The 72,089-nt window shown below is 46.0% G+C and overlaps 1 protein-coding gene across 1 annotated transcript; it reads right to left on the reverse strand.

The window, feature by feature from the left end:
• Nucleotides 1-4,498: 4,498 nt before the first annotated feature.
• On the reverse strand, nucleotides 4,499-59,534 carry SNRNP70 (small nuclear ribonucleoprotein U1 subunit 70). The gene is made up of 10 exons (XM_085616267.1): nucleotides 59,336-59,534; nucleotides 52,667-52,822; nucleotides 48,852-48,914; nucleotides 48,018-48,072; nucleotides 47,824-47,888; nucleotides 21,356-21,418; nucleotides 21,150-21,231; nucleotides 14,384-14,485; nucleotides 13,681-13,768; nucleotides 4,499-5,640 (listed from the first exon to the last, which is right to left on the reverse strand). The coding sequence occupies exons 2-10, from the start codon at nucleotides 52,811-52,813 to the stop codon at nucleotides 4,803-4,805; spliced, it is 1,503 nt and encodes a 500-aa protein (XP_085472393.1). The 5' UTR covers nucleotides 52,814-52,822; nucleotides 59,336-59,534; the 3' UTR covers nucleotides 4,499-4,802.
• Between the last annotated feature and the right edge of the window lie 12,555 nt (nucleotides 59,535-72,089).

A 72,089-nucleotide genomic window follows, 5' to 3' on the forward strand; every position in this document is an offset into this window, starting at 1 on the left:
CCATCGAAAATGCATTCCCTAGAGACCCCCGTTGGGGATGCCAGCTTGCGAAGTTTTAGCATTTGGCATTGTGCTGGGTGGCAAATAGGTCCAAGGGAGGTGTGCCCCATCAAGAGAATATGCCGTTGAGAACCTGCTGGTTCAATTTCCATTTGTGACATGTTTGTTGCCTGCTTAGTGAATCGGCCAGCACATTGTCTGTCCCTGGGACATAATCTGCTCTGAGGGTAATGTGTTGAAGTAACCAGTTCCAGATCTTTAGAGATTCGCAAGAGAGTGGCAATGAACGAGTAACCCCCTGCTTGTTCAGGTAGTGCATTGTTGTAGTATTGTCTGTCCGGACAAGCACTTGAGAACCTTTGATCCTGGGGAAAAACGCCAGATGGGCGAGATAAACAGCCCGTAGCTCGAGGAGGTTTATGTTAAGTTTCCGTTCTGAAGGAGATCACTTCCCGCTGATCCGAAGTTCCTGGAGAAATTCTCCCCAACCTTCCAGGGACGCATCCGTCGCGATTATATGCGGAGAGGCTTGAAGCAAGAAAGGCAGGCCTTGAGAAAGATTCTGTGGACGAGTCCACCACTGCAGAGCAGTGACCATCTGGGGGGGGTCACCTGAAAGGCATCGAAGGATCCTTCGGCTTGAATCCACTGATCAGATAGTGACTCTTGGAGAGGACGCATGTGGAGGTGACAGTAGGGAACCAGCAGAATACAGGATGACATCCAGAGAAGAGATTTGAACAGGCGCACTGAGAAACTTCCTGGATCTTATTCAGTTTGCTAAGTGAAGAAGTTTGCACTGCCGCTTTTTTCCTCTGGTTTGTATTGAGAATAGCACCCAGAAAAGTTATTCGTTGAGACAGTTACAGGATGAATTTGTCTGGATTGAGAGTGAGCCCCAAGCGACTGAAAAGCTGCAGACAGGCGTTGGAGGATCTGCTTGCGCCGTCCAGAGAATGTGCCTTGACGAGCCAGTCATCGAGATAAGAAAAAACTTGGTGACATTGCTGTCTGAGGTATGCAGCAACTGGAGAAAGGCACTTTGTGAATATGAGAGGGGCTGACTTGAGTCCGAAGGGCAGGACTCTGAATTGGTAATGTCTGCCTGCCACAGCGAACCTCAAATTTCTTGTGATTCCGGTGGATAGGAATATGGAAATAGGCACCTTGAAGATCCAAAGAAACGATGAAGTCGTTTGCATTGAGAAGTTGGAGCACTTCCTGAATGGTAACCATGCGAAACTATTGTTTCTTAAAGAATTTGTTGAGACTTCTCGAATCGGCCTCCATTTCTTCTTTTTGCGCACCAATAAAAAACAGGAGTAAAAACCTTTCCCCCGCTGGCGATGGGGAACCCGCTCTATAGCACCTTTCTGGAGCATTAGTGAGATTTCCAGAAATAAAAGGCGCAGATTCTTGTGAAGCATAGGTCGAGGAGGGGTCTGCGATGGAATTTGAATGAACTCCAGTGAGTGTCCAAACAGTACCAGTTGAAGAACCCAACGGTCCATTGTGATCCGTTTCAAATTGTGTAGAAAATGGGAAATTCTGCCTCAGACTCGAGGGTGGAGAGGAAATGGAGACCGGCGGTAGAGAAAAGTCATCGACGCCGGGCAGAATCCTTCTGTCGTCCGCCCTTCCCACGAAAGGAGGACTTCTTGTATTGAGATTGCTGCTGTTGGAACTGTGGTCAATATTGCTGGTTGGAGGAAGACTAGGAAGAACGATACTGCTGGTAGGTTCCCCTAGCGGAAGGCTGACCTCTACCCCGTGAGGGTTTTATTTATTTTTTTAAATTGAAGGGTTCCCAAAGCCCTGGCCATGTCCGTATCCTTTTTTATACCCTGAAGGGCTTCATCAATATGAGTGCCAAACAGCAATTGGCCATCATAAGGCATATCCAAAATCTTTGTATTTCCAGTCGGAATGGCGTCGCCTTAAGCCAACCTTGGCGGCGGAGGACCGCCGCCCCAGCCAATTGGCAGAAACCAGTAGAGGCTATATCCATCGTACAATCGATTATTTCGGAAGCCGAACGCTCGCCCTTCAACTAAATTTTCTTTGCCTCCACTTTGGAGTCATCCGGCAGGGCCTCCAAGTTCGGGGCAATGTTCACCCACATCTGCCTGTTGTAGCACCCCAACAACGCTAAGGAATTAGACTATTCCCAATGTTGTCCAGGCGTCTGCCCTCCTCTGGAGGGGCAGAGCAGAAGGGTTTTTAGATCTCCGCTGAGCTGCCCGAGTGATGACTGAATCAGGCTTTGAATGTCCGGTAAGGCAGGCTGGAGCGGTGTCTGGAGCTCTGTACTTTTTATCCAGACGAGGCAACACTGGAGGGATCGTAGAAGAATTTTGCATGATTTTAATGCCTTGATCCCAGATGTAGTCTATGATCGGCACAGATCTCACATTTTTTTAAAAAGGTTCCTTGAAGTCATAGAAGAAACAGTCCTGCTGGTAAGAAGGCATAGGCATTTGGAAACGCTGTGCAGCCCATTCCAAAACGTTGTGAACCCCCCTCCCAATATCTTCAGGAGGCGAATCTGCTTGAGGAGGCACTGGAGACGGCGGAAAAGGGATGACGGAGTCGTCCCACTCATCATGAGTTGATTGGGAATCATGAACCTCTCCCTCCTCTTGTTGGTCATCTTCCTCATCATCCGTGGAAGGAGGTGGTAACGTAACAGGTATAGCCGGAGGAGGTGGAACCTGTAACCGTGGAGGCGGAGAGAGAACTGGAGTAGGAGACGAAGCAGAAGTAGGGAACCTCTATAGTCCGAAATCAAAAATTGGAGGTCAGAAACCAAAGACTCAGGGAGACAAACCATGGGTTGTTGGCGAAGATGACTGTCGTCCGGATAATATGCCGGATCATCTGCGTCTTGCTCGTCATAGTCCGTGTCCTCCTAGTACTTTACATGAAGTTCAGAGGGACTTGTCGCAGCCCTGAATATGCTGCCCTCATCTGAATCTTCCTCCTCGTCCAAAAGGTGACGGAGGTAACGGCTGGACCCCACTTGGTGATGTAAGGGAAGGCGTCAGCTTTCTTTTAGTAACTTTAAGGTGAACAAGAGCACTTTCCACCGTTGATTTTTATGTCGCCGACGAGGCCGTTGTCTGTGTGGTAGTCGACGAGGAGACACCAATGGACACAACTGATGATGGCGCCGACTAAGCCCCCGGAGTCGTCGTCAAAGTCACCACCGTCTATGATGGGAGAGACTACGATGGAACACCCCTCGTCGACGTACTAGTCGTTGATGCGCCCGTCGACTAGCGTGGCTTCGACACTGTCTTGGGCATCGACGATAATTTTTTTTATTTTGATAGTCGACGACAATGGCACAACAGCCGTCAACGATTACGTTGTCGAGGACGATGCGGACGCCAAGATTGTAGAAACTGTCGTCGACTAGTTTACTCCCACAGCTGTAGAAGGAGATGGTCGTCGAAGCCACCGTCAGCGAGGTGGTAGTCGACGAGGCTGAAACAGGCTTTTTAAAAAAGTGTGTACAACCTTCGGCAAAGGATCCTTGTGTGGCAAAGCCTTAAGTGGTGCCTCCGAAGACTTTTTATGCGTCTTCTTTTGAGGGGGCTGCAACGAAGGACCCTGAGAAGCGTCTCTGGACCTTTTCTATGAGGTTCTTGAAGACTTTATTGAACCCTCACTTTCCTCAGAAGACAAGGGGTATTCTTGGTCCTTAAGCCTCTGCAGCCAAATTACCAGCCATCCCTCACGGTCTTTAAGAGTATTAGACGAAAAGGTACGACATACCTTACACTCTTTGGAGGAATGGTCCGGATAGAGACAGTAGAGGCAGTCTTTATGCTGGTCGTCAACATGCAGTCTCTTCTAGTAGACTTCACTCAGAAGAAACAATTGTGAAGAAAAATCCACTTGAATTCCAGAAGCAAGGAAAAACTGAGCAGAGCTCAGTGGAGACTCCCTTAGCACGACGTGCGGTAGAAAATCTGAGGGACTAGAGCTCCTTCCAGGAAGCCTTTAGAGGGTGGTGATGTTTGGTCCTCATTACAAAAAGACCTGGATATCTTACTAATGTGAGGCCTCTGGCCCATCTCTCTAGGTCTAGTGAGACATTTCTTTTGTTATATACCGGAGACAGGGAATGATTCAGGCATGTGAATCTATGAAAGATACCCTAATACTGGATAAACGGCTTAACACGGGGGGGATTGGGAGGCCTAGCAGTGAAAGCATTGTACTGCACTTCAAGGAGCCTCTTCCACCTCTGAACAGGAAGGCCTGGGAATAGTGTTAGAAGTCTGACGAAATGGGGTGTTAAGGGGACGATGGGTTGAAAGTGTACATGGCCAACTGCAGCAGGAAGCTTCTTTTCCGAGAGGTTGGCAATAATTTCTTTGGTACTAGAAACCAGCAAACTGGCAACGTTTAAGGACTAGCTGCTCTTATTTTTTTACTGCCCAAACACATACGTAAGCAACAAATTGAGGGTGCAATTCAGACGCACAACGGCTGCAAAACATTAAAATGTCTTTATTCGCACAAAACATTAAGAAACAATATAACTTTACAATAGAGTGAAGGATGGACTTTAATAAGCTACAGAAATAAAACATACCCACCTAAATAAAAAAATGCATACCATAATCCATTTGAACTTCAATTTGAACATTGGAGAGTCCTTTAGGAAATCCACAAGGAATCCTTTTTACAATTTAATTGTAAGCAAGGACTGTTCCTATGGAAAGGCTTGGGCAAGCATAGATTGGTCCAGCTGCAACAGAGTAAGTCCAATGGGCAGCAGTGAATTAGAGAGGTCACTCCACAGGTGGCTCCACTGGGAACCCATTCTCCGGTAGCAGATAACCGTCTCCAGACTGCATGGATTCCTGGTCCATGAACATGTCCTGGCTTGCTTCTTCCAACTGTTCCATGGTCAACCCATTGTCCGGAACCCCCACCTCCTCTTCATCCTCCCTCTCTATCTTAATCACCACACGGTCAATTCGGTCTCGCTCCCTTCTGTGCTCCCTGTCCCTATCACGGTCTCGGTCACGCCTCCGGTCCCGATCCCTGTCCCGATCCCGGTCTCTATCTTTATCTTTATCCTTGTCTTTATCCTTGTCCTTGTCCTTGTCTTTATCCTTATCCTTGTCCTTGTCTTTGTCTCTATCCCTTTCACGGTGGCTACGTCTCCTGTCCCGGTCCCGCTCCCTCTCTTTGTCCCTATCCCGCTCCCTGTCACGCTCTCTAGACTTCTCCTCAGAAGGAGCCTTCAATTCTGAGCCATCTACCCCAATCTCTGCTATGGGCACCTCTTCAGGGGGAGCATCACCCATTTCAGATACCTCTCCATCCAATCGCTCTTCCTTCACAATCTTGTCACGGTCTCCTCTTTCTCGCTTGCGATCTCTGCTGCGACTCCTGCGCTTCCGGTCTCGGTCTTTATCCTTATCTTTAATATCTTTATCTTTATCCTTATCCTTATCTCTGCTCTTTTCCCGGCTGCGCTTGCGAGGCTCTTCCTTCTCCCGACTGCGGGTCCTTCGCCGACGTTCCCGTGAGCGAGTTCTTCGGCGGTCACGCTCTTTATCTCGGTCACGGCTACGCTCGACGATGCCTGGCCGTTCTCGATCTCTCTCCCTTTCTCGATCCCTAATAAAAGACAGACCAGATTAAAGGCGGGCATTCCACAAAAGCATTATACAGAAACAGAACAGACCTGCCTATGGACAACTACAGCACTGGTCTATCACTGAAGAATATAATAATCTCCAAACAAACATTTGCTTGAATAAGTGTGGCATATAGGACATCAGACAATGCTTCCTGAACTTTGTGCAATGTAACACCTTAAGCTCCCAAATCTTATGCCAAACCTCAATGCTTGCGGTGTTCTTGAAAATACTAGACTTATTTCTGTATGCCTACGTCCGGTAACATGCCTGCTGTCGTAGCTGTGCCTTGCTTAACGATAACCTATCAAAGGCTGTGCATGGAAATGCATGGAAATCCAGCTATTATCAAGTGAAAGCAGCACAGTAGACCAAATATCGCGTGTAAGACGCAAATACCTCCTGCAAGGCTACCACTGGAGGCTGCTAAATGATTGTACTAAGTAACATCTACAAACTCAGGTGTCATGGCAAGAATTTAAGTAGGATTCCAGGACTACTAGTGTCTAAAGCCTTTTGCCATGCAGCATTTTTCAACTGAAAAAAAAAAAAAAAAATGTCTTTTAAACACTTTATACCCCTTACACAATAACTTTTTGCACCTACCCCATTGTAAATGCTCTGAATCGTACATCAGGCCATAACCCAATTTTTATTGATGTATTTATTTATTATTATATAGCATTAACATGACCAAGGGGGTAAAGCACTTTACAAGATGAAAGATAAAAAGTTACAGTAAAGCCAGCACAAGACCAATGAAAGCAGTGACTTCACAGTTGTGTGCATTATAAAATTAGTAGTCCATACAGTATATACACGTACCAGTCTTTGCATATACCATAGGATGAACAGTGGACTCCAGCGCCACTCTAGACTGTTTAATTAGCAGTTAACTCAGCAGACCTTATGTCAGATCTAGGCCCACTGTTACCGCATTTTGACCATTTGGAGACCTACTTTATTTCAACAGGCTGAACGTGCTTTAGGTGCCACAACCTACCAATTTTTCATCCTCTATCACACCAGCCGTGAAATACTTCAAATACTGCAGTGGAGGGCTTATCAAACAGGGGCATACGACTTCTCCATGACACCCTTGTTCCTCCTCCTGTGCACTGCTACAAGAGGCAGCACAGACATTCCACTGCCTCTAAGAGACAACTTCAGTTAATAAGGCAAGCATCCTGTGTAGCAGTACATCCCAAGTTCACAGTTAGCGGCTCATTGGGGTTTGATGGTGGTTGAGAGTAAGGCCTTGCGCCCTCATGGCCCTCTGCAGTGTAGGATCAGCCAACCTCTGCAATCTGGCTGCCCGCCTCAACTGGGCTCTCATAATGTAACCTGCTTATGCAACGTCCTATTGTAGGCCTTCTAGTGTTGTGGGGACAAAAGTAATGCTTTCTATTAAATATTTAATACCAACATTTGAGTGACAATTCAGGTCACGTTGGAGATATTGGTTTACTGTAACTCCAATGTAACCAGAGTGGTTGTTCTGGCGTCTGAGCCAGTTAGATCAGCATAACCTGGGGAAAAGTTCTGCTGTCTACAAATCAGATTTAAAACATCCTTGCAAGAGAGACTTGGAAAAAAAAAAAACCCCAAAAAACACAAAAACAGATAGATTTACGATATAAGTGATATAATACAAGTGATGTAAGATCTTGATAACCTGTCATAGAAGGCCTTTTTAAATAGAACCTCATTACTTGAAATGCATGTAAACCTACACACCACTTGTCCTCCTCCGTAGTATATAAAGCATTCTTGGGGAGGGGAGCGTTTCTTCCTTTTCGGCACTGCATGAGAGGCTCAGACCCGTTTGGCGCATCACAAAAGTAACTGGATATTTCATGGCAGCCCTTCAGAACTGATTTGAAAACAAAATTAGGGTCGACCTTCGTCGAGCACAGGTTCACATTTTCGCACATTATACAAAGAGATATGCCCTGAATGGCGCGCCACAGGTCTCCAAGTCTGTGTTCGTGGCATGTGGCTGCCCACTTTTGCACCCAGCAAGCCAAAATAATGGACTAGTGGGAGGCCAAGCTGGTATTAAGTAGCTTTTGTGCTCGCTTACTTGTACGTCTGGCACGGAGAAGAAGAAAACAAAAGGCGACCTTCAAGGAGTTATTTCACCAATTAGCCATCCCTCCTTTAGGTTTGAGGGTTCTTCAGATAAGTGTCACCTGAAGCAGACCGCCGCGCAGCAGGTCAAAGCCTTTCAAAGACGCTGCAGCGCTGCCATTTTGTCGGCGAGTTTTTTTGTGTTTTTTTCTTTCCATGTTTCCAGCTGAATCCTGCACGTTTCACCATTTCTCACTGCAGCAGATGTCCCCATGGCGTGGGAAGCTCATCCTTCGTTATGCCTCATCCGCCACAGGGCAGCAGCATCGCACCTCTGTCTGAGCACTGCAAACGGGCCCTAGCTCTCCTCAGGCAGCCGCTAACAGCCGGCAACCATCGCGAGCCGTCTACCGCCACTAAAACTACGGCTAGCTTCACTGCTTGCCAACAGCAGGTGTGAGTCACAGCAACCAAGCAAGGCAGAAGAGCCCTGCGTTCTAGGAACGAACAGGCTGCAAGGGGGTCCCTCAAGAGAGGAGCTTGGCCGCAGCTGAGCACACAACGTATTCCAGCACAATTTTACCAAGATACTACGAGGGGGCACTGGGTAACGCCATTCATCTATTCCCTTGCCCTTAGAAAGCCTCAACTTCTGGCGGCAACCAACGCCAAAGACGGCACAGCCTATGTGGCATAAGGCCCAACCTTCACTTCGGGACAGCCTTAACCTACATCGCTCACATTGCTTTTTCTAGTGGAAGCAATTGGATCTACTTCCTTTCTGCCAAGTAATCCAAAAGAACAAGCGCTCGCCATTTCCGCTGCTCTTTTTTGCATCGTGCCTTCACTTGCGCGATGCAAAAATGAACAGCGGCGCCCTGTCTCCTTTTGGGACGGCCCATCAGGACTGAATCTCAGGCCTCCTTGATTTAAGAAATTGCTTCACGAAAGCCGTGAAGCGGGCGATCCAGTCCGGATGGGCCGGACCGAAAGGCCAAAAGGGAGGCAACCTAAAAAGCTAATTTCCAATGGTAGTCCACCGTTTAGCATAAACGGTGACGCCAGCTAATTGACATGAGGGGCTGGGCTTAAAGCCCTTCTCTCAAAATCCTCGTTCACAATAAATCTCGCCAAGGCAAGTGGCACTTGGCGCTGCAACACCACACGATACCTAAAAACAGGACGCAGCACCAGGGCAAGAGTTATGAACATGGAGAACGGTCTGGCAGCGAAGCCCACAGCAAATGATATAAGTATAGTCGGAGAAGCACATGGGTGAGTAAGCCGCAGGTGGTAGTAGTGAGGGTGGATGTAAAAAGGGGGAGAAGGCCAACAAGAATTTACACATTACTGAAGTGGGGCAAGTGCAGTAGGGAGAGTTGAAAAACACATGCAACCTGGTCTAGTGCTTAAAAAAGTACGGCCTGCAAGAGGATTCAGCATGGGTGGAACACAAATAATGGGCCCATATGTCAGTGGACGGGCAAACGAAAAAGGAGAAGCCGATACGCGACAAGCAAGCAAATGAGAACGACAATTAAGCCAACCAATGGTAAGCAATGGGCAGACTATTCCCACTGTAAGCTAGGAAAATGCTTCACACAGACAAGGAGACACCTAAAATTGTATACTGGGAAAGCTCCCCTAACACTTATCCTCAGAGTCAGTCCAACCTAGGACAACGTGGCAAACAGCAGGACTGTAAATTATTCAGTCTTCCAGTTGTCTGGTCCTGGTTTACTGTTCCTTTTTTGGCACAGGGATGCATATGCTGATCCACAAGTGTTGAAAAGTCCTCTTGTGCCCTGGGCACACCCAACTTTTTGCTGACTGATACTGGTGGTAACTGACTGACCCAAAGCCGGTGCTATGCAGTCAGCACTTAAAATACAGTGAAAAAAACTAAATACACTAGGGTACACTAAGGGTTGTGGTACCCCTGTGATTTACATGACCTACCCCATAGGGCCCTAGTACATATTAGGGCAGGGGGAATTGAAACTATGCATTAGTCCCTCGTATTTAAAAGGGCATGGCAGTTTAGAGACCAGCAGACCTTTCTGCACTTGCATGTGCGCACTGCTGAAGCCCAGGGTCATATATAAAAGTGGTTGTGTTTAGCAGGACTGCTGTTAAAAAGTAAATTGTGCATAAACTCGACTTTTGTGTTTGGGGCACTTAAATACGGTTAACCTACACTGTTAGGGCATATTTGGCACCCCCAGGGTCACCCCTAGGTGTCTGGGGGGTGGGGGGGTGCAAGGGAACAGACGGACGACGGTTTAGATAGCTATAAGGTAGACCCTTATAAAATGTTTTATATGCCCTGGGTAAAGTGAAATTGCACATTTCACTCCCCACATTGTGATAAAGTGCTGCCCAAAATCAACTTTGGTGGTAGGAGCACAGTTGAGGGAGGATTTGCAATATTTTTACATATTCAGAACCCCTAAAGTTTCACCTAGGTGTACCTGGGGTGGGGTCTTGTAGATGTATGTGGCATTCTTCTAAAATATGTTTTTATAAGCCCTGGTGTTGGAAAAATGGCCCAAGTCACTTTTCCCATTGCAAATCCCATGCCATAGGTTAACATTGGAAAAGGTTATTAGTTAATAACTGGAGACAGAAAATCGGTAAAACTAGGATTAAAGGACTCTGTAGAATGGTAATGATAAATCAAACAATATGGCATTGTTGAATTTATTGTAAAATGTACAGACATGAAGTTATAAGACTTTTATATGCCAAAATAATTCAACCCTGTACTGCTCTGCCCGGATTGGTCAGAGATAAGTGGGTGAGCCTGGCTACTTTGAAGATGTGATAAATTACTCCTGGGGTTAGGAAGCCACTCTGGGAGGAGAGGTTCCTGGGCATAGGAATGCCAGAGCAGGGGGAGAAGTCGTGAACCATGGACTTCAAGTGAAAGGGAGGACCCCTGTTCACCTCTAGCCAGATGCTAGGAACACTGCAGCTCTTTGGGCAGGAGTGCCCTCCTGCTTGGCCCCAGAGAACACTGAATAAGTATCTGCAAGGGGCGGTGCCTCTCAGATCTGTTACTTGAAACTTGAGAATCAGAAGTGTCTGCGCTAAAGATTTTGATGTGCATTTCCGAAGACCTGAACCTTGAAGAGTGCACCTTTTTCCACCATTTGAAACTACAGCCCTGTGGATCAAACCTGCTTCAAAAGGACTAAAGAGTGGACTCCTTGCAAGCTACAGGTTAGCAGAGCTCACCTGGGCATCACCACAAAGAATCCCCAGCTCGGAGTACTACCAGTGGATTTATAAGGGTTTTGTTCAAACGGATTGCGGGAATTAAAGTCTCACACTTTCAAGGACCCTTTTGGAGATTCCAGAACCATGGATTGTGTTGGATACTTTGGGACCTGCAAGAAGTAGTTCACGAAGGAGTTCTAATTGGAACCAGCCTGCTGGAGGAGGCTACACAAGAGTGGTGAGAAATCCTCCAAAAGAATTGATAAAGGTGACTGTGTCCCTTTCAGAGCGAATGAATAAAAGTGGCACGATTTGTTTCTAAACACTAGAAAGTGACTAATCTTTCAAAATTCATCTCAGGTTCCCAACAGTGGATTTTTCTCATTTTGGTGTCATTTAAAAGAAAAATTTCCTATTTTTATAAATTGGTGTTGGATTTTTATTGTGTTGCGTCTAATTATTTACGGAATTGGTGTTTTTAAATGCTTTAAATGCCGGTCTTTGAAGTTAAGCCTGCCTGCTGGCAGCAACATTACCAAGGGTTGAGCATAGGAATAATTTTTCAAGACCTATTCTGAGCCTTATTCTGCGTTAGTGGCCTTACTGCCAGTGACTGACCTACATTTGCCCCTACCAATAATCCACTTTCCAACAACAAGCACGCCTAGAAATCTCAATCACTGTCCCTTCTGTTCTTCAGGCGAGTCTGGGGGAAGGACTGTGAGCCTCCAACTGGCCCTACCCTAAGAGATATACTTCCGCCCGCTACATTACACCTACTTCTTAGCTGCACTGGTGCCAATCAGGGCAAAGCTGACCCTCTGGTAAGCTTGGCATTCACAAAAGTTTCAACTGCTTTATCTAAAAGACTGGAAAAAACAGAACATGGTAGAGTTATTACTAAAGACAGGTGTTTTTATATCTGCACCTTGGTTAGCTCCGGTTTCCTGCCTTTGACACCACTACAAAAATGTCTGCATCAAACATGACTGCTGTGACTTGTGGACACCAAGTTTACCTTCCTCCATGAGGAGTTGGACTGTGCCTGCCAGGAGCAATGTACTAATCTTAAAAAATAACGACTGGCCCTCAGGAGAAGGTTTTAATAGACAGAGACCACTCCGGACCTACAAAATCCTCCTCAGTCCTTATGGCCAAAAGATTAAAGACCAAGCCGTAATTTCGCTATTTTGTGAGCAGGTGATAGCGTCATATCCAATCCATCATATACCTGTATATGTCCTCCGTAACCCCAGAAGGATCACGATTTAGTAATCTGAGAGAATCGGTCTCCATTGCCTGGTAGAACATCTCAACTTCAGAACTCTTGCTAACCATTATAATTTCTAGAGACTGGAAGTGTATGTTAAAACCGAACGCCAAGTTTCCATGCTGGTTAAGCTACTGTAGTCAGTAGGTGCTTCGTACAGTTGAACCGCTAGTTAACCAGAAGTGCCAGGATGTAGAGGACAACCCTCTTAAATGATCTTCTGCAGCAGAGAAAGAAATAGCTTATATAAATTCCTGGTTTACAATCCAGCCCTCACAAGATTTCAGACCGTACATAAAAAAATAAATAAAAAAAATATACACACACACATATATACATATATACATATATATATATATATCACTATCAACCACTAAAGTGATAACAGACTATCTTTAACGACCAGAGTGCAGAGGTCAAGGCTTTTCCTTTTTAGACACTGTGGTGGCCATTACAATACTGACAATAGGTTTGTTACTATTTTAGATCATCCAGACTACTGCCAAACAAGGAATCACACGTAATCATTTCGGCTAGCAGTCCTTGATGGCTACACCTTTGATTTACTTTTAGTATGAAAGTCAATGGCTTCCCTGAATAACTAGCAGCGTCCACAAAAGAGAGCTACCTAACCTGGATGACCAGCTTAACAACTCAATGTGTCTAAAACTTTCCTGCCTCCCTCGGAACAACGCGAGTCCTCCTTTAGTTAAGAAAAAATACAAGAACTGACCTTTGCCACCTGCTAGTTAAACTCTAGACACCTTCTCCCTATCTCCCAGTAAAACAACCTGTGAGTTTATAATTGCCTTTGGCCCCGTACAACACTTCTCCCTCTGGTAATATTCACACTTCGTAAGTGACCGTCAAGAAGCAATATGCAACTGCAAGATGCATCACATTGCAAGAGTCAACAGAATACCTTTTGTCTCAGTATATGCATTTAGAAGAGCGCTGTGAACCTGCGCAACCACGTAGCTATGAGGGAACATTTGGACAGCTTGATATGAATCAATCTAAATGATGGGGGTTCAATTAAACGAACGCTTCAAGGTCTCTAGAATAATACCCGACAGAACCTAAACTAATATGGGGAGTTTGATGACAGTCACGATGAAAGTGAAGGACACCTGAACTTAGCACCACCAGTTTAAAATCTCCCTTGGTATCGTGACTCAACAGGGCCGCATCCTACAACAAAAAGGCACATTCTGTTAAAAACAATGCGGCAATAACTACTTTGGATTTCAGAAAAATAAAATACTACAGGATTTAGGTAGTGTCAATTAAGCTCACTAGTTTTACCTAAGAAAACTTGTTCTGAAGCTTCGTTCCACACTTCAGTTTTTTCACAAGAGCAAAGAGGAGTCTTAGTTTGGTTGACTCATGTACATTACTGGCAGACGTCCCTCTGGTAACCATTTGTGCAACGAACTCTTTTGCAGGGAGAACTGGACTTACCTTTCATCATATCGAGAAGCGTCATCTCGACCAGAGTGCCTTATGTTAACATCAGCACCACCTCTTCGTGTCCCACCTAGTCCTCCTCCTATAAAACAAAGGCAAAAAGTAAGCATTGTGCCAACAGAAGTTCGCTTAGTGAGCCCGCCGGTGGCGCAGTGCTAAGGGGAAACATAAGGCAAGCGTAGTCACAGGCCCTCCTTCCCGCCCCAAAGATAGTCCCAACCCTCTCTCCCTCCCGAGAAACAGCTCACCTAAGCATGCTAATCTGAAGAAAGCTACCACTTGTGTGAGACTCGGCAAATACAAGTTTTGACTTTGTAAACGTACCCTTTAGCTGAATTGGAATTATAATTGTGTAGAGTAGACCCACTTCGTCACTATAAGAAACTGTATAGGCCAGCGATGTAAGACATCTATCCAGAGGCTAGATCCGTGACAGATTTTTTTCTTGAAAGAACTTTTAAAATCCGTAGTAAATTTTGCCCATTTAAAAGTTAAAATGCATACAGCTAGTAGCAGTTGTGAAAGTCTGTCCCAGACCTAGACCTCTTGTACTGTTAGGCCCCACTAGTGAAGACTACGCTGCAGAGAAATATGCAACATATAAACCCAAAAGGCATTTGTAAACCAAGAAATACAATCGCACCTGTACAGGTTAAACCCTGTGGTTCCATAAAGTATTAAACCTGGAAATTCTTACCGAGCCTGCGCGGCCGCCAGCCTTTTACAGTGCGCCCTCTTTCAACATCAACCAGCACTCGCCTTCCATCAATTTTCTTGCCATCCGCATGCTTGTATGCCGCTGTAAGATTGCATCCAGAAGGATGGGGAAGTAAATTAGCCAGTGAGTAGAGAAACACCTCTCCCACCCTCCCCCCTTAAACACAAAAAATCGTGGGGCTACACCAAGAGAGTCAAGTCAGTCTTCCAAGGCTATCGCAAGTTGCAACAAAGGCACTGTGATTCAAAACAGATCGCCACTGAAAACACCTATCGCACAAGTGAAATGGCCCAAAGGAAGTCTGATGGACGAGGGAAGCTAAAAGTCAGTAGCACTCACCAACTTGGCTCCTCCACAGTGATGGTGAAGCGTTAAAGGTTAGGGCACAAAAAAGGGCAGCCAAATACCCAGCGTTAGGCACAGGCTACATTAGGTAATGTTCACCTTCTGCGATTAATAAGCCGCAACACCAATGAGATGAAGCGGTCTAGTGTACTCACTTCAAGTGACACACCAGCATGAATAATGCTTCAAAAAGCCATTTACCAAAAGTGTCTGGGCTGATACAACCGAGGCACTACTTGTCAACGTAACTGCACACATGATTCAAGATCTCCGCCCCATACGGTGCAATTTGTAGTGCAAGTGACAACTATGACAATTCCATCGAAAACTATCTTTAGAGCAACGGTGTGTAAGGGAACACTAAGGCTTTGCCGGTTAGAAAAGTCCATGCTTGTAACAAGGGTGTTTCGGGGCTTGAGTATTTTCACAAGCAAGGGGGTTGCCCAGCATTAATCAAAAGCAAAGACTTGGAGGAACAGTATAAAGCAGACCATCCCAATCAGCTACCCACAAAACATGGAAACCACCCAGTTAAAACCCAGCTGCAAGAAAAGTAATTGTTAGTTAACTGGCAAATTGCTTCTTTGAAACGAATCGTACAACCTAAAAAAATTACACGGAGTCGCAAGGGAGGGAAGAACACTCCACACGTCATTCCTGAACAATGCCCACAGGCTTCGCCAGGCTTATCTTTCATACAAACATTATAATGCCAATAAACCGGAAACAATTGGCGCCCGGCAAAGAATTTTTTTGCATAACCAGTTTGCCATTCGCACAATTAAATCACGACCCAATCAAACACGCACACAACTGCTCCAAACACCAACTCAGAATTTTGCCTTGGAATTTTACAATGGCTGCAGTTCCAATTGTAGTGTTATCCCTGGAAAGCGCTCACTCATTTCTTCCCAGACGACGCACAGACACCATACCATACCCATCCCCCCCCCATCCGACTTGTAGCAAGCCATTAAAGGTGCCTCAAACTGATAAAACACTGAAGGGCGGGGAGAAAATAAACAAAAGAAAATAAACAGCGCACCACTAAAACAAAAAAGATTTACCTGATAAACTACTTACAAAATGTCATGTTATGGCCAAACGAATTCAGGATGCTATCTTGGCAAGAGAAGTTTCTCTGAGCGTTGGGTGCTGGAGGTTTATATTTGGCCGCTGAGCGAGACGTTCTGCTGGCCTTACCTGTCTCAGCTGCCACGATTTTACTTTTAAATACCTGGCTTTCAAAGCTTGCGTTTTTTATTTTCACTGCAATATCGGATGATTGATGGAAATGTTGGCAGGACAACCTGCTGCTCCAAGACATCAAGCCACGGACTCCAGCATGTTCCTTCTGTTCGAAGGGCTGCACCGGCAGCCTGGGTTGAAAGGAGTGGCAGTTCCTATGCTCACCAGCAGTCACTCGTCAGAATGATGCAGCCAGGAAAGAAAGCCAATGGAAAGCTTCCTTTCCAAGGGACAAACAGCCTCAACGGACCAACAAGGTCATTTTGGTCTAAAGCCCTCGAACCACAGATCTACCCCCCTCCCACACCATCTTTAAACACTCACCTTATCCAGGTCAAACCCAAGGATATGGCCATTAACATCCCCAAATGACTAGGAGCACCTTTGCCAATCTTACCAGCACGATATGCAAAAAGGAGACTTGCAGGAAAGCAGAAGGGGGTTGAAAGGGGACCCTCACTCCCCATTTTAAAGGCAATCCAAATGATCGGTTTCCAACCTACAGAGTCCCAGATGAACAAGGAAACGGATGGGCAGAAGTCACCATTCGACACTTGCGAAAAGGATAAAAAGCTGGTATGCAAAGGGAACAGAAGTCCCACAGCCTTGAGTCGTTATAAACCACAGTCAGATAGCAGAAGAGTCATGGCAACTTGAAAAGGCTTAAAGAGGAAGGGCAGCTACAATTGGAGCTAAAGAACGTATCGAAGAGCCAGGCACTAAGCTATGACCCAATAGAAGGCCAAGAAAACTACTAGAGTATTAAAAGGAATAAGATGAGGAAATATTTAACTAGAAAACAGTGGGTCTCTGAAATAAAAAATGGTCTGCTCACAGGACTCTTGTACAATCCAGTGAAAACAATTGCGACACTTCAAATCACAACCACCCAGAAGAGCAAACTATGTTCAATTAAGGTCCAAAAACAACACCTTTGCAAGTAGGAAGGGAAAGGGAGGGAGGAAAAACAGCCCGATTGTACATTGGGGCTTCAAACGTAGCACAGACTCCAATCCTTCCCAAGCCCACCTCCCACCCAGCACAGCCTTACTTTCCAGGTGCAGTTTCAGAAATAAAAGATGGATTTACCACTGCCGACTGGTTTCTGCTCCTTACAAGCCTCCATTTGCGTGGTGTTTCAAAGGTCGTGGCGAGGTGACAAGATGTCCCACACTGGCAGATATCGGTAGCTTACCTGAGCCCGTATTATATTACCTTCACCTTTATAACCAGCATCAAATTGGTTTTACAAAAAGATGTAAACTAGCCTGTCTATGCTACTTGAAAGCTGCTACAAATAAACTAAAGGTAAAGTTGACTATATGCTTTGAACCTTGCACAGTGCTGTAGGTGCTAAGTTACTTAACAGCTTTGACCGGGACTAGAAGTTCTTTACTTTAGACTATAAACACTCTTTGGGATTGGAACCAATTATAAAGACTAAACTAATTAGGAAGGTGCACCTTTTATCTTCCTACCTCTACGAAACAAAAAACAAAAAATCTAGTGTGAACGTTACTGACAGCACTCTTCGGTGGCACTACTGAACGTTATATATTGAGCGTGACCACGACTTACACATCTGTTATATGCATTACCTTTTAAAGGTAAGCTTGCCTACTCAAACTTTTGAACGAGTGATTAAAGTAAGGGGTCCAGGTCCATTATGTTATCTGCTCAAGCAAAGCAGATTACGGCCTCTTGCCATTGAAGGCAGTGCAGAGACTCTAGTCTTGCTATGCTAACGGTCAACAGAATTTGCAGGGAATGCCTTTTCTACAGCCACTGGCTGTTGACGAGTTACTGCAATGCACATGGAGTTGCTGTGCAGGAAAGGAATATGGGCCCCCGGAAAGGGTTTACATGTTCTTCCTTACGCTTTACTTTCGCTATTTTGGATGTGGTGCTGCACTCCGCCCGAAGTCCTATGGCTGTGTGACCCTACCATGATAGCAGTCTAAGGGGCAACGCTCAACAACTGAGCAGAAATGCTTAACAAACGTTTCTAAATTAAAAAGATAAGTGTATGTGGTGATAAAGTAATTCAAGGAAGCTAAACTACACCTATATATACTACGCTCGACAAATCCCACTGCATGATGCCAAATCGGGATTACACCAGTATCCTCAAGTGTTCTAAACCTAAACTAGTTCTAACCAGAACCCAACCTCTGGGGCGTGGGAAGGGAACTGGCAATAGACTAATCTGTAGTCTTAGATACCAGAATCCTGAGGCGGCTTCCACGACTGCAACCTACCAGGGGGCAGCTCGAACGGAACAGGCAACTGGGAATGCCCAGCCTGCCTAGGTACCCTCACCGTCTCGGAGATAACAGGGAGATTTCAAAGACCGCAAGCACCACCCACCCGTAACCAAACTTAAAACTGCAGAGCTCAAATGGCATGCGAGCCAAGGTTCTGCCTTCTATCAATGAAGAAGGCATACGTGCAGCAGAGAGCAGATTAAGGACAAAGTATTTGTGAAAGAGCAAAGCTTCATAAACTCAACGATTCAAGGGCTCTTTAATCAGTAGTTTGCCCACAGCAAGTCCTGGAAAACGTCGCCACAAAGACTATCAATAAAGCAGATTTCAGTTGATCGGGAGTGGTGGGTCGCATAGCTCTTTGGAATACAAGTGCAAGCGAGGGAGGGAACTTGGATAAAGGAACAGCGAGTGGTTTTAAAATGGGAACCTTAAAACAATATCCCAATAGCTAGATATGAAGTCTTTCCTCTACAGATGCTGTGGAAACACAGAACTGCAGAGAAAGGAGTCAAAAGTGTGTGGCGCTCTGGGAGTCAGCAGGATAATTCCAAGTACCACAACTAGTGGGGAGGGATCACATGTAAATCACATTTGAGCTCTGCAATCTGAAAGCAAGCATTACGGGTGCCAAGACCTGGAAAATGCGCTCACTATATAAAACTTACTATCCCTTAACACCAAAACCCCACCCGACTCACTACAAAGGAGTTCAGAGACTGCCCCCTTAACGGTTCAGCATAGCACCAACAGTATGCTCCATACACCAGCCTCTTGTCAGCACCCAGGCTTGAGCATTCCCGTGCAAAGAGGAACACGCGGAGCCTGTGAGTACCAAAGGTAGCCCATCCCTCCATGCAAACAGATCTTGCCCAGCTCACTGTGCTAGGGGAAGAAATGTAGGATCCTGCCTGTACTGCAACCTCACACTCCCTGTCAAGTGTTTGGTGTGTGTATATATATTGTGCATTGGTGCTGCAAAGTCTTACCCATCATACAAACCCATATACCAACCATACAATGAGATGTTGTAAAGGGGAGCATTAGCATCAGCTGCAAGCCAGCAGTGGCAATTGCCATCACAATGGTGGCTGCAGTGACAATAAGAACACACAATTAATACACCCGTTCATATTGCACTTTGCGTACAGTTCTTAAACAAGAGTAATCCATTAACAGGCTCATTTATACAAACAAATGTGAGCTGGGCAACAGCTATCCAATGCAACAGCCAACTACCTGGACCCTCCCGCCGCCCAAGAGATTAGCACTAAAAGGCTAGACTGTACACAAGACGCAATAGACCTTGAGCAATAAAGGACAGTTGCCCATCTCCTGCATATCAGGTGTGGGACCCGGATTACAATAACAGGCCGCTAAATAAAAGGTAAAAATGCAAGCGACATTAACAGACCCACTCGAACTGGTCCTTTAAAGAAATTATCGCTATGTAGGAGAAGATAAATTTCAGATGCAATTGCTTTCCAACCCTGGAACAGACTAGCACCAGTAACCTAGTTCACAAAAGGCTACCAGTACAACACCCCACTGGCCTCCCCCGCAATTACACACCGGGCACATATTGGAATCTGGGTCCTCCACCCACAACCAGTAAATTACAATTCTGCATTGTCAAGACTTACCTTAGAGATAAACCAAGCCACTAGCAAGTGCGTCTTAGCTCTACAGTTAGAGGGAATGGGGGGGGGGGGGCATTCAAGATTTTAAGAAAAGGGGATCAAGATGTGGTCATTAGAAAATTAAATTATGTGCGCAGTGGACAACACATACAAAGAGGGATATGTGTATTAGTTATAGAGGAGATGGGAGAATTTGTGCGTGTGCAGTGAGGTAAACTGGTGGGGTATACACCGTGCCCTTGTAAAATAGGAGCCAACTGCCTTAAGAGCAGCATATCTGAACTTTGAAAGGGGTAATTTTGGAGGTTGAATAATGATTTAGCATTGAAAACAGCATCTCGTGCTTTATAAGAAGCGCTGCAAATGTGGATTATCGCAACAATGTCACTTACGGAAACAGGATTTAGTTTTGGAAAAGCAGTTATACCACGGAGCGAGTCTTGAACAGATATTGCAAATACAGGGAGTGATGATACGGATATTTTTGGACACATTTAATTTGGATATGTGGTGCTTCAGTAACTTAATTGGTAAAGAACTGCACAAGCAGTATATGGCGTTAGAAAGTGCAAAAGTAGTGCAGGTCTGCACTCCTCACTACCCACCTTTTTCACAGAAAATGGTGGATTTAAATTAGCTCAACTGCAGAGCGGAGAGGCGTCAGTCACAGCCCAGGGTCCACTTGCCTGGATCTAGAGCAGCGAAGCGGAGGTAGGTGTGAACAGTTACTAATTTTGTATGCACTTAAGTAAAGACAAGATGGCACTTGTCTAGGCGAACTACATTGGGTGTTTTGAAGTGGAGGAAGGAAGATTAGGCAGATCGGTTAATATGCCAAGCAGGAGGGGCCCTTAAAGGAGGCGTTAGTCACTTTGTCAAACTGCAAACAGCATCAGCAAAGTGGCGAGTTCAGGTGCCTTGCTGTCTAGGATCATCGATGAAGTTAGCAATAGCATATTACTTTGGTAGTGAGGCAGTGTTGGGGGGAGAGGGGATATCCTGCAAAACATTTTATGGCACATCTTTGCTTAGATCATACTTGGAAGCAGTTTTCAGCTTTGGCATAACTGACATCACACTTGTGGGATAGTAGAGCCAACGTAACCCGCTCAGGAACAGCACAAACGTATGGGAAAAAATTGAATATTTTAACAACCCCTACCCCAAACTGGGTTTCATATTCACTGCGTTATTAACAGAAACACACGTATAATACATTTAAAGGCCTGCCCTGAAAAGGCAACTTACAGTGCATGTCTCGCTCATGTTCATACTCTATAAAAGCATAGCCACGCGGCTTCCCTGAACGCCTGTTAAATACAATGTGAATCTGTGTGAGGAAGAAGAGAATACAGTAAGTGCCTTAAGAGGGCTGATATGCCTGCACAAACATTTCACAAACTCCATTACAAAAAAAATAGCTGTTAAACAATGCATCATAAAGCTCTTCTTACCCTTTTGATCGGCCCATAAACCTCAAACTCTCTTCTCAGCTTTGATTCAGTTGTATCGTAGTTCTGGGGAGAAAACACAAATTGGTATATTAAAAGCTCAACTTCTGGTAGCTATGGCAGATGGTTAACGCATTAGGAAGTGCCAAAACAATTAACATTGAAATCACAACAATAAAAGTACTACTTCAGTTTATAAAGATTAAAATGTCATTGAAAAACTACACTAATATGAAAAAAAGTCAAACGGGGGAAATGGAGATATGATTTTTAAAAGATTTAAGAGAACAAGCACAAAGAACAAGCATTTACAATGCAATGGTCTCGGCATTGTTAAAGTTAGAGCTATTGGCATTGCTCGTGACATTATGTTTATGTTTTTAAAACATTTAAAGAAACGGCATTGTTATTTACAATGTCTATAGCTTAATCACTCTCAAAAGCGAGATTTATTATGCGATCATTATTTGGGAAGTTTGGCAAATCCATAATTATGAGGAAAACGCTGCAGCATCGCAAAATGCCAGTGGCCCAGACTAATATGCATGATTAGTATGTGGATTCCATGCCCATTCCATCTTTGTCCTCTCTGCTGAAACTGCTGTCTGAAGTGTCAAATTTTATTAATACTAAACAAAAATCGCACTACCGTGCCAGGGCCAGACTTGGCGTTGATAATGATTGTTTGAAAAGGGAACTTTGAAAGGATACGAACTGGACCAATTCTGGTTTCAAAATATAAGAGAACACTGTAGAGGCATGCGTCTACCGACTGTTATATATAATTTGGGATATATTTCTTAATCTGTCGAGTTCAGCCACTGCATGATTATATTGTTGTCTCTTTTTGAAACTCATGAGCAGTAACATTGTCGTGGTGTCACTAGGGCTTCAAGTGCATGCTTTTTCAATATTACATACAAGCCACAGTTACTGCTAATTTATTTTATGCAACTAACAACGATTGACAAAGCCAATAGTCCTAACTTGTTGTAGGTATCATGTTACTTGTTGTATCATTATGCCTGGATGCAATGACAAAAGTGACAGCAAAATACAAGTCGTATAGACCCCGCGCAACACCGCCCCCCACCCCCACCCATTTGTTTGTATCCCACTTAAAGCCCTGGGTAGGATACTCAACAGGGCCGAACTGGAACCCCAAAGTAGGCCTGGCAATTATGTCGGACCAGCTGGAGGGTCATGGGGGAGGTTAACTGTGAAGCACTTTTGCTACAGGAAACGCCCGATGCCCGGGCAAGCCAGCCCGGCCCTGCTCAACAACCCCGTTCTCTCCCGCATTTACCTATGATCAGGCGCGCAACACCTATTGAACTCAAAGGGCTTCAGCCCCCGCCCCCCCGTTGTGTGTGGCAGCCCGGGATGAGACCGCTTCCCGGGCAGACACAAAGCCGCGCCTGAGCAGTTCACAGGTCTTTAAAAAGACCATTTGCATGTTAATGAGGCCTCGCTGTTGCTTCACCCCTTCTAAGAACCCCCGCAGCTCCACTCTGCCTAGATTCAGCCCCCCCCCCCCGAAATCAGCACCACTCTGCCTACTGTTTAAAGATTCAGCCCCCCCCCCCCCCGAACATTAACTAGCAAGTGATTTCGCTGGTCGCTTTTTCACAAGCTCTGAACTTTGGCAGTGATGTTTCCCCTTGATAGAGAAGTTTGTTTCTGTATTTGGATTCCATGCCCATTCCTTCTTTGTCCTCTCTGCTGAAACTGCTGTCTGAAGTGTCACATTTTATTAATACTAAACAAAAATCGCACTACCGTGCCAGGGCCAGACTTGGCGTTGATAATGATGGTTTGAAAAGGGAACTTTGAAAGGATACGAACTTGCGAGTGCTTGCGGCCTGAAACAACAAGCCAAGTACCAGCAGCAACCCCAGAGGACCGAAGTTGCTGCGGGACCTGGAGAGCAAATTACCAGAGTCACCTCGAGGTGCAGGCATTCAACGCTGACTCTACAGCCTCGAACGGCCGAATGTAAAGCTATCGGCTGGGCCTGCCGATTCCGGACCCGGACAGCGGAGCTTGTCAGATCCGCACTGAAGTGCACTAGGGGACAGTGCGGGGACGTGCTGGTCCCGAGTCATGTAATAACCTGGACGGATTGGCCATTGCACTCGGAGGCTGTGGTGGAAGTACGCGGTTCGTCGCAAAATGGCACAGAGTTGTAGCACCACAACATAAAAGGAAGTTAAGGAGGTCGAAGTACTGTTTGCCAGAGCGGAGACCATAGTCCAAGCACGGTTCATTGTGGCAGAGAAATCAGAGTTCTATAAAATAAATGTTCGTGAGGGAGGGGGTGGTTTTCGTAAAACGTGCCTGGCGCTCGGTAAAACAGCTTGAATTGTGTAACGATGACCCGCGAGCCGAGAGAGCGTGCACAAATGTTGATGTGAGAGACTGAAGACATTGAGAGTTAAAATCTGCAAGCGACAATTACTTTATCATCATCATCGTCTTTATTCGAATTAAAAATAATTCATACAAGACACACACATATACATAAGACAACAATATAAAGTCCATTTCAATAAAACTATACAAAGTTTTGGCAATAAATAATTAAAAAAACAGTTAAAATTGAGAATTAAACATATCAATTGACTACAGATGAGCGAGGTATTAAGAAGAAGTGATAAAAAACAGCTGAACAATAAAGTATCCCGGGATTAAACCCTATGTAGGTGGCGCCTCAGCTCCCCGTATAGCGTTGCATCTTAGGGACCATGCCCATCCAAGGTATTTAGCTAAGGCAATTGAATGGACTGGAAAAGTGCTTGTGCTTAGAATCCTAAGAGCGACGGCAGAACTCCTTGTGCCCAATAATTTGCACAACGGAATAAGCCACCGTCGTCTGGGATTGACATAAACAGGGCAAACAAACAGAAAATGGGCAATAGATTCTTTTGGATTGCCACAACCGGGACAAGTGTCTTTATCTGTGCCGAACCACCCACTAATTAGAGACCTGAGTGGTAAGGAACCTGCTCTAAATTGAAAATAAAGCTTCCTGTCCCTAGGTAAAGTGATCAAATCCCAATAGGGTTAAAAAAATGGAGTGGCCTTCGCCTCCAAAAAACAACTAGTCATTGAAGAGGAGGCAGAGTCACTCCACACCCTATGATCTACCTTCTCCCAATAAAGCCTTTTCAAAAGCTTCCTAGCGGGAAAGGTAGCGCTGTCTGGGTTGCTCCATAGATCTGTCAGACCCAAGTCTGCCAAGATTTCCCGAAGGTTCCTGAGCCACCCTATCTTATGGAACTTGTCGGTCTGGATTACATCCATAATGCCCAATGCATATGGCCGAAGCTCAGACGTAGTCCAGAGTCTCCTCCAGTATAAGACTGGACGGAGTTTGGCCAGATCCTTGAGGGCTTTTCTTCCTAAGTCATAGCGCAGTGGGACCAGAGGTGTGCTTTGTGGGAGACCTGTTATACAGCGAAACTTTGGAGCGTCGGTACTGGTTTGGAGCATAAAGTCAACTATGCCATTAATGTATAAAGAGAAAAGTGTGGGCGCCATGGCACACCCTTGGCGCACACCACGCTCTACTGGAAACTCGGGGGTTGTATCCCCCAGGCCTCCCCACTGTATTTTGGCAAAATTGGGTTCATGAAGCCTCCTAATTAGGGTCAGGAGTTCCATAGGAAGGCCACGTTCCGCTAATACCCTCCACAGTAGTTCACGGGGGACAAGGTCAAAGGCTGCTCTTAGATCTATGAAAGTAACATAGAGACTGCCTTTGCCTAGCGTGACTGTCTTCCAAAGCAGTTGTTTGAAGCGGAACACCTGGTCCACGGTGCTGGTAAATTTTCTGAACCCAGCTTGGAGATTGGATAGGATCGGATTATCTTCTATCCAGACTAATAGCTCATTTAGTACCATCCTCCCAATAACTTTTTGGATAGTATCAATAAGGCTAATAGGCCTATAGTTACCTGGGAGGGTTTTATCACCCTTTTCATGAATAGGAATTATGATAGCACCCCCCCACGATTTAGGTACCGGGGCGCCTTCAGCCACAGCATTGGCCAGGAGAGCAATGTACTTACTCCAGCGTGTCTTGTTGTTAAGAAAGAGGTCAGATGGGACTCCATCTGCCCCTGGTGCCCGCCCGGCGGCTACACGAGCCAAAGCAGCTAAAACATCCTTCGGACTAAAAGTGAATAGAAAACGTGCGGAGTGGTCCTCACACAACTGAAGAGGGGGTCACATGCGTATTGAGGTTTGAAATACCCCAACCAATCTTCTTGGGTGACATGATTTGAAGGTTTTTCGGGGGAACCACCTCTGTTCCACTTGATCACATTCCAGAACAGTCTGGTATCCCTGGCATAGCAAGCCTCCTTCAGATCTAGCCAAAAAGATTCATCCCATCTTTTCTTTGCTTTATCTATACACTTCTTATACGAGGACCTGGCTGCTGGATATGTGCCCTATTTCCACTAGAAACAGCTAGTGAAAGTATTTCTAGCGCGTTTACATTCATTATCATACCACCTCAATTGCTTGCGCAATGGCTTATTGCCCTTACTGAGTGGTTTGAGAAAGAAACCGCGCAGGCCTTCAAAGAAGGATTCGTGTATTCTTGTAACTAGATCACTACTACCATTATCATTCAAAGCATCCTCCAACCTCGAGATGATTGCGGTAAGCTCATTATCAATACTAGCAATGGTTGTTGGATTGGTCATTGCCTGGGACCATTTTATCCTCCGCATGTCGTTGGACACAACACATCCACTGGAAACCATAGATGTCTCATCGCATCTTGAACAATCTCTTCCCCACCAACTATGGGAGACACAGATAGGATTGTGGTCGCTCTCTAGTCTTGTCTCGACCACCATGTCAATGAGTTTACCCCACATGCTCAGTCCGCAAAGCACATAATCTATCCTACTCTTTGAACGGCCATTGTCAAAGGTTGGAGCTCCCATCCTATCCCCTGGGGTCCTACCATTCAGGGCCCTTAGGCCCCTCTCGAGGCAGAGTGTGTTTACCTGCACTGCTACCGAGGACCATCTTTTAATGGGAGGGAGTGAAAGTGCTGGAATGGCCCATAAAAACCATCCTCCTCAGGATCAAGGCCACTTTTCTAGATCGGGATCTAATAAGGGTTCGAATGTGACATTAAAGTCTCCTGCAACAATCAGGTCTCTGTTGCATGATTCAATTTCTATAAGGCCAACCAAAGTATCCATCACCCTTGACGTTTTCCCTCTTGTGCCACGGAGGTATACATTATAAATATCCAAACTACCGCCGTGGTCAAGAGTTAGTCGTACTAATTGGATATCTGGGGAGCCGGTATGGATCATAACGCCGCTCGGAAATAAATCCTGACGAGCCCAGATAATTAGGCCGCCCATTGGACGCCCAAACAGACCATGGGTGGCTGGGATGTGAAAATTTAGGTAGCCCAGCAAACACTGGGCCTCACACGCCCATGTTTCCTGAAGGAGACAAACATCATATTTCTTCACAAAACTAACCCATTCTGGTGAATCTAGTTTGGTCTTAATACCAGCTAGATTCCAAGACAACAAGGACCCTTGCTTAGTAGTAGGTGATGTCATGTGAGATGGAATTACCTGGCCTTGTACCCTCCCTCTGGTGTCCATTCTACAATTAGGCGGCAAAGGGGCCCTGGGAATTACAAGTGGTCCTATCAAATCTGGGGGGACAGCATCATATTCGGTCATAAGTATACTTTCATTGGCCCTCAACTTCTTAGAATATAAAACATATGTCGCAGAGTGGGTATGTCAATACTTAGAACCCTTGTTGTAAAAAAAGTTTAAACTGTGGGCCTCTATCCCCGTTCTTGGACCGTACAATGGGTACTCCGTAATAAACCTTGGTAGGCGTGCATCCTCGAAATTAACGATGATGCAGTCTCCCTGGATAGTTTTAGGTTGAGGGCCTACCCATTGTACTCTTCTGACAAATAGAATCCGCCCATTAAAATGAGGACGAATTGGTCTTTCACGCAGCAACTGGTGTCCCAGACAAACTAACACAATAGCACAATGTCAGATATAATACTGTGAGTATTCCTGAAGGTCAAATATGTGTACTCACTGTACAGGGGGGTGGCCCAGCCCGGCCTCTTCTGGCCACAGACGGCCCGCCCTCTGCCCGGGCTCAGCCCGCGCGCGGTCCCGCGACGCGGGGAGAGTGTCCGAAATTTAAATGCCTCCGGGCGCGGGAGATGGGATCGCGGTGCTTCCGGGGTGGTTGCAAGCAGGGAGCCTGGGTAATGTAGTTTCTTCCTCCCTCCACACTGCGGCCACAGGACTGCGAACGCGGCGGCGGGAGGGAGGAGGCGGCAAGCCCAACAAACACGGCACCCACGAAGGAGCAAGAGCTCGAGCCAGGACCCAGCAAAGGCAGACAGGTAACTGTGTTGGAGAGACACCCGCTCCACCGAGAGAGTGTCCGAAATTTAAATGCCTTATTACTTACTTACATTTGCTACATAAATGATCGAATTTAATGGAGGGCACCGAAAGACACCACCGCCTTTCTCCGAGGCACAGTAGAAATGCCTCGGAGAAAGGGAGCGTCCTTTTCGGATTTGGGGGCGTGTTTTGCTGTTGTCTCCTCCCTGAGACTTCTCGCAAAAAACACACCCCCGATCCGAAAAGGACGGGGCATAATCGGAGTGACTGGACCTCTTCTCCAGTGTCTGGCCAGCATTTAAGAGGCCAGCCAATGGAGAACAGGAGAGAAGAGGGGCGGGTGCAAGCCCCTCTTCTCAAAGTCATTAAATCTCGCGAGCAAGACTGCGCAAGCGCAGCCATCGCTAGCCGAGACCTAAAAAGTAAAAGCACCAATCGGCAGTAGCGGTTTGTGGAGAATCGGGACCTAGTTGTCACCACAATAGAGCACAGGTCAGGCACGCCACCCAAGTTCATGCCAGTCAAAGATTTCACCTAACGACTTCCCTGAACTGGAAGTTGAAATCCTACAACGGATATGGTTGCAGACAAGTCCCCTTGAAGGAGGATAACCAATTGACGGAGCCCTGCTGAAGCCAGATACTTTTCGCACCATCGCACTGCCAAGATTCCTATATTCAGACTTGAGCCTTTTCTTCAGAGCTCAGATTCCTCCAGTGGGAGGAGGTGATCAACTGTACCATACAAAGGGTTCCACTAAGCAGGTCACCTTCTCACAGGCCTGCTGAAACAGAGCTGCTGATGCAGAAGGGATCCAAACAGGAGGAACCAGATTCTTCAGCGCAGCAAAGCTGCAACTTGGTCCGATCGGCTTGGTGGTTCAAGTTCAAAATTTTCGATGTACCAATTTGGTAGACATAGTTACATAACCAAAAGGTCCTAGAGATCAAAGACAACAATTAGGGGTCACTCTAGCACAGGGCACCAGCAGGGTCCAGGCGCAACTGGTCAGGTGGATACTTCAGGCAAAAGACCTCTTGCTGCTTGTTTGGGCCCTGTAGCCACACAGGTAGTCGGTTATCTGTCCCTTGAAGTCTACTTCTTCGCCCTGGTTACAGGTGGGAGAAAGCCCAACTCCTAAGGACTCATCACAGGTCTCCACCAGCAAGTGCAGCCAGCTTCCTGTTTTTAATGAGGGCAGGGCTTGAAAAAAAATCATAAAAATGTTACTAGAGCTGCACTGGTCTCAAATAGTGTGATCGTAGGCAAATAGTTTGCCCCATGGAGCCGCCTTTTTGTTTATCACCACGTAAGAGTACATTCAATTATGCAAGTTCATGATTTCTGCTGTAAAAAAAAAAAAAGAAAAATTACAAAAATAGATTAACTAAATGTTTGCCCCAATCATAATAGGAATCAAGCCCACATAGGGTACTCAAGATCTCTGGCTTGCCTCCTTGTTCACCAATAGCATTGTAATCTGGTCAGGAGCAGGAGCAGGACTATTTCCCAGTTCATGTTTAAAAACTCTTTCCATAAATATTTTACTAAAGCATGATGTGCAAGTTAGTGCACTGTCATTTACAGATTCATATAGTTTTACTCCGTATACAGCGCATAAACAATGTTTGGTATTCGGGTTTCAGCAAAAATATTTAAAATTTGCTCACCAAGTAAAGTGTTACGATTTGTTTGATCCTATAATAATCCTTTTACCAGTATGCATCTGTTCTTGGCATGTTGAGCTGTAGAGTTGTATACTTTAGCATAGCTCGCCACCTGGTGTTGGGCTCGGATGTTAGCAGTTTGTTTTTGTCAAAGAAGTCTTTGTTAGTCACGAGATTGGCGGTGACTCATTATGGTGACAGCGCGCATGGGCATCAACTCCATTCCCAGATTGTTTTTCGCCATGAAGGGTAATGTTGGAGTTAGTGGGAAAGTAGAAAAGGATGTCCATGTGTAATGTATCTAAGTAAGATAATACTGCAACTGATAAAGGTATCTAGGTGGGTGGGCGTATACAACTCTACATGCCACGAACAGATGCATACTGGTAAGTAGCATTTTCCGTTCGAGGCATATGAGCTGTAGCTGTAGATTGTATACCTTAGCATAGACTATATAACAGTTTCCCTCCTTAGTGGTGGCAACCTGTATCCGTTGCAGTGGTCGGAAAAAGTGTTCTCAATACAGGCTGGCCCACACTAGCTTGTTGCTTTGCTTGCACATCTACACAATAGCGTTTAGTGAAAGTGTGCGGTGCAGACCAAGTTGCTGCTTTACAGAGGTCATCTAGAGGAATATTCCATAAGAATGCCATAGAAGCCCCTCGTTTGCGTGTGGAATGAGCTCTAAGGGGAATGGTTAGCGTGCGTTTAGCTTTAAGGTAGCAGATATGTATGAACTTGAGAATCCATCTTGCAATTCTTGTTTTTGTGATGGCATTGCCCTTGTGAGGTGGGGAGAAAGATAGTTGTTTAGTCTTTCTAAAAGGTATAGTTCTTTCTATGTAGTATAGTGATGCTCCTTTGACGTCTAGCGTGTGAAGAGCACGTTCTGCCACAGAGTCTGGTTAAGGGGAAAAAAACTGGGAGTTCAACAGACTGATTATGGTGGAAGGCAGACACTACCTTGGGTAGAAGTTTTGGGTTAGGCCTAAGAACCACTTTACTATGATGTATTTGCAAAAATAATACATGCATGGAGTTCACCAACTCTCTTGAGGGATGTGATAGCTACCAGGAAGGCTACTTTTCAAGGGAGGAACTGTAACTCACATTTATGTAGAGGTTCAAATGGGGTCCTATGAGCCTGGTAAGGACAATATTGAGGTTCCAGAATGGGGGGGGGGGGGGGGGGGGGGGGGGGGGGAAGGTGGCACTCTAGGTGGAATTATCCTTCCATTAACGCTTTGATAGCAGGAACTCGAAATAAAGACAAGTGTTGTCTGTTTTGAAGGTAAGCGGCTATTGCAGCTAGATGTAGCCGTATAGATGCATATGCCAAATTACATCGCTGCAGATGCAAGAGTTTTGAATGGAAGCATCTAGTGGGTTGATTGCTATTTGTACAATAAACAACAAATAGTTTCCATTTTGCTGCATAGCAGGCTCTTGTTGTAGGGCATCTAGCCTCGGATGTTCATACAATCTGGGGGGAGACTGAGGTAGCCAAACTATGACCTCAGGAGCCAGATTGCAAGGTTGAGTTGATTGAGGTCTGGATGCGATATCTCTCCATGGTTCTGTGTAAGAAGTTTGGGTAAGAGGCGTAGCTTTTGATGCTTAACTACTGATAGTTCCAAGAGGGTTGTGAACGATGGTTGTCGGGCCCATGTTGGAGCAACTAGGATCATTGTGAGGGAATGCTGTTTGAGTTTCCGAACCACTAACTGAACGAGTGAGAGAAGCGGAAAAGCATAAGCAAATTTGCCTGACCAGTTCATCCATAGCGCATTGCCTTTGGATAATGGGTGTGGATACCTGGACGCGAAGGTTGGGCATTTGGAGTTGTGAAGTGAGGCGAACAGATCTATGTCTGGGTGCACCCACATTCGAAAGAATGGAAGAAGAACTGGATGATTAAGTTCCCATTCGTGAATGTGTTGTGTTTGCCGACTGAGCGATCGGATGGTGTACTCCCGGGAGATGTTGTGCGAGGAGGTATATCCTCTGGGGAATAGTCCATCTCCATATACTTTGCGCCAGTTGTGAGTTGGAAGGAGTGCGTTCCTCCCTGTTTTTTAATGCAATACATTGCTGTCATGTTGTCTATACATAATAGCACAGCTTTGCCCATTAGCAAGACTTGAAAATATTTTAGTGCTAAAAATATTGCTAGTAACTCCAGGTGATTTATGTGGAGTTGTCGTCGAGGGGTCCATAGTCCCTGTACAGTTCGATTTTGTCGATGAGCTCCCTGGCCGGTGAGTGATGCATCTCTTGTTAGTACTATCTGAAGAACCGTGTCGAGGAACAGTTGCCCTTTGGAAAGGTTGTGTGTATTCCACCACTACAGAAAGCGATGTGTGCGGCTGTCCACCAACACCACATCTGTCAACTATCTTGAGCCTGGTTCCACTGATGTGCTAGGCATTCTTGCAAGGGACGCATCGGGAGTCTTGCATAAGGAACGATGAGGATGCAAGAAGCCATCATCCCGATTAACTGCATAAACACTCGAGCTGGTTACGAGTGTTTAGGCCGAAATTGTAGTATTAGAGTTTGTGCTGAGTGAATCCTGCCTGGATTGGGGTTTGCTAGAGCTTTTGAGGTGTCTAGAGTAGCCCCTAGATACCGTTGTATGGTTGAAGGTGAGACATGGCGAGGTTTAATGTGAAACCTAGTCGTGAAGTAGATGGATAGTTGAGTGTGTGTGTGCGCTGCACACAACTTGTGAGATTTGGATTTTATGAGCCAATTGTCCAAATGAGGGAACACATTGAGGTGTTGCTTTCTTAATGAGCTGCTACAACTGCGAGGCATTTGGTGAAGACTCTGGGTGCCGTCGTTACGCCGAATGAACCAGAGATACTTTCTGTGAGATGGGTGAATAGGAATATGAAAGTAGGCGTCCTTTAGAGAGTGGAGAAGAAGACGCCTTGTTGAAGTAATGGGAGCACTGATGGAGAGTGACCATATGGAAGTGGTTGGATTGGATGTAGAAGTTTAGATGTGTGAGGTCTAATATTGGCCCAAGAGAGCCATCCTTTTTTGGAATCAGAAAGTAAGAGTGAGTAAACCCCTGTGCCTTGATGGGGGTAAGGGGACTGGTTCTATTGCATTTTTTGTAGAAGAGAGAGAACCTCTTGTTTGAGCAGTCAAATGTTCTGTAGACATTAGACTGTTTGGGAGGAATATGTGAGGGGACTGGATGAGAGTTCCAGGCAGTAACCATACTGGATAACTTAACTGGTCTGTAGTGAGGGGGGAAGTTACTGCTTGGTGGTAGGGGAGCTGCGGGTATTATTACTCCGGCCTCTGCCCTTGTTGTTGTTACCCCTGTAACCTCCCTTGAAGTATCCTTTGGAAAATGAGCTCCATTGCGGCTTTTGTAGGATGAGGACGGGTGCTGTGTGTTGGCTTTAGAGCCACCCCTATAAAAGGAGCGTCGAAAGGAGCCTCTAGAAGAAGATAACTAACTGCAAGGCTCCCATGGACTTAGCAGTTTGTGTCCTTTTTCATCTTCCTTTAAGATGTGTCCACTGCAGGTCCAAAGAGGTGCTCTTAGTCGAAGGGCGGCTTAAAGATACTGTTTTGCACTTCTTGTTTAAATCCAGAGATCTTGAGCCAGGCATGCCTGTGTAACAATACGCTAATATTGACTGCGCGATACACTGTCTGCTGCGTCTAGAGCACATTTGATCGTTGTATTTGTGATCAATTTGTCTTCTTGTATGAGGTCATTGGCTTTATCTTTGTATTCCTCAGGTAGATGTTGAATGAGCTTCTGCATCTCATCATAGTGGGCCCCATCATACCTTGCCAAGAGGGCTTGTGTGTTAGCTATTTTCCAATCGTTTGCAGCTTGAGACACCATACGTTTGCCTGAAGCGTAATCATTTGGATTCCTTATCTGGAGGCAGGGTGTCAACTGAACCTTTAGAGTTGGCCCTTTTACGTGCATTAGCTACTACCAGGGAATCTAAAGGGAGCTGACCCTTAATGTAAATGGGGTCAATGGGAGCTGCTTTGTATTTAGTCTATCCTGGGGCTAAGAACCCTAGCCCCTACAGGGTCCTTAAACACTTCTGGTGCGTGTTTAATTAGGCCTTTTAACATTGGATGTGTGATGATTTTTGCGGTTGAGCAAAAGTTTCTAAGAGGAAATCCTCCTCTACAGGATCCGAATGTAAATTTAGCTAGCGATATGTTGCGGCCCTATTGATTAGTTGAGCAAAACCTACATTACATCTGGTGGGTATGGCTTAGAGAGGGAGAAAGATGCAGGTCGTTGTTTAAGTCAGGATCTGTATTATAGTCCCTCCATGGATCTGGCTCCTGTGGAGGGAAATCATCATTATCTTGTGGAACTATATTATAATCCCCTTGTCCCTCCCCATCATCACTATCCTCTGGTTGCGAGAGTGGAAAAGTATGTGTTGGAGTGTATCTTTTGGAGAGAGTACTGGAGAGATAAGTAAGTTGGGACCAATAGGTGGAGGTGGTGTAGGGGGTAGAGAGGTATTAGTGCCCATGTCTATTCTTTTAGCCGGAACCGGTGAGTTTTGCAAATAGACCGGTTTCCTTTTTGTAGGTTGTTTGGAGAGTATATGACTAGTCTTTGGATAGATATAAATTGTTTTCAGGTTTGGATCTGGGACAAAAAGTTCAGAGCCGGTGTTAGACTGTTTAGGCATAGGGATAGCGTCAGGTTTAGAAGCCTTTTCTGGTTCCCAAGACTTCGGTTTCAGTTCTGGAGGCTTTAGCTTCGGGGGTGTAGGTTTTTTCCCCTCGATTGTTCTGGCTCCTATGTTTTCGTTGTCAAAGTTTTCCCCTTTTGCTTCAGCTCAGAGGGTTTGTCGCCAGAGAGGTTGTCCGGTGCCGATGGAGGAGGGCGCGGAATAACAGCAGCCTTGGACTTCGGTGCCGAAGGTGGTTTTTTGGTACTGGAGTGTAGTTGGCTCGAGCCGGAAAGCTGGTCTTGGCTTTTCATAGCCGGGCCAGAGGGCGGGGCATCTGAAATGTTCAACCGGTGTGGACCTGGGCCCTGTGGCTAAGGTGTTACCGGAGCTTTTGGTATGGGCTTGGGTCTCACAGTCCACTGAGCTGGGGTGACTGCATCTTAAACAGTCATCTGCTTCGGAGACTGAGACCTGTTACTCCTGGGCTTGTACCAGAATGCTGTCGGGGCCAGGATGGAAGATGTCCGGAATGGAGCCGCATCCTCAGGACATTTCATGGCGTGGAGCCCGACGATCACTAATGGTCTTCTTAGACTTGAAAGATAGACACGCCTCACAGGTCTACTCCCGATGCTCCGGAGTCGTCACTCGGGTGTTTACTACTAAATGTGGTTGGGCATGCATGACCTGTCCTCCAAACCTGCTGATTTAAGAAATAACTCGAATAACATAAGTGCCCACTGCCTCTACTGGGGCATCTCTTCCCTAGATGCTTTTAAACTGTTTGAGCTCAGCTAGCAAAGAAGGCACCACAGAGATGTCTTAGTAGTATAGCATCTCTAACGAGCTGGTAGGGCTGGGGCAAGCAGTTGCTATTGTTTTCTATAATTACGCATAACATTGTTCAATACGGACCACTCTGCATCATTACTGGAAAACAAGTATTTTTTGTAATCGTTTCGTAAAACGTATGCACTCTTTAAATTTGTACAAAAATAAATTGCTAACGCAAACAGACACGTTTCCCAATGGGGACGAAAAATGCATTGTTTTTCAGTAATATTGTGCGTACGTGTTTAAAATGTTTCTGGTTGCAAAATAAGGAGTAAGTGGTGATGGACAAACAATAAAAAGGCTCAGCTATTTATACTGAGTGCGGTGAGTGGACCCGTGTGCCACTGTGATCCACAGTGTCGGGATGTTTAGCACTTCATTGCCTAAACAAGATAGAAGCAACCAAAAAAGGTTAGGCCAAAAGACTGGACACGCACGCACACTCAACAGTAAAACTAAAATAGCAAACTTTTTTAGAACACTTTATTAAGCATGAATGTGCTCTAGGAAATTAAATAAATATATTTCAAAAGTTAGTAAACACTAGCAAAGTGTGTGTCTTTTATTGGATGCTGTCTCCCCTTCAAAGGGCAACCACATTCTGGTGAGTTATACTCTGAAGCAAACTTGGTTTACAGGAATTGGCATCATGAATGGCAGTTATTAGGCGCTACATGGGTTTAGGAATCAGCACTTCCTGCAGAGCAACAATCCCTCCCCACCCCAGCGCCCCATGGAGGCCTGTACGGCTGTAGATATCAAAGGCTAGCGCACTGGCTCCACGGCCCAGGAGACTCACATCCAACGAACACCATCAATGATACCTTTATCTTTCTACCCCAACTAGCTGAGGGAGGGAGCTCAATTTCCTTTCTTGCACCAGCGCCCCAGTCTCCCTTGCTTCGCCACTGGCTACTGACACTCGGCCACTTACAGACCCTTGAAGGCAAGGTGTCTATAGGTGTTCCCTGATTGATGTCAGGAATGCATGATTACTACAATATAAATACTCTTTCTGCTAAAGATAATATAGTGCAGTGTGAGATTAGACCCTCTCTTCCAGGGAACAAACCATAACCAAGCATAATTGTTCACTTGCGCTTTATCTTCACCTAGTACTGTAATTCAGTCAGTGACCCTGTGAGTAGGGAATTACTTTTGCACTAACCCAAGGAGCCACAAGGAGCTACCGAGGCCACGGCCCTTTCACAACAGAGCCAACAGGGTAATAAGTGGTTTTTTGAATAGGAGAGCTGGCTTGCTTTGAAGGGGTCCCAGATTGTCTGCATATGTGTAGCCACAGTGGGGAAGGAGGTCGTCCCAGCTGCAGGTGTGCCAGACAGGTCATGCATGCCCAACCATGGTTTATCAGTAAACACCCCTGTGCAATATTGTAAGCTTTGCTAAATACATACAAGGTCCCAAAGGCGAGACCGATTACATTGCAAATGCTTGTTCTAGCACTTTTGACTTGTTCCGTGCTCGTTTTCCCAACCTCTCGAACGCCTTGAATCTCTGCTTAAATTGTTTTTTGCTTTTCAATGTGTCTTAAAGATTCAGGCACGCCTCTTTTTAAGTGAGTCGAGGCCCCATTGCATAATTATAAAACAGGTCTGCCTTGGACTCCGATCTCTACCCATATCTTTCCAAAATCCTACAACAGTTATCAGTATCGCTATTTCAAGGTCAAAAAATAATAGCCAAAAAAGTCCAAATTGTCCCATGTCTTACCATATTGGTTTATAAGAATCTGGCTCAAACCAGCACTGAGGCTCATTGGTTATACAAGACATTCCTAACGTGACGTTTGAAATTCCATCTTAGATAAGCTGTAGTGTGAAATAACTGACAACTATTTGTCATAAGTCCTTTGCCCCAGATTATTGCACAAGATCCTGCCAGACACGGTCCCTGGCTGCCAGATACCTATATTGCACTTTCTACTGACAGGCGTTTACCCCTTGAAGAGCAGCCTCCCAGACTGACAGTTACAGCAAAGGTATCAGAAGCTTGCAAAAACGCTCTTTGAAGGTCAGCTGTGAATCTGCAACAGTTAACTTTCAAAGGGCCTTTCTCTCCCGCCACAGTCAGCCTACCTATGGATGACGATATTAAACAAGCATTTGCAGTGCAATAGGTCTCACATTACTGAAAGTTTTGAGCTATTGTCATTGCAAATAATAATGCAATGCGAATAGCTCAAACTTTCAGTAATGCGAGACCTATTGCATCGCAAATGCTTGTTTTAGACAGGCATTAGAGTGAGACAGAACACAATGATCCATGGTAATTACTAGTTGAAGGCAAATTGAATATAGAACACTAGGTACTATACACTGCAACTATTTACATTGTTTCAGAAGGCCCTTGGCTGCATTTAACACATGGATGACAATTTAGTTTCTTTTTTGAAAAGTAATACCTTACATCCTAGCTATAAAGCAGTTTTAACTGCAAGTTCCCAACTTAAAAAACAGGGCTACATAAAATGTTGGCAGAGAGGCAGCATCCTGAATCTAGGCCATATAAATGGCTCTTCATTCTATAACCGAAAAAAAACTCCTAGCCAACCCCTGCAACAACATTTTGCCAGATAAGCAACCTGAGTGAGATGGGATGCGACTACAGCAAACATGTATATAAAAAAAGATCTGCTTAAGTGTACCATCTGTAGACTACAAAGGGACACAGAACTGAAGTGTTGTTGCTTTATGTAACAAAGAACGTTTTTTGTAGCGATGCACAGTAAACACCCAACGTCCAAAAGTGAAAGGCAACTTCAAATGACCCAGTGTTCTGCCTGCATTATAACATTTCAGCATCTGGCTACTGTGAGTAACAATACAAGTGAGTGGGATATAAAGCCAACTGCTATTAAAGCCTTTAGACTCAAAGAAACGCCAACCTCAATGATGCATTATTAAAATAATGCCCCACTTTGCACCCAGTCACTGATCAATACAAGCAAATACTTTATATATTAAGTATTCCAGCTTTCTTGTAATGCAATCTTAGTATTTAGATTAGCAAGTGGGGACAGTGGTATTAAATGTTATTAGTGAACAGTGCAGCTTAAATGTGGCACTTCTATTATAACAAGCAATGAGATTCGCCCAGCAGTCATCATAAATATACATAGAATTTACTGCATATATCAAACTATTTTTATTTCGCGCAAAGTCAGGCTTTAGCTACTAAGGGGTCTATTGTACACCAGATTGGATTTTTTTTTTTTAAACTGCACTCCTTAAACCCCCACTCCCCAATGTGATGTGCACGAAACAGCAGTATGGTAGTTTATATAGCACAGCACGGTAAACTGGATATTGACCTTTCGGCATGATCTCAGCAGGCAACCCAACATTTTGGCTAGAGTACAAAACCTGTGTAGACAAATTTCTAGCAATATTCTGTTAAATACAGTAGTACGGCTCTATCCTAAGTATTAGGCGGAATGAACATCCGCTGTAACTTTAACATATAGACAGACCACTTCAAACAGTTAATGCTGCTTTGGTTGCAGCAGAGCAGTGGAGAGCGCACAGAAATGGCTCTAGCTCGATGAATTAAGTTACTGCAAAATCATATTTTCACTAACACTTGAATACCTCGTTCAAAGACGTCGGTAATCAGTGCACATTGAGGAAACGAAGTACAGCTACTGCTCCAGGACTTGAGCTAAGACTTCATACTAATTTAACAAAAACAAACAGCAAATGCTTGTTTGTACTACTTCCCAGGGTTGGCATACAAACGCATCCTAGAAGGACCTGAAACGCACGTTCGTTGCTCTGAATAAAGACAATTTCCATAATCCAGCTTTTCCCCCACTAAAATAGTCGCAACGATCCCACCTGCCTTTGAAGGGGAGAAGAATTACTTTTCAAAGTTGTAGTTGACAGAAAAACAACAGCATGACAGACTCTGAACGGTCAGAATCAACTCCAGAAAATTGGAACCTCTGGTTTCTCATTCCTTTAAGGCTAGAGGGCTATTTCCTCATGATCGCGAACCTTATTAAAGTCTTAAAATTATTAAAAATAGTTTGGAACCCTGTGGAACATTATTAACTGTTCAGTAACCTGAGGTAACCCGCCGTTGTGGGCAATGGCTAAAAACTACGACATGAAAAAGAGCAATATCACAAAAGATCACTAGGGACGACAACTATGCTGTTATGGGGCAGCATGCGCTCCGTTGCCTAAGGCGATGCAGGTGTTGTCATGTGGTACACCCCTGTCACTGGAGCAGCAGCTGTATGAAGTAAGACACTATGCCCTTCCTGGATGCGCCAAAGAACAGCATTCACTCCAGTCCTCAACCAACTTGTTGCTTACTGCACCCAGACTCAACTAATCTGTTAAGCATTATGTAAAGACACCACAGTTGTCGCAACCTTCAGGCCGCAACATTGAAGTGCCCACAACAATTAGAAAGTGCCAAATCAAAGCCAAAGTACAATCGGCAAGTTTGTAAAAGGCAGAGGCTGAACAAGTGGATTATGCTTTTAAGCAGTCATGTCAACATACGAGACTATGGTCATTACGATGGGAAAACAGATGTCACATCTAACTGAAGATATGCCTGCTTGGTATGCGGTTTCATAAACTAATGAAATATTTAGAAATCCTTGTGTGAACCCTGGAGTGGAAGGCCATTTAGATGCAATGACCATCCGTAATAAAATCAGTATAAATCCGCATTGATTTAAGTCGCATCATTGGAGCAAGACAGATTCTTTGTCGTGTGTCAAACTATCACTTCTGCTGCTCATAACCATCTAGCATAGCAGGGGCTGCTTATCATTAACAGTCAAAGACTGTCAGTCACCTAATACAACTTTCTCTCACCTGGCACCAGCGCTGCTCTAAATTGGGTATTTAACTACCTCTCACCTCAACTTTACTATGTACTGGTGCTAATCACATTGTTTAATTTCCCACAAAGTGTTAGTCTATCCCAGTCCTGGGACAAATCTTCTGGCATACGCACTTCGTGACTGAGGAATTTGAGAGAGGGGGCGAGGAAATGACGAAAATGAAGGAATATGCTACTTACCAGTATGCATCTGTTCTTGGCATGTAGAGCTGCAGATCTACACACTTGTGCATAAGATCGCCATCTGGTGTTGGGCCCAGATGTTTCCAGTTGTCTTTCCTCTTGGAAAGTCTTTGGAAGTCACGAGGTCGGTGACTCCTCCTTTGGATCGTATTGCGCATGGGCTTCGGCTCCATCCTCGGATTGTTTTTCCCCAGCAGGGAAATGATGGAGCGTAGTAATAAACAGTGAAATGCCCATGTGTGTTGTATCTAAATAAGATAAACTGGAACAGATAAAGGTAGCCAGGGAGGCGTGTGTAGATCTGCAGCTCTACAAGCCAAGAACAGATGCATACTGGCAAGTAGCATATTCCGTTCGAGGCATATGAGCTGCAGATTACACACTTGTGCATAGATTATATAGCAGTACCCACCCTTAGCGGCGACCACCCGTATCTGTTGCAGTGGTTTGAAATAATGTTGAGTACAGCCTGGCCCACACTAGCCTGTTGCTTAGTTTGCACATCTACACAATAGTGTTTAGTGAAAGTGTGCGGTGTTGACCATGTAGCTGCTTTGCAGATATCATCTAATGGGATGTTTCCTAGAAAAGCCATTGAAGCCCTTATTTTACGTGTAGAATGCGCTTTAGGGGGAACGTATAGCGTTTGTTTTGCTTTGTGGTAGCAAATCTGAATGCATTTGACAATCCACCTAGCTATCCCCGACTTGGAGATGTGTGGTGGAGAGAAAGAGACAAACAGTTGTTTGGTCTTACGGAAAGGTTGTGTTCTCTCGATGTAGTAGAGTAAGGCTCGTTTGACATCTAATATGTGAAGAGCTCTTTCTGCAACAGTTTGTGGTTGCGAGAAAAATACCGGTAGTTATACAGATTGGTTTAGGTGAAAAGGAGAAATGACTTTAGGGAGGAATTTTGGGCTGGTACGGAGAACAACTTTGTTATGGTGCATTTGTAGAAAAGGTTCTTGAATGGTAAATGCTTGTATCTCACTGACCCTTCTGAGGGAAGTGATGGCTACGAGAAAAGCAGTTTTCCAGGTTAAAAATTGGAGTTCACATTTGTGCAATGGTTCAAAGGGAGGCCCCATTAGTCTGGTGAGAACGATATTTAGGTTCCACACAGGCGAGGGTGGCACTCGGGAGGGAGGGAGGGAGAGGGGAGGGGGGGTCTGGGGGAGAGAATTTTTTTTAGTAACCTTCCATGAAGGCTTTAATGGCAGGTACTCTAAAGAGGGATATATGTTGCCTGTTTTGTAGGTAAGCTGCTATAGCTGCGAGGTGCAGGCGAATGGACGTATAGGCTATATTACACGCGCAAACAGAAGTCTTTCACCACAGAACCACCAGGCAGGCAGCAACGAGGAAAAACCACGCAAGTCCCAGTCTTCTTTCGGCAAGTTTATTTAAAAAGGCAAGTTCACCAAATCTGACGCGTTTCGGGCGTCCGCCCTTGGTCACAGATCTATATTACACCTTTGTAGGTGGAGTAAGTAGCCTACGATGTGTTGAATAGAGACGTCTAGGGGATAGATGGTGTTGGTGACAATAGACAACAAAACGTTTCCACTTGGCGGCGTAGCACGCTATAGTGGTGGGTCGCCTAGCTTCCTTGAGGACGTTCATACAGTCAGGGGGAAGATTTAGATAACCGAATTCTAGGACTACAGGAGCCAGACAGCAAGGTTGAGCTGAGCTGGGTCCGGGTGTCTGATCTCTCCATGGTTCTGGGTTAAGAGGTATGAAGAGAGGCGTAATTTTTGGTGCGGTACTACGGATAGTTCCAGCAGTGTGGTGTACCACAGTTGTCTGGCCCAAGTTGGAGCTACTAGGATTAGTGTGAGGGAGTGTTGCTGTAGTTTGCGCACCACTAGTGGAATGAGTGGAAGAGGCGGAAAAGCGTATGCAAATGTGCCTGACCAGTTCATCCATATCGCATTTCCTTTGGACAATGTATGTAGATATCTGGCGGCGAAGCTTGGGCATTTGGTGTTTGTGGGTGGCGAAGAGGTCTGTGGGTAGAGTTCCCACTCGTGGATTTGTTGCGTTTGTCTGCTGAGCAGATCTGCCATAGTGTTTTGGACTCCTGGAACATGCTGAGCTAGGAGAAAGATTTTCTGGGGTATGGCCCATCTCCATATGCTCTGTGCTAGCTGAGAGAGCTGTGGAGAGTCTGTGCCTCCTTGTTTTTGAATATAGTACATGGCTGTCATGTCTGTGCGGATTAGGACTGCCTTGCCTGAAATCTGTTTTTGAAAAGATTTTAGGGCTAAGAAGATTGCTAGTTACTCCAGATGGTTGATGTGGAGTAACTTTTGTTGAGGTGTCCATGTGCCCTGCACGGTGAGATGTACTAAATGAGTTCCCCAGCCGGAGAGCGATGCATCTGTGGTTAGTACTATCTGTACTATCTGGGGAACCGGGTCCAGGAATGGTCGACCTGTGGAAAGGTTTGTGGTGGTCCACCACTGCAGAGAGCGATGGGTGCGACCGCCTACCAACACTAGATCTGTTAATTGACCCTGGGCCTGGTTCCATTGGTGTGCGCTAAGCACTCTTGGAGAGGAAGCATCTGGAGTCTTGCGTGAGGTACTAGGAAGATGCAAGCGGCCATCATCCCCATTAGTTGCATAAACACTCGAGCTGGAAGGGAGTGTTGTGCTATGAATTTTGCGTGTAGAGCCTGAATACTTGTAATCCTGGCAGGATTGGGGTAGGCTAGCGCTTTTGAGGTGTCTATGGTGGCACTGAGGTATTGTTTTATGTGGTGAAGAAGCTGGATGGTGGCATGCGTGTGTTGTACACACTGGCTGTAAGAACTGGCTTTTATTAGTCAGTCGTCTAGGTATGGGAAGACATGGATGTGTGGTCTCCCTAGGTGTGCTGCCACTACTGCTAGGCACTTGGTGAATACACGTGGTGCTGTTGTGACTCCGAATGGGAGTACTTTGAATTGGTAGTGTTGGCCGTCCACTACGAATCTGAGGAACTTCCTGTGAGCGTTGTGCACTGGAATGTGGAAATAAGCGTCTTAGGTCTACAGTGGTCAGGAAGTTGTTTTGGGAAAGCAGTGGAAGTACCTGCTGAAGCGTTAGCATGTGAAAATGGTCTGAGTGTATGTATTTGTTTAGGGTCCTGAGGTCTAGGATGGGCCGTAGAGTCTCGTCCCTTTTTGGTATGAGAAAATATAGGGAGTAAACCCCCATATTTCGTTGCTTGGTAGGAACGTGTTCTATCGCCCTTTTCTGTTGCAGGGAGATTACCTCCTGCTTTAGTAGTGTTAAATGTTCTTGTGACATTGGGCGTTGTCTGGGTGGGATGTTTTGTGGGGGGGGGGGGGGAATATTAGTTCTAGGCAGTAGCCTGACCGAATTATTTGTGTTACCCATTTGTCTGAGGTGATGGTGGCCCAGACAGGGAGGACATTTTGGAGTCTGCCCCCGACCGGAGTGGGATGGTCTGGGGGGAGTGGAGGGAAGTCATTGGGTAGGTGCGGTGGCAGAGCGGGCGGTGTTTGTTTGCCTCTGCCTTTGTTATTGTTGCCCCTGTAGCCTCCTCTTTGGTAGTCCCTTGTAAAGGTGGACTGGGTAGGGGCCTTATATGAAGTGGAAGCGGTGTCGGAGGAGTAGCCTCTGGATGTGCTCCGAAAGGAAGAGCGGCGAAAGGAGCGCCTGGGAGGGTGCGATTGTAAAGCTCCCATGGATTTTGCCGTATCAGTGTCTTCTTTCATCCTTTCTAGGGCCTCATCCACTTTTGGGCCAAACAGATGTTCCTGGTCAAAGGGATGTTTGAGGCCTGTACCTCCGGTTTAAAACCAGAGATCCTTAGCCAGGCATGGCGACGGAGGAGGACACTAGTATTGATGGCCCTGGAGGCTGTGTCTGCTGCATCTAGGGCACAACGTATGGAGGTGTTAGTAATGGTTTTGCCCTCCTGAATCAACTCATTGGCCCTGGGTTTGTATTTATCAGGGAGATGTTGCATTATAGCCTCTAATTCATCATAATGGGCCCCGTCATACCTGGCTAGTAGCGCTTGTGCATTAGCGATACGCTATATGTTGGCAGCTTGGGATGCAGTACGTTTGCCTGATGCGTCCAAGAGTTTAGACTCTGTCAGGTGGTGGTGCTTCACATGACGCTTGGGAGTTGGCCCTTTTACGTGCTGTGGACATTACCAGAGAATCTAGTGGTGCTGGCCCTCTGATGTAGGGGCGGATTTATATTTCTTTTCAATGCACGGGTTAATGACCCTGGCTCTGACCGTGTCTTTAAAGACCTTTTACAACTCCCTTGAGCATAGGCAATATGGAGGTAGTCCTATGTGTGGTGTCAAACGTATCGAGGAGGAAATCCTCCTCCACAGGGTCGGTATGGAGATCTACCCCGTGATAGTGTGCCGCCCTTTGTAGTAGATGGTTGAACCCCAGTGAGTCTTCTGGTGGGGAAGGTCTGGAAGGGTAGAGATCATCCTGTGGGACGTTAGGGATGTCAGGGATATTATATTAGTCCCATGGGTCTGTGGAGCCTGTAGGAGTGGGGTCCCCTGTAGGTAAATCTTGGGGCACGTCTCCTTTGTCATCATATGGATCCCCCTGATCATCATCATCCGGAGAGGGTGTTGGGGAATGATGAGGTGGGGGATGGAGATGGTGGAGGAGGGAGATGGTGGAGGAGGGGGGGGGAAGGTGGAGGAGGTATTCTGAAATGAGAGGTAGCAGAGTCCTTCCTCTTTGGAGGTGGAGGCAGAGCAGGTTTATCCAGCTGTCTCTTTTTGATGGAGAGCATCAAATGTCCGGTTTTAGGATGCTTGGTTAGTGTGTTTTGTAATGTATCCGGTGTAAAAAGTTCTGGTGATGTTGGTTGGTCCGTCGGGGCAGTTGGTTTTTTGGCTTTTTTCGCGCTGGTTCGTTGTTTGGAACTATGCTTGGAAAAGTCTGATTGTTTGGTCGGCGCAGAGGTGGATTTCGGCCTCGAAGTGTCGGTGGCTTTGTGTGCTTTTGTCGGTGCCGAAGATGTGGTCTGTGCCGAAGATGGTGTCGGCACCGAGGAGCTGGAGCTGGTTCTCGACAACGAGTGTTTCGGTACGGGGCTCGGTGTCGAAGCGGAAGCCATTTTCTTTTTCGGTGTCGAAGAGTGTTTATCGGCACCGACGGTGGGCTGGCTCGAGCCCCCGGAAGGCTTAATCTGCTTCTTTACCAGGCCCGAAGGTGCGGTGTGGGAAGCAATGTCCTTGGTCTTGCTTAGGCCCGGAGGCGAAGGAGAGACCAAGGCCTTTTCTGGTGCCGGCAAGGGTGTGTGTGTGTGTGTGTGGGGAGGGGGGGAGGAGGAGATTAGTACTCACAACCCTCTGTGCCGGAGTGATGTCCTCCACATCTGAATCGTCTGCTTCGGAGGCGCGGACGAGGCCTTGTCGGTGTGGTGTTCTTCTGGAGCGTCGACGCCTTCCCCGAAGATGGTTCTTCTAGCCCTTCGGTCTCGAATGGTTTTCTTGGACCGGAAGGACTTACACGCCGGACAATCTCGAGCCTCGTGTTCAGGGGAGAGGCAGAGATTGCATACTTTGTGGAGATAGGTGTGGGGGAACTTGGACCCACATCGAGGGCACTTCTTGAAGGGAGTCCTTTCCATTAGCCAGGACCGGAGCTTGGGTAGGCCCGAAGGCTGCCACCGACGACCGGAATCGAAGGTTTTCCGATGAGGCGCGTTGAGTGGGGAGATCGCGATCGAAAACAATACTGCGAGTTGGGGTGAGGATTGCACATCCGAGCCAGATGGCGGAAAAAAACATCTGAGGATGGAGCCGAAGCCCATGCGCAATACGATCCAAAGGAGGAGTCGCCGACCTCGTGACTTCCAAAGATTTTCCTAGAGGAAAAACAACTGCAAACATCCGGGCCCAACACCAGATGGCGATCTATGCACAAGTGTGTAATCTGCAGCTCATATGCCTCAAACAGAGTATGAAGAAGGTGCGAGGCTAGCAGAAGGTCGCGAGAATGGGCTCTCTCAGGTGTATACGCCTGCCTATCATAAGTGACCATTTATATGACAAACCATTGTATGTGCTATTACATGTTTACCGTGGTGGCGTAAATTTAGTCAGCGTTAGCACATTGTATGTGCTATTACATGTTTACCGTGGTGGCGTAAATTTAGTCAGCGTTAGCAAATGAAGCCCCGATCTGCCGGTGTGCCACTCAGAGCACGTGCATTAACCAGCTGCTGCACATTACTCCAGCACCCTGGGTGTATGTCATTTCCTCGCCCCCCTCTGGGGGATAGAGGCACACATTACTTCTTCAAGGAATGCTGTGTGCATGGGTGCCGTGTGTGGACTGCACTATTCCACCCCTTTTCAAGACCCAGGGACACGCTGCTTTTAAGAGCTTGGATTCTTGCTGGGGTGCGTTTTTATTATCCTTTCAGAGCCAAAAAACTAACTCAGTCGCCACCAAAAGTAAAGAAATAGAATCGATTTCTTTACTTTTGGTATCATCGCGGTATCCGTGCTTTATTTATAACATTAAAAGTAAAGAACAAGCGGCACTGAAAGCGATCTCGCCGCGATCAATTTTGTCAACAAAAAACCAGTGGTGTGCGCGCGCCAGAGGAGCGGGGGCAAAGGCTCGCCCATTCCTAAGGTGGCCAGCATGCGCTCCGCTGCACGTGCTGGCCACCGGTGGGAATGGATGGAGCAAAGGCAGGACATGCGCCCGCCTTTGCTCAATCCCATGCCGTTAAAAAAAAACAACAAAAAAAACGCTAAAGCCAATGGCGGGCGGCGAAAGCCTGTTCACACGCACGTGTGAGCAGCTTTCAGAACCCCTTTACAAGAGGTCTCGCACTGCAACACTAGGCGCAAGACCTAAAAACAGCGAATCCTAGTGGGAATGCCCTGTCACACGATGACCTCTCCTCAGGCAGCAGAAGCAGAGCATTAGCCCCCCCCCCCCCCAGTGTCTCTGCTTCATTGCCATGCAGAGTGACGCACAAGTAGAGTAAAAAGCGTGGCCGATGGAGTCCCAAGTCCCTATCCCATTGCAAATTACGCCCGCCCCCCATATATTAGTTGGAAGCAATTGAGACACCCGCGGTTTAGCTTAGAATGTTTAAAGCCAAGGCACGGGTGCTGTGTTATAAAAAAAAAACTTTCCAAAAATTATGGGGGGGGCAGTTTTTTTCCACAGCTTTACTTTTCTTACAATGGCGACAAAAGTGAGGGCGCTGCGATTGCTTCAAAAGTAAAGTGATAGAAGAAAAAAAAGGCAAGGGGGGGGGGGGCGCGCATTTTTCCCCATTTCTTTACTTTGTTAGCAATCTCGGCAACTGCGCCTAATCTTAAGATGTTTACAGCCAAAGCGCGGGTGCAGCCATTGTAAAAAAGATATCGGGAAGATGGTATGCTGCCATGTTCAGAGCCACAAATAAGAACAGAAAGGTGTGACTGCCATTATGCCAGCCGCAGCTGCCATGCTGGGGGGGGAACAAAAACCCAATGCTGGGGGGAGTGTCCTGCCTACAACAACAGGCAGGGGCGAGTGATTGCAGAAAGTTTTGCCCACAGGTGGAGTAACACATGCAATGCCAACAAAAGTAGTAATACCAGCATGATAGTAGCACCCTGAATGAGGCAATGTGACAGGTCATGTGAAATACAATGCTTTAAAAATTGCCACCACAGTGCGCTATGTTGAGCAGCATAACACAGCTGCATCTTTACATTCTAGAAAAAATGGCAGGAGATAAAAGTCAATTACATCTGCATTTTTCAAGGCTGAAACTCATTAAAGAATTTAAAGCAGCTCAAACTTACAACTCTAGCAACAAAAAGTGTCCGGAAAGCATCTCCCAGCGCATTCGGGTCATTGTGAGGATCCCCTGAGATAGAGGAATAGTACATGTTAATACTTTGAAAGGCAGGAAAGAACACTAAACAACCCTTGATCGATTGAGAACGAATTGCAGCCTCACCCACCGAATCATTTATGGGCAGCACATTGCACTTACATATTTTAAGTTCATTCTCCACATCTTGCTGCCTTCGTTCAATTTTCTCTCTTCTCTATAAAGACAACAGAAAATAACAGTAACTAGAAGTAATTGCATTGCTCATTCAACTTCACCTCAATTCATTATCCACTCCCCCCAAAAAAGAAGAGTCGTTTGCATCGGGGCTCCTAGCGACCTATAAATTCATTTGTAGTTATCTGCATGTCGTACTGCTTCAGTGCCCATAAACCTAGTAAACAAACTCCCCTAGCAGAAACGCATAGTAACAAGCTAAACGGAACGTAGGCGGTCTGCTGAAACTGTACAAGATTATTAAGACCCCATTTTTGGTGGCTGAAAAATATAACAAACATTAAAATCGGTTATCGGCTGCATGTGCCCAATATATACCCTGATATTCACGTCTCCACACTTAACAGGCAGTGCACTAAAAGCAGGCATTAAATTTCTGGTCAGAACTGGCAGCAGAGCGTAGAAGGTAAATACTCTAATGTCGGACAAAGAAGGTACGAAGAGAAGGTTCAAGATCAGTTGGGCATGTGTTATCAGATGGCCCTGAACCAGTGAAAGGCAAAAGGAGCTGTGATAAACAATCAATGGCTAGAGCTAGGTAAATAACACAAGATACAAGAAACCAGAAAAGAAATGTTCAAAATGGATACGAAGCCACAGGTGCCCTGCATTAAAAAAGTAATAAGCTAACCTGAGCTTCTAGTCCTTAAATAAAGCCATTAATCATTGCAGTGGGGGGTAACCAGAAAACACATGCAAACTGTTTAAGAAATGCAACATGATCCCTTTGCGAATGCTTTTCTTCGACTTTACTCTTACCTTCCTCTCCATGCGCTCCTCCCTGGTCTCTGCACGGGTCGGTGGGGGGGCATCGCGAGGATCCTGTAAGTGAATAGTCATAGTAAGGAATTTTATACAGGTGACTTTCAGACTGCATGTGAAATTAGCTTCACGGAGTAAAAACCATATTTAAAAAAGCATGGACTAAGTATGTTTGAAGGATAAAACTAACAATGTGTTTTAGAAGTCTCAAAAGAAGTTAGACCATGTTCGTATAACTCTGCATTTTCATATTGCAGTCCATGTCTAATTTTTCTTCAAATGTTTTAACTTTGTGAGGTTTTTCAAGTCAGCACCTAGCCTGGCTACGTGTATCTATCGCAGCTGTATTTCAAGAGAGGCACAAGTTACTGTATCACTAGGTTGATATGATGGAGCGGGTAGTACAACATTTTGTATACCCCCCATTCTGCATGTTTATATTAATCTGAATAATCAACTAATAGTAATCTTATTAATGGGTTTGCAGTGAAAGACTTATCAATTATATTAACAAAAGAATTACACGTGGGAATTGTGAGGTAATTGTAAGTTGCGTATTATTTAGTGAGTATAAACGCTTTGGATGTTGCTATTCTGCTAGATAATTACTTACACATAAGGGTATTAGTGAGGGTTTACCATTTTATTAGCCAGTTCCATGTTTTAATTACGTTTTTGTGTTTGCTTTGCTTAAGTTGACCATTTCGGCCTAACCCAAAATGGCTGAACGAGACGTTGAACGTGACTGCTCCTGACAACACGAGGTTCTGGGTGAAGTGCACATGCGTCACCGCCAGCAACAATGGCCTAGTCCTGACCCTAGGAGCAGATGTTCTAGTCAAGGACGCTCTGGGAGCTTCGCCAACGACAATACAAAGTAGTGTCTTAAAACCGGAACCAGCAAGTGCGATGACTTCATTTTGCGGACTATGTGAGAACTTTAACGGATGACCCCAAGTCTACCAATCAGAACTTTCCAAAACCCCGATCTTGATATATTTTGACATTAATTTCATTATAGAAGTAGGTAGGGAAATGAACTAAAAAAAACGCTCTTCCTTGATGAACTCGATTTCCTGACGTTATGCTGACGGAGAGGACGGTGACACTGCTGGACAGCGGTTATCCTGAATCTTTATCTTTGAGAGACTGAATTACGGCCTGACTGAAGAAATTTAAAGGTTTGTCCACGACTTGACTGACTTAGAGGACGACTATTAGCCAGATTAGGTAAATATGATGTTCTGCGGTTCTAATGATGATTTGTAACAATTTGCAATTTTCTTAGATAAATGATATTTGATTAATTGACAAATGGGTTGTGTCGATTATTTGAAAAGAAACTAGGTTAAAGAGTAGAGTATAGATAGCTGAATGGTTCCACTAAACTACAAAACAACTAAATGATTCATCTCCTAATGAGGGGAATATCACATGGTTGGAGTCAACGCACTTAGGGTTAGGTAAAGATATTCCTTTCATGTCAGCGTTTGGAAGCTTATTCCTCTAGGGAAGCAGATTAACGAAAAGTGAGTGTTGGTGTTATGGGCCCCACCAATGAATGCATTTGAGTGAGTTTGCTATTGAGGTATTTGGTCTGCGACGAAGGGGGAATTTGATGTTCCACGCTGTAACAGATGCATCGTTCTGAATGCTCCTCTGAGCAACGTGCATCTCTTCCACCCGAAAAGCATTGAAAGGTGAGAAAATAGGAGGAACCAAGCCACGTACCCAAGTTGCAAAAAGTGGTACCATAAAGGACACTGAGAAGTCGGGTTTATCGTGCCCGTGTAAGTGACAATGCCTTTTATTCATGCGTTTTTAAAACTAACCCACACAAAAAAGCATTACAGTGAGCAGCGCCTCAAGAAAGGGCAACAGCCAACATTAAAGTGAAAGTGCGGAATGGGGCGCTTTCACTCAAAAATAAACAAAAGATTCCGTAGAGCGGTCACTAAAGTTAAAGCGGACTGTGATGGCAAATTAAATAAATAAGCAAAGTCCATATAAAGTGGACAGTGCCTTAAATTAAATCAGTGCGGCCTCTATATTCAAAGCGGACTCGAGGCCATTACTATTAAAAATATAAAAGCGGGTGGCGTGCTGTCTTGTAGGCAAGAACGTCGGGTGGGCTAGTGGAAGAACATTAAAGAAAATATAGTGCTCACAGACCAGATAAAGCTGAACGTGTACTAACACATGTAAAAAGTCCAGTCCTTATGGGGGTACAAATACAGACAAAGCGGTACCAAGGAAGTACTAAATCCCATTCACAAATGTAAAGCAACCATTTAACAAGACAGTAACAGAAGCCACCTAAAAAGATGGGCAGGGAAATGGGGGAAGTGTTTATGCTATACTTCAATGCAGCATGCCGCAGCAGCGCATACGCGGCCCAGGCTCAACCTAAAAAGTACTACTAAAAAGGGACTACTAAGCCTATTGCCACATCAAAAGCCCCCATTCACAAAGGACACTAACAGGAGTCAATTGAAAATAGGCGGAAAATGGACAGTGCCTTTAGTCCATACCCAAATACAGTATGTCTCGATCTAAAAAGGGATTTACCATGTCAATGGTTATTTTTGAGAGGTCTCATGGTAGGCATGAAGCCATGTCTTCCTTTGTCACACTACTGGGTGGCACAATAAGCGTTTCAATCCATTGGGGAGAATTAACTTTCCATGCAGTGGATGTATTTCTGCACTAGCTACTATTGCCCTACAGGAAGATTAGATATTTTTTTTATATGTTACTTGGGGTGGGCGGGGGTCGCCAGAGCACATGCATTAAACAGTAGCGCGCAGTCTAAAATCAGCAATAAATTTCCACATAAATGGGGTTGACTGTTTAAGACAGACAAGATAAAGCAGAATGTGTAATAAAACAAGTAAAAAGTCCAGTCCTTATGGGAGGTACAATCAGAAGCAACGATTGCGAAAGGACAGTAACAGGAGCCAATTGAAAAGATGGACGGGAAGTGAATGGAGCTTCTATCCCATACCCGAATACAGCATACCTCGCACTTGCAGCTGGGTGGCGTACAATACTAATACTCTTAACAGACCGAACCTGGCAGTCTTCTTCTCAGCTATGTGCACAAGACAGATCCAGAAGGCAAACGTCAAACTGCAGAACTGAGGCGAAGGTTCGACTTTTCCTTCCCAGTAAAACTGGCACTTTAAGTTAAGGAATGCAATTTGAAATAATTTGGAGTCTCTACTGCACGTATTGTGGGGGCAGGGTGTGATGCACAGCTGTATCGTTTTTTACATTACTTTAATTCCCATCGCACTAAACAAAACTTTTCTTCGATATGTGTATTTTCGGATAAAGTCTATACATCTTTGATCGAAGCCCGGGCTATTTATGCCACTGTGGCTCATAAATGGTAAAAAAAATGGTTCCAACCAAAGAGGGGCTACACTACATCGGGGCACCCTGGGGCACGAAATAGATGTGCGGAGGGATGCAACCAACCTAAAATGCATGGCTCAGGTACAGGCAGCGAAGTACGTGAGAGGGGAGGGAAAGGGTGCTGACTTAGCGGGTTAGGCAAAAGGGGCCACGTTAAAAAACACAAAAACATGTTTGTTGAAACCAGCAGCTAGATGTTGAAAAGTTATAAAAATTAATATGAATTTGAAACCCTTTGTGACTCAAGAAAGTGTTCATAAAATACCAAGTGTCAAAACCAGTCATTCCATGATTTTGTAATGTAGGCTAGTCATTGAGTGAAGATAACGGAGTAGAAAGGACAGCCCTTGAGCATAGATTTTATGCAAGAAACAGCACGATTATAACACTTGTACCTCAAACTCTCTGATGTAAGGAGCAATACCGCAATACGGCTGGTTGTGGTGTTTTTCGTGTGGCAATTTCTCCAGCGGCGGCAGGTACGGTACAGGGTCCCTCGGTGCGAAAAGAGCCAACAAATTTGGGGGTAGGAACTGTGTCATCGTGGAAATCTGTTGGAAAAGAAATACCATTCATTTCACAGCTTTAACAACAAAAATTATCACAAGAACACTGAGGTCACAAGCAGGTAACTTTAATGCGATTGCTGATATTGGTAATATCAGTCCTGGGATGCTCACGCCATGTAAGGATGATGAGAATCGTAAATCAACTTTCTTCAAGGCTTCACCACGTTTAATTGTAAAATCTTCATTTTATTGCTCGTTTGTATGAATTGTGAAACCAGTGATTTCCAATATTCAATGCATTTGAAGCCTTCAATAAAGTCGATTCACGATTATCATCCTTACATGGCATGAGCATCTCGGGGCTGATATTACCAGTATCAGCAATCTCATGGATATTATTTTTGTGCTCCAAGGATGAAGCGTACTCTAGGATAGCTCCCCCAACGGTATATCCCACGATAAACTTGAACGAAAATGGTGTGCGGGACATACATACATTTTCAATTGTTCTTTAGTCATCCTACTTTGACCCAGCACCCAAGACTATACTAACTGAACTTGAAGAGTAACCACGGGCATCATTACTCAACTAAATTTTGTTGATTATCTAACATCTGTGTTACATTTGATGCATTGGGAAATGCGAATACTGTTTTAACCGCATTGCTCATATTCATGTTTTGGTGAACAGGCCCCTTGTATAAATATTGCATTTGAATAAACATCCAGGGAAGGGCGGGGTATTTAAATTTAATTCATGGTTACGGATGTGGGCTAGTGAATAGCAGGCACGTGGGCACATTCACAAACAGGCAGTAGGGGGGTGGATGATGAGAGTAAGTTGTATGCTTGGGAAGTTAACACTGATGAGTTGAGTCAAATAGCCACTTAGGTGGGTTTGGTCATGACGAGGGTTACAAAACGATCGTATCACGTGGAAAGGTGAAAGGGATGTAATTTTCAACAAACAGACGGAAGGTGCAGTGTTTGCATCTGATTAAAGGAAGATCGGCGGTACGTTAGTGTTTCTGTACTAGTTAAAGGCTAAAAGCAGCGAACACGAAGAATGTTTAGGCTTTAGATGGTTGGTAACTCCGGAGTGATATGATGGACTAGTCCATCAGGGAGTAAATCCTGATAATGTTCTTGAATACTTGCATTGGGTTAGATATTTAGCATTTTTCACAAGAAACTGGAAATTTTAACATGCTGTATCAAAGGCGATTGAGCATAATACATGCATTTGAATATTGGAAATCACTGGTTTCACAATTCATACAAACGAGCAATAAAATGACGATTTTATAATTAAACGTGGTGAAGCCTTGATTGAAGTTGATTCACGATGATTATCATCCTTACATGGCATGAGCATCCCGGGACGGATACTACCAATATCATCAATCTCATGGATATTATTTTGGTGCTCCAAGGATTAAGCGTACTCCAGGATAGCTCCCCCCAACGGAATATCCCACGATAAACTTAAACAAAAACGGTGTGGGTGGGACATGCATACATTTACAGGCAGGTAACTGCCTACTCAGTGACAGTTGTCTAGATCACCTCTGTGCTCACAAAATAACGATTTATCGTGGGGCAGACAAGGCACCATAGGGGACAAACTGGACCAGTTACTGTCAAACAGGGTGCAATTATGATACATAAACCAGTGACGAGTACATAATGATGCATCTAGAGCAAATTAACATTAAGTAGCAACTCAGATAAAAGTCACCTGCAGAGAAGAGAAATTACAAGCCAAAGACCTGGGAGCATTTGCAACAACGAAGAAACGAATCACCCATGATAAAACACGTCTTACTGGGGTTCTTGCTTAGATTTCTTTTTAGACACTAGAAATGTTTACATGGGAATAATTCAATTTCTTGATTAAGCATTTGACTATGTGATCTAAACAGATGCATGTTAGACATTGTTATGCTAGATCACCAGGTTGCCCGAAACAAAGCAATACTATAACACGCCTAATTTTTGTCATTAACGAGTACACAATTGTGTCCATTTTGGCCGCCTTTTAGGTCTGACGTGTAATAGCGCTGGGTTGAAAAGGAGAGAACTGCTAATAAAGAGCATTCAAATAACGTACACAAACCGGATTATTAAAACCAAACAAATCTGATTTTTTTTTTATTACAGATGGGCAATTAAGTTCACTTCCTGACTGGAAGTGGGTGTCAAAGTGCATGTGTGTTCAGGTGGAGATGGAATGGGCTGAAGTCCCACTCTCATTTCCAATAAAAATGAAGGACCACACTGATCACGTAACGGTTACGTTTTTAAAAGGGATAACATATCAGCGAGGTCTGAATTGATAAGTGTGTTCAGAGTTGCCAGTTATTTAGATTAATTACGAGAAGATCAGTCATTACAGGGCCCTCTGTTTTTCGTGGCAGGTTAAAACAGATAAAAGTCCTAATACTAATTTTTTAAAGAGGGTATGCAAGAAAAAAACACTTTCAGCCATTGGTTTTTTCGAATCATTATCACATTGTAAGCAGACGGCAAACCCGGTTTACACTACAGCGGTCGTTTTTAGGTCTCGCCCGAGCCAGCGCATGCGCTGCTCGGAGACATTTAGTATACAGGTTTCCAAAGTGCACCGCTTGCGTTCACACGCGCAACCGCCAATCACAGCTTCGCGTGCACTACCCGCGTGCTTACCACACAGCGCGTCCCGCTATCGCGATTACTTTCGTTTTCACGGCCGTGCGGCCAATGCTGGTTTTTATTTAGCCCGAGAAGCTTGTGTTTGTCCCGCCTGTGTAGCATAGCCTGTTTACCATCTCATTTGCAGCTTTTATTCTTCCCCTAGTGCAGACTTTCCAGGAACATTTTGTTTTTAGTGAAGCACTTCATGGGAATGCATGTCATTTCAAGTTGCCCTTCGCCCTCCCACCCCTCTTATGCTTCATGTCACTCTCTCGCATCAATGGGGCTCTCTGCCCCACCTTCCTTATTCCTACGCATTCACAAAAAAGAAACCACAAAAAAAAAAAAACACATTTTTAATTTATGATTACACTCTCTCTTATACTAATTGTTCTTCATTTACTCCAGTTTCAGATTTTATTGGAGCTCAGAACATTTTCCACTCAGGCTTGCACTACCCCGTGTTAGCTTCCGCTCAGTACTGATACGTTATTAATATCTCTGTAAACAACTTTCTCTCTCTGATCAGTCAGTCTGGCCACTTTCTGGACTCCACTTCCTCAGCCACGCTGGAAGCAGCACACTGTGTTCGGATTAGGCAATGGAGCTTTTTTTTATCCTAAGATGCTCCACGATGCGTGCAATATTGAGCGAAAATGGGTCTCATCGCCGGCACACATCTACCTCTTGGGCCTTGTGATGTGGGTAGAGAGAGCGCGGGGGGGCACCGGGAGGCCTGCATCTCTCCTACTGAAGATGGATTTGGAGGTGTCGGACCGCCAACAGGATTCAGACAGCTCGACTAATTCCATCCTGCCTGTTTTTGTGCACTTCAGCCCCCCCCCCCAAAATGTGCTGTGAAGCAGTGTTGCTGTTTGGGACAAAATGGCCGCAGTGTTACAGCACAAATGTCAAATGCTCTTTCCAGTACGGGGCAATATGCTGCACAAGACATACCTCAAATGACCTTCATTATGTGGCAGTGACCATTAATATCTTATACTCAAAGTGCTGTCTGGCAGTGGAGTGACATGTACCTTAACTTATGAGTTTTGAAATCATAGCCAGACTTAGTCAATTTCCAAACTGTTCGGAGAAGCCCTGCAACATGCCGCGTTTCACTGCATGAGTTAATAAAACAAGCAATGCCATAGCCAATAGGTCTCGCCTTTGGGACCTTTTAAGTGTTTAGCCATGCAACAGTTGTTGCACCAAGAATATTGTGCTGCATAACTAAATACTAAGAAGGTCCCAAAAGCGAGACCTATTGGTTATGCCAATGCTGGTTCATTACTTTTGTCAGCGCCTAGGGGCGTACGGCAAGGCTGTGTGTGTGTTCCGATACCTTCCGACCCAGAAGGTAACCAGTGCAACAATACTGTTTACCAACAAAGAATACAACTCCCAAATGTGTGTTGGGGGCAGGAGGGGTGTAAACCATGCAGATTAATATCAGAGATATACGACACGCGCCTTACCAAAGGGTGGAATGGAAACGTACAGCAAATCCCGAACGCAATAACTACATCAACTAAAGTCGCTTGATAACCAAATGAAAACACTCGCCCACGAGGGGAAGGGCACGGCTCGCACGGAGCCATTCAATGGGAACCACTTCTAAGCAGACCCTCCAGGATTTCGCGATTTGCCGCGAAATTGGCACTTTTGTAAAAATGCCGCGATTTTTACTAAAGTGCCCGCGAAATCGGCACTTTTGTAAAAATGCCGCGCAATTTTTACAAAAGTGCGTGCAAAATCGGAAATGTACAACCCATCTCTAGAAAGTGAAAAGTAAATTTCTACACCTGTGCCTGTGACAAGCTGACTGTGATTTATGATCTTGCTACAAGATATCTTTTAAAGGCAGTGCAGCTGTAAGCTTCCTTTGTATGATGCCTTGGAAGAGGGCAGACACCGGGAAACTGTGAGAAGGTCGATTCTGAGTGGTTCCCTCTCAAAAATGAAAATGCAAACCTGCTATAGCAATTATTTTGATGCATATGAAGCCACCTGTAAAGCAATCTGCTAGTATTGAGTACAACTGGAAATAGGAAAATCTACAGTAAAGTGTTTTGTGGTTGCAGCAAAATAGTGCAGAACCTTTGCAATCCAACCCATGCTATCGATCGGCATATTTGCACCTCCATCTGGTTTTGATCTTATAAGGGTAAGTAGTGGCAAGAAGTTAATCGTCTTGATGTCACTTGTTGGCACACTTTTAACTGGGTGCTCCAGGTGCAGAACGGACAGTGCAGCCGATCACAATAATTGCACTTCAGCGGCGGCTCCTCCGCAATGGCAGAAGAGCGTCGCCCCACTGTCTGGCTCAGAGCCTGCAAATGAAAAATGAAACTATGTTCTAGCATAGTTTTATTTTTCATTTGCAGGCTCTGAGCCAGAGCTGTAGGGAGGGGCAGGGCCGAGGCATGGGAGGGGGAGGAGAAGCGCTATGGGCACTCCCAGAGTGAGCATATGTGTTTGGCTGGCAGTCTCAGGCCGGCCAAACACACATGCGTTCTTAGGTATCTCCAGCCCAGTTGCCTTGAACAGCCAGGCTGGAGAAATCCCACAGACAACCTGGTCTGAGCGGAGCGTCTTTCCAGCCCGCTCAGGCTAATCTCCACGCTGCTCTCATAACATGAGTGCAGCGCGGGGATTAGATGGGAGTCTGTCCGAGGGGCTGATGGGACCAGGAATGGAGAATTGCATTTCCAAAGGATAACAGCCTTCACCTGTGAGCTGCTTCCAGTGTTCCATATTCCAGGTTGCCTATTCAAAGTAGAATACTGTGCTAAAAGAGTTTCCATTGATTTAAGGCTGAAAATGAATGGATTATGAGTAAAATAAAGTGCCGCAAAAATGCCGCTAAATTTCCATATTTGTGCCGCTAAATTTGCGAATCCATGCCGCTATATCCTGGGGGGTCTGTCTAAGGAGCAATGCAGTAGCCAGACGGACCAGTCAAAGGGAGTCTAGAGGGCACGCTTGCTGCTCGCGAGTGTTCGAACAGCAGCAATACGGAATGCGCAACTGTGTGCTGATTTTTTCTCTCAGCATCCACTTGAAGAACGGATGCACATATAGATTAAAGAAGTTTCAGTGAATGACGGATGTAGTAGAGCCGATGTTAATCACAGGACTGTAAATCTGGCCAACGGTGTTCCGTAATAACGAGATTGCCAATAATGGCAGTTACAACAAACTACTATTGGCAGGGAGGCAGTGGTCATCACACGCACTTCCATGGCGGGGCGACAGAAATGGCCAAACAGACCATAGGACAAGTTGAGTGGAACACATTGTATTTAAACTGCCCCCGATAAGGCAAACTTCTCGGCAAACCAAGCGCTGATTAACTAGGTTAACCTAGCAGCGGAACAAAGACATATCATGCGCGCGCTAAACGGATTTGTTTGGTTGGTGGGAGGCAGCAGCCGGCCCACCGGGGAACGGCCACTATGTATCGGAAAAGGAGGAGGCACTAAGAGTGCAGTCGCATACTAGGTAGAAACCCCGCGCGTTGCAAACGGGAAGCAGCGATTCGCCTCCCGCAATATCAGTACACTCGAGCAAACAGACAAACACGCGTCTTTGGAGAGATCCGGGCTTCTCTTTTAACGAGGCACAAGGGGACTCGCTGCACAACGCCAATTACAAAAAAAAAAAAAAAAAAAATCAGGAAGAAGCGCGATAAATGCAAATAGAGAACAACGGCAAGCTCCCTTAGTAGGTGCGTGAATCCGGATTTGAAGCAGTCCGGGGACTACAATACGACACTGCACGCTCGCGAAGGCCACGTTTGTCCTATCGTTTGGCTCTAAGGCCTTCCCCGTGCCCCAAAGCTCTAGGCTGGCATGTAAATGCCTAAGTACTTCTCCTTACCTAGTGGCGACGACCCCACTACGGGCCTTAACAGGCGGAGCGCCTTCTCCGCTCCAGCCCCGGCTGCGTTCTCGCTCCGGATCTTCAGCAGCAAGAAAGAAAGGACAGGCCACAGGCCGCGCGCCGTCCTACGTCGGACTGGAATTCGTCCGCCACCGGAAGGACACGTTACAGTTGAGCGTGCGCCACGCAGTGTCCTTTCGCGAGCAGGAAAGAGACGTCTTGCGCAATCGAAAAGAGTTCTCGAGAAGGCAGGAGAGAAAAGACTCCCCTCCTCCCAAGCACAGCCAGGCACTGGGAGGATTCTTCGAGAAGGGCGCGGCTTATTACCCAATGGGTGTGTCTTGGGGTGGGTTCAACCCTGTTACACAATCGTAAATAGACTACTACTTCGTCAGCTGTGGGTTGTTTTTTGGGGGCAAAAAATAAGTTTCAAGAAAAATATCGGCAGGTCAAACCTGCGGTTATTTATCGGAAAACAAATCCAGATTGTTCTCTGACCATGCGGGTTTTGGTGCGAAAAGAACTAACAATCCGCAATTTATTCCCCCAAAACTCGTAATTGGTTTGGCTTTTGGGTGCAAAAAATAAGTTTCGAGAAAAATATTCGCAAGTTAAATCTGCGGCTATTTATCGGCAAAAAATCCAGAATTTTTCCGACCCTACGGTTTTTGGTGTGATAAACACCACCAATCCAAAAGTTACTCCCTAAAACGCGTAATTGGTTTGAGTTCACCACACTCTAAACAAGCATTTGCAATGCAACAGGTCTCGCATCGGTTAGAGTTGGAGTTATTGGCATTGTAATCACAAAATTGCTTAATGTTTGTTCCAGGTTAACTCACTACACAACTAACACAATGGGCTAATGTCGCAACAGCAAAAGTCCCATGAAAATTTAGGAACCTACACACTTAAAATAAAACGCTGCGATATGAGCCAGTAAAAGCGCCAAGAAGATCCGAAAAGGCACTTTAAAAAGAAAGAACCGCCGTGATGTATTGAAAGAGAGCAAGATGAAGATGAAAGCAGGCAGATTGAAGCCAGTGAACTGAAAACAACTAAAAAATAAAGGACAGATGCAGCTAAGGCTCCTTCCAGTCTGCTCTCTTCCTGTTCGCAATATAAATAAAGGTTTCACGGACATGAAAGAGATGGCAGCATGCTTGTTACAATCCACAACACTTTGCTTTTAGAATAATTCACGACGAACAGTAGATGGTGCCATAGATAAGATTTAGAAACTAACCCCCGAAACAGTAAAAAAAAGTGCTGGAGGGCATGTGTCTGCCTCGTGTGAAGTATTTAAGTAGACAAACATTTACATGGAGCGCTAACAACTGGTATACCACAGCATAGACGCTATGATCTATGTGTTTTTTGTGTAATATAACTATTTCTCCTGTAAAGCTCGCAACTACTTTTGGGGGTAGTTCGCACTACATAAAACTGCAAAACAAAACAAAAAACAACCAGCCAGTATACCCCTATGGGCAAGATCTCACTACACCGGCTGGTCCAGCACATGCACAGCTATGAAAGCTCTGTACACCCTAGTACTGTCCGTTAGGTGGAATGTTCCCAGTACACATATAGCGCTGGCAGTGGGCCGTATCCAGACACACGCCGAGTTAGTATACGGTCCTTGAACCCGTATACAGCTCCGGGGTGGCAGGAACAGCACACTGCACTCCCACAGCAGATAAATCAGAAAGGCAGCTTTGCTCTGTTTGCTGACAAAACGACAAGCCACTAAATCGTATTCATTAAGAGTGAAGCTTTAGTTCATCGTATATTTTTTTGAGTGTTTGATATTGGAACAGTTCTGCCAATCTATGGGGTGCCTTATTATTTTCAGGCGGTACTCTGCGTTAAGTGATTAGCCTGTCACATACACATCTCGCGATATTACTGCTTGTAAACCAGTGCAAAGGTAATCGGTAACTATTGAACAGATGTCGCTTTTGTTTGTTTCCCTGTACAGTATGTGTAATCTGACTCAGAGGCGCAACTAGAGCCAAATTTCGGGGGGGGGGGGGGGCTGAGCAAAAATTTCGGGGGGGGGGGCTGAGCAAAAATTTCGGGGGGGGCTGAACTTTAAGCAATAGGCAGAGTGGAGCTGCAGGGGCTCTTAGAAGGGGTCAAACAACAGCGAGGCCTCATTAACATGTAAATGGTCTTTTAAAGACCTGTGAAGTGCTCGGGTGCGGCTGCTTTTTTGCCCGGGAAGGTGTCTCATCCCGGGCTGCCGCACACGACGGGGGGGGCTGAAGCCCTGTGAGTCCAATGGGTGTTGCGCGCCTGATCTGACTGTACGTTTAGAGAGCACTGTATATAGGTAGGATAAGAATGACAGCATCCGGGCTTATATCAAGAGGTGATTTGAAACTATGCCTATTGCCGCTAAAGCAGTAATGTTAAAATATTTCAGAAGCTATACACCTAAATAATGCGCCACTATTAGGTTAAGTGAAAATTAAAAGGTGTAAAAAGGCACATATAAATAATAATGTTGCAATGCGCCAATGTGGGAGCGCTATAAACCTGGAAACAGCGCGTTCTAGATACTGCACGCAAAAGCGACAAAGAACAGGCAAATGTTGCCTGAGGCTGTCCCCCCAAGTAAGTATAAAGTACAAACACTTATGTGGCACAGCACATCAGGCGCACACAAGTACGAGGTCAAATATTGCAGAAGCCACCAATAACAAATGATCGATGTTGCCTCTGTGTGTTTCTCTGTGTGTAGTATGAGAAATTGTATTCATACATAATATAGCGCTAATATCCCTGCAAGTTATGAGAGCGCCGCATATAGACACGTTAGAAGAAACACCAGCCAGAACTGCTGTGTGGGTTAACCTGAAACAATGGGCTAATGTAGTAACAGCAAAAGCCCCATGAAAATTTGGGAAGCTACACACTTAAAATAAAACGCAAGTAAAAGCGCCAAGAAGATCTGAAAAGGCACTTTGAAAAGAAAGAACCGCCGCGATGTGTTGAAAGAGAGTAAGATGAAAATGAAGCCAGCAAACTGAAAACAACCAAGAAATAACGGGCAGATGCAGCTAAGGCTCCTTCCAGTCTGCCCACTTCCTGTTCGCAATCTAAATAAAGGTTTTACGGACATGAAAGAGATGGCAGCATGGTCGTTACAAACCACAACGCTTTGTTTTTAGAATAATTCAGGACGAACAGTAGATGGTGCCATAGATAGGATTTAGAAACTAACCTCTGAAACAGTAAAAAACAAGAACATCAAGCAGGAAGTGGGATAAGGGAGGGGGTAGGGGAGAGAGGCAATGCAGGCTGGCAAATGGTGAGCACTTTTCGCGGGCGGCCGTGCGGCCGCGAAAGTGAAAGAAAACGAATGCTTTCAGGCTGCCAAATGGTGCGCGCGCCCGGAGCACATGCACTGTAGTTGGCGACCTGAAATGCACTCGTTTCCACTTCCAAAAGTCGCTTACTATAAGTCTCGCCAGAGCAGCGCTAAAGCGCTGTCTCAGGCGAGACCTAAAAATTCAGTGTACTCGGATTTTCACGGTGCCAAGTTTACAGGTTGTTTTTTGTGTTCTTATTTATGGGCGAAATTTCATTTCATATGTGGGTTACTTCTATGATGATTAAATCAGAGCAGTTATATCCTGTTGTAATGAAACGAAGATCCAACTCGAGGGTAGCTTAGGTATTATTTATTAAGATGGTAAGATCAAGAGTAAAAGTACAGAGATCCCAAATCAGGATACTCAGCCCATACACCAACTGCCGCTGTCACTCATCCAACATTCCACAGCATCATCGCGCATAAACATTCCACACCACACTGGCTGAGCAGCAAGTATTCAGAAAACAACTACTCTCGGCAATTGTCTAAGAAATCCATATGTGCACTATTTATACAAACATTCACACCATAATACTTCACCTGTCTATTAAAGGAAAAAAAACAGGAATGTGTGTATATAAAAAAAGTTTTTTTTAATTAAAACATCATCAGAATGTACATCGCATGATTCCCAGCAATAATAAAAATAGATAATATATCAAACAATGATTCAAAATATTAAAAAGATATCAAAGAGAGAGAGAAAAACCAGACAAAAGAATTGGTCATTAGCAATGGTTATTCCAAAAGAATCAATGACAGTATTGACAACATTTGATTTTTTACAATCAATACTAATCGTTCCTTGGATGTAACCTCACAAGGACAAGCGTCGATGCGTTTCGGTGGTGCCCAAGCAAAATAAGACCACCTTCTTCAGGACAATGTGTATACTACCCCTCTTTCTTATGAAGGAGGAGTAGTAGGAATTGGTAACCAGCGCCAGGACACCCCAGGGTAACCGTTGCGCTTTATAAATTAATTAACATAACATAACATGAACAACCTGTTTTAAGATATAAATCAAGTATCAACTTTACTGTACCTTTATATTAAAATACAATTATTTTCTCTTATTTTATAAACATTACAATTACAAAGCCAAGTGATTCTGGTGTTTCATTAATATACGTAACCACACACCCCGTGTTATCCCATTTCAGACTGTGAGGTGAAACCATATATCATTCATTTAATCATCTCCATATATTATTACTTTTCAAACTGTCCAACTCACCTCTAGTCTTGAGGTGACATTCACTTAGATGAGCCGTTCATGCTAGAATACTTGACGAATCGTCCGATGAAGATGGCTGCCATCTAATTACGCTGCGCTAGCTGACAGCGTACAAGCCGCAAAATCCGGCATTATCCGATGTTCTGAAGGCCCCCCTGAGTGGGCAGCTGTGTGGAGACGCAGAGGTGACCTGGCGCTGCTTCCGAACTCTGCAGCCGAGGACTGGAGAGCGAGTGAGAGGAGGATCAGGTGAGCGGCCCACAACGTCAAGATGGCGCCTCCCCGGAGCTCCTAGGACGCAGGAGACCCATCGCCCGGCTGTGCAGCTGCCGTTGGTGACGGCCGCGCAGAGGAAAACCTATCCGTGACTCCATCGACTCACCGTAGGTCAGCTAGGTGACTGGGCACGCTGTTTGAAGTACGGGAGGCGCTCACAGTAGACCCGCTATGCGGAGCACCTGCAGGCACGTGACGTCGCGGCCGAGGGATTCTGCACCGATCCTGGTCCCAGGCCGAGCGGCATCTATGCTTGGCACCAGTGGGTGCAAGAGGCCAAATTGTGTTCTCTGCTTAGGCCATAAGTGCAGTTAATATAGGCGGACTAGCTGGAAGCCGGTAACGGCGCTCCCCTCCCCCACCTAGCGTGCGCATTGGCGGTGTCTCCCGGAGCTGTGCAGCGGAGACCGCCTGCTCTACGGCCTACAAGCACCTAAGTGGACGAAGCCAGTGGTTGGGGCATTAGTACGGAGCAGCTACATTGCGGAGGGCACTCTACTCATTGTCCAGTGAGTGCTCATCCCTCACTATGTTGTGGCGCACCGTAGAGCACTGACAGCCCGTGGACGACATACCCGTAGTAGACGGGAGTGAAGGAACTACATGTCCCGGCGCGCATTGCGGGGTGACGCTCTGACGTCATCGCGCACGGCGCGAAGACGAAGAAAAAGGAACATCCGGCATCAAGCGGGTGCCGGTTATTTTGGTTTCCAGGTTCGAGTGCGGACGAGTGTGGCGTTCTGGTAGGGGTGCTCAGCACCAAACTTGACTCCTCGCTGACTTTGTTTCGCACTGCCGTTTTGTTTCACATGTCCTTTCTAAGAACTGAGTTTAGTAACGGTACCTCTGCGGTTCCGTTGGAAGCCTCCCCTAGGCATTGCGGAATCGCCCGTACTGTGAGCCATTTCTCTAGAGTTTATTCATTAGCGCGAGCTGGAAACTCTAAAGCACTGAGCCGTACCTAGTTCCTCACAGACAGTGGGAAGCATTCCATTGGTGCGGTGGTGGGCACACCTGCTGGTGTGGTTTGGACGTTCCTCCGAGACATTTGTGAAATCATCTCATATCCTAGTACGCTCTACCCCAGAAGCATGGGAGTAGCGCAAGGGGTGTGCTGAATCTGTGAAAGGAGTTGCAGGCAACTAACAGGTTCACAAGCTTCGCTGCACCTCATTTGTTTATTTGTATTCTAACAGGGGCGGAGAGGTGACTTCTGGCATACGTCCTCCCCCCCCCCTGTTATACCCGAGATCCATGATTTGTGGTAGGTCCGTTTGTTCAGGGAGTGGACCAGTGTGGAGGGGAATTACCGATAAGGGTATTCATCGGCTAAACAGTGTCATTTCTGTAGGTTCACGAACTGCCCTGATCCCCGGCTATCCAGGTCTCCCAGTTCAGGAGTGCTTTCTTTCTTTTACAGGTACAGCAGGGGAAGTAGGGGAAACATTGTGTACAGGAGTATAGGGATTGTCCTAACCATAGCGCCTTGTTATTTCTCTTTCAGGTCTCCCTCCCCGCAGTCCCCTTCCTTTCCTTCCCTCGCCTGATCACCCTTCTGTGTCTGTCATATATATATACCAGACCAAGGGGTTATCGGGAGGTGGACCCCTTACAGCATCGTGCGACCCTGAGGACGTTGGACGGCGACAAAATAACCGGCCCACGAATAGCTGTCCTCCCAGTCGCACGGTGGGATGGCCACCTTAGAGGAAGTGTTGGCTGCTTTGGCCCTGTTACAGGCCGAGGTAGTTGCTTCTAGAACAGAAACCGCCACACTACAGGCGCAGGTAGACCGCTTGGAGCGTAACCCCTTTGACGCGGGCTCCCCCCGCTCTATCCCAGCTGCCCCTGTGGTGGTAGAACTCCCCACGCCTGTTCCGTTAGCCACCCCCGAAAGGTTTAGTGGGGAAAGTGGGAAATTACAGGTCTTTCTCACGCAGGTGATGCTGCATTTTACCTGTAAGGCCAGAGCTTTTAACACCAACCATTCGAAAGTTGCCTTCTTGCTCTCCTATTTATCTGGGGACGCTGCACAATGGGCCGTTCCATTGGTGAGAAGAGATGATCATCTCCTGTATGATTGGAATGCCTTTTTGGTAGAATTTGAGAAGTCATTTAACCGACGAGCGGCCACACTCTCGGCCGACAGAGATCTGCTGGAGTTGCGACAGGGCAATAGGGACGTCATCTCCTATCTTAACGACTTTAGGAGACTGATCACGGAAACCGAGTGGCCAGAAGGTACACATGCGGCCATCTTTCACCAGGGTCTAAGTGAAGAAATGAAGGATGTGTTGGCACAGATTGACCCACAACCCACCTCCTGTGAAGCTCTCATCAGTTTAGTCCTGCGGCTGGACCATCGCATGAGCGAAAGAAAAGGGGAGCACAGAAGGAGGGAGAAACCAGTGCCTAGTGTGGAATACTCTTGGTCTACTAACACCGCTGTGCAGAATAAACCAGAGCCCATGGAAATTGGCGCGGTTCGTTCCCCGCTCTCATCGGAAGAAAGAGATTACAGGAGGAAGCGAGGGTTGTGCCTGTACTGCGGTCGGAAGGGACATTTCATACGAGAATGCAGCCTAAGACCGAAGGTTCCCCGACCAGAACAAAAGGCCGCGGTCACCCGAACAAATGGCTTCACGGTGGGAAACGACTCGGCTTAAAGGATGAGGAAGGGAGTCCTTTGAGCGCAATGTATATCCCTTCTTTGGAAGACCTACAAACGCACAACAAAAACCACTTCTATGTCGAAGTGCACATCCTGGTGGAAGAGGAGTGGATTCCGGTCAGAGCATTGGTGGATTCGGGGGCCACGGGGTGTTTTATGGATCAGGCCCAGGTAGTAAGGCTAGGAATCACCTTGCAAGAGAAACTCAAGCCGGAGATGGTGTTCGCAGTGGATGGGAAGATGTTGGATTCCGGACCGGTGAGATATCATACTGGGCCATTGACGATGAGACAGGGGACGGAGCATCAGGAACTTCTTTCCTTCAACGTCATACCGGCACCCCATTATGGATTAATTCTGGGGTTGCCTTGGTTACGTCTCCACAACCCTCTCATCAACTGGCATGAGAAGACCTTATTATATTCCTCAACTTACTGCTTGGCTAATCGCAACGTTTCACCCAAGAATCCAGCCACATCGTTGGCTATCTGTTATCAGGTGGCGACGGCAGTGGAGCATGCAGTTACCTTGCCAGACGCATACAAGGAATACGAGGACGTCTTTAATGAAGACAAGGCAGAAGTCTTACCACCGCATCGGTCGTACGATTGTCAAATCAACCTCATCCCCGGAGCGGTCATTCCCGCTGGACGCGTGTACGCCCTAACCGAGCCAGAACATAAACACCTCAGGGAGTATTTGGATAAATACTTGAGCTTGGGCTTTATACGAGTGTCTAAATCTCCCGCTGCTTCGCCTCTCTTTTTTATTCCTAAGGCGAATGGCGAGCTGCGCGCGTGTGTGGACTTCAGGGCCTTAAACGCCATTACGGTGAAAAAACGGTATCCCCTTCCTTTAATCAATGTACTGCTGGAGCAGGTAAAAGAGGCAGTGATATACACGTGCCTTGACCTCAAGGGGACATACCATTTGTTTCGTATGAGGAGAGGAGACGAGTGGAAGACCGCGTTTAAAACGCGCTTCGGTCTCTATGAGTACTTGGTCATGCCGTTTGGGCTGTGTAACGCCCCAGCGGCCTTTCAGTTCTTCTTAAATGATGTCCTTCGCGAATACCTTGACCACTTCGTCATAGTATACATAGACGACATCTTGATCTACTCTACGGACACCCGAGACCATACACAACACGTTAAGACCATTCTTCAAACCCTGCGACGCCATCACTTATTTTGCAAGATCAGTAAATGTGAGTTTGGGGTAACATCGGTGGAATTCCTAGGAGTAAACCTCACCCCTTGGGGCCAGGAGATGTCGGAAAGGAAGGTATTGGCAGAAAAGGATTGGCCAACACCACGTAACCTTAGGGATGTGCAGTGTTTCCTGGGGTTTGCTAATTTTTATCGTCGTTTTATCGACCGCTTCTCGGATGTGGCAACCCCTCTCACGCAATTACTGCGTAAGCAGTCGACGTTTCAGTGGACTGCAAGAGCCCAAAAAGGTTTCGAAGAGCTAAAGGAGGCCTTTTCAACGGCCCCGGTGTTGGCTCATGCTCACCCTGAATACCCATTCATCGTGGAGGCAGACGCTTCTGACACAGCGGTAGGAGCGGTTTTGTCCCAAAGACATTGCGAGACAGGACGTTTACATCCGGTGGCTTATATGTCCCGAAAATTGAACCCCGCTGAATGCAACTACAACATTGCAGAAAAGGAGCTGCTCGCCATCAAGGATGCCTTCAGTGAATGGAGGCATCACTTGATGGGCGCCAGACATGTGGTTACGGTCTACACGGACCACAGAAATTTACAGTTTATGACTGCAGCCAGACACCTCACACCCCGTCAACTAAGGTGGACACTCTTTTTTGCAGGATACAACTTTCTTGTCACTTACAGACCCGGAAAGGAAAACAAGAAAGCAGATGCATTGTCCCGGCAAGCATCCCAGAACATCACCTCAGCTGTTCCTAAAGGAGCCATTATCAGCCCAGAACATGTGATAGGGGCGACGTGCACGGATCCGTTCTTAAGGAGTATATTACAGAACGTTCGAACACCAAAATGGAAGAACTGGCTGAAAGATAATCCTGATTGGAAACTGGTACAGGGTCTACCAATACGAGGAAAACAACTGCTCCTCCCCATCAGATCATTAAGGCTGCAAGCGTTCAAGTGGTGCCATCACCTGCCCAGTGCCGGTCACAACGGCAGGGAGAAAACACTTGACAGGATCCTGAGACAGTTCTGGTGGCCTTCGGTGCGGAAAGATGTGGTCACATGGGTCCAGGAATACAGAGTTTGCAGTCAAATGAAGACATCTCATACCAAACAAACAGGACTGTTGCAACCTCTTCCCACTCCCGACCTCCCTTGGGAGAACATCTCGGTAGACTTTATTGTGGGCATGCCTCGAGATAAGGGATGTACGGTGATCACGGTGGTGGTGGATTATTTAACGAAGATGGCGCACTTCGACGCTTGTAAAGCTCTGCCCTCATCAGGGCAGTTAGCGCACTTGCTCTTGGAGAACGTGGTACGCTTACATGGATTGCCAAGGAAGATTGTCTCCGATAGAGGCGGCCAGTTCACAGCCCATTTCTGGAAGGCCTGGTGTTCAGCCTTGGGAATTGAATCCAACATATCCACCAGCTTCCACCCGCAGACGGATGGACAAACCGAACGGGTTAACCAAACCCTCAAGCAATACCTTCGGGTTTACTCCAGCGCTTCTAACAACGAGTGGGTGGATTTACTATGGTTAGCGGAGGTAGCCTATAACAGCGCTTCGCACACGTCCACCAAACTTACACCTTTTTATTGCTCTTATGGGTTCCATCCTTGGTTTTCACCCTTCCTAAACCCAGCACATGTTACAAAGGTACCTGAGGCGCAGAGTAGGATAGAACGCATACAGGCAAACTTACAGGTAGCCAAGAGCAAACAGAGGGCCGCGAAGCGCAACTACAAGGCATCCGCGGACAGGCATAGGAGGTCAGGGCCTGTCTATAAAGTGGGAGACTACGTGTGGTTGTCCACAAGAAACATAAGTTTTAAGCGCTTTAGCGTTTTTAATCCCAAATTCATCGGCCCATATCGGGTGATTAAGTTGGTAAACCCTGTGGTTGTGAAACATTCCCTGCCTTCAACGTTAAGAATCTATCCTACATTTCATGTATCCCTAGTGAAGCCCGCTGTGGTGGGGCCCACCCGTAAGCCTGCACCAGTGGTGGTACATAGCGAGGCGGAGTACGAAGTGAGGGGTGTCCTTGACTCCAAGATCTACCGCAACAGGTTGTGGTATCTCCTAGCATGGGAGGGATACGGGGAGGAAGAGAACTCTTGGGAACCTGCCTCCCAGGTCCACGCCCCTAAACTCGTTGCCCTGTTCCACAAGAAACATCCCACGAAAGCGTGCTTATGTCAGTGCTCTTCGGGGGAGGGATGTACTGTTGTGGCGCACCGTAGAGCACTGACAGCCCGTGGACGACATACCTGTAGTAGACGGGAGTGAAGGAACTACATGTCCCGGCGCGCATTGCGGGGTGACGCTCTGACGTCATCGCGCACGGCGCGAAGACGAAGAAAAAGGAACATCCGGCATCAAGCGGGTGCCGGTTATTTTGGTTTCCAGGTTCGAGTGCGGACGAGTGTGGCGTTCTGGTAGGGGTGCTCAGCACCAAACTTGACTCCTCGCTGACTTTGTTTCGCACTGCCGTTTTGTTTCACATGTCCTTTCTAAGAACTGAGTTTAGTAACGGTACCTCTGCGGTTCCGTTGGAAGCCTCCCCTAGGCATTGCGGAATCGCCCGTACTGTGAGCCATTTCTCTAGAGTTTATTCATTAGCGCGAGCTGGCAACTCTAAAGCGCTGAGCCGTACCTAGTTCCTCACAGACAGTGGGAAGCATTCCAGTGGTGCGGTGGTGGGCACACCTGCTGGTGTGGTTTGGACGTTCCCCTGAGACATTTGTGAAATCATCTCATATCCTAGTACGCTCTACCCCAGAAGCATGGGAGTAGCGCAAGGGGTGTGCTGAATCTGTGAAAGGAGTTGCAGGCAACTAACAGGTTCACAAGCTTCGCTGCACCTCATTTGTTTATTTGTATTCTAACAGGGGCGGAGAGGTGACTTCTGGCATACGTCCTCCCCCCCCCCTGTTATACCCGAGATCCATGATTTGTGGTAGGTCCGTTTGTTCAGGGAGTGGACCAGTGTGGAGGGGAATTACCGATAAGGGTATTCATCGGCTAAACAGTGTCATTTCTGTAGGTTCACGAACTGCCCTGATCCCCGGCTATCCAGGTCTCCCAGTTCAGGAGTGCTTTCTTTCTTTTACAGGTACAGCAGGGGAAGTAGGGGAAACATTGTGTACAGGAGTATAGGGATTGTCCTAACCATAGCGCCTTGTTATTTCTCTTTCAGGTCTCCCTCCCCGCAGTCCCCTTCCTTTCCTTCCCTCGCCTGATCACCCTTCTGTGTCTGTCATATACATATACCAGACCAAGGGGTTATCGGGAGGTGGACCCCTTACAGCATCGTGCGACCCTGAGGACGTTGGACGGCGACACACTAGGCCTGCGAGAAGTGTGGGACCCGTGGCTCTCAAGTGACACCGGTGATGGTGAGAGCCACTCCTGAGAGGCTGAAGTGGGTACCTAGGCGTGCAGGCTGCTAAGGAAGCACCCGCGACTACAGAGAATCATTGCTGACAGCCCGCAGATTGGGCCATGAGTCGAAACAAAGTAATGGGGCCTGGACAGGCTAACCACATCGATAAATATACAGTGGCAATGGGTCGCGACAAGGATGCGACAGGAGGGGGTCCGCAGGAGGAATCGGACGACCAGACCCCGCACCCCTCTTTGAAAGATATCATGAAGGCGATGAGAGTTGAAGGGCACCCTGGAGCCGAAGCTCAACTCCATCATGTAGGAGGTGAATCTCCTGCGCGCAGACCCACGGAAAATCTCTAAGAAGGTGTCCATGGTGGAGGCGGGAATTGGGGGCTTACAGTCTAAAACTAAACGTCTCGAAGACCAGGTTGCTATTCTCACCAAGAACCAGTCAGACACTTACGCCCGGCTCGAAGACCAGGAAGGAAGGGCCCGGCGCAACAACATTCGCGTCGTGGGGGTACCAGAGGGACAGTCCATGGACCTGTTCCTGGAAGATCTGATTTTAAACCACCTGAAGTCCAAACGCTTGTCAAACTTCTTTTCAGTAGAA

This window comes from Triturus cristatus, chromosome 7 (assembly GCF_964204655.1).
Source record: "Triturus cristatus chromosome 7, aTriCri1.1, whole genome shotgun sequence".
Classification (NCBI taxonomy): Eukaryota; Metazoa; Chordata; class Amphibia; order Caudata; family Salamandridae; genus Triturus; species Triturus cristatus.

What these genes read in the sequence shown, in the direction of transcription:
- SNRNP70 (XM_085616267.1), bottom strand. Translation starts at nt 52,813, where the DNA reads ATGACACAGTTCCTACCCCCAAATTTGTTGGCTCTTTTCGCACCGAGG. An exon ending in ACATGAGCGAGACATGCACT is followed by an intron (nt 14,486 to 21,149) that starts GTAAGTTGCCTT and finishes GCAATCTTACAG; the next exon opens with CGGCATACAAGCATGCGGAT. An exon ending in GCTTCTCGATATGATGAAAG is followed by an intron (nt 5,641 to 13,680) that starts GTAAGTCCAGTT and finishes GTCTTTTATTAG; the next exon opens with GGATCGAGAAAGGGAGAGAG.